Source organism: Peromyscus californicus, unplaced genomic scaffold (genome assembly GCF_007827085.1).
Source record: "Peromyscus californicus insignis strain IS unplaced genomic scaffold, ASM782708v3 Scaffold_1__1_contigs__length_55948999, whole genome shotgun sequence".
NCBI lineage: Eukaryota > Metazoa > Chordata > Mammalia > Rodentia > Cricetidae > Peromyscus > Peromyscus californicus.
The window spans coordinates 32,554,183-32,626,271 of record NW_026294492.1 but is presented as its reverse complement, the minus strand read 5'-3'; the positions used below and the strand labels follow the sequence as shown (position 1 = coordinate 32,626,271).

At 42.6% G+C, this 72,089-nt stretch overlaps 1 long non-coding RNA gene across 1 annotated transcript; it reads right to left on the bottom strand.

Moving 5' to 3' along the window:
* Positions 1-38,105: 38,105 nt before the first annotated feature.
* Positions 38,106-71,153, bottom strand: LOC128115567 (uncharacterized). The gene is made up of 4 exons (XR_008220203.1): positions 71,024-71,153; positions 44,001-45,595; positions 42,777-42,947; positions 38,106-42,127 (listed from the first exon to the last, which is right to left on the bottom strand). It is a non-coding gene; the product is annotated as an uncharacterized LOC128115567 (long non-coding RNA).
* Between the last annotated feature and the right edge of the window lie 936 nt (positions 71,154-72,089).

The following is a 72,089-nucleotide window of genomic DNA, read 5'->3' as shown; positions in this document are numbered from 1 at the left end:
AGGCACATAAAATAAGAATAGATAAATTATGTAAATAGTAATAATAATAATAAAAATAATAATAAAAATAGACTTCTGGTAATATATGGAGACATTCTGGTGGCCATAGCTGGGCCAAAGAGAGATATTAGTAGAATAGGGTTGTTGGAGGTGAGGGATGATACTAAAAATCCTGCAATATGTAGGGCAGTCTCCACAGGCAAGGATCACCGATTCCAGAAAGTCATCACGCCGTGATTGAGAAATCTCTCTTTGTGGGATAGTGGGCATTCATATCATCCCCATTTTACAGATGTGGAAACCAAAGTGTTCGAAGCAAGAAAATGGATAGGTATTCTGCTGGCTTGGTCTTTACTTGATGATGTTTCGTATAATCAGGAATCCCAGGAAGTACTGTGCATGGCTGTTGTATTTTGGAACCAGCATGGACATGGAATTCTATTAATAAGTACTAAAGTATTAGAAAGCAATGAGTCCCCTCAATGATGAAGCTGTCAGTAGAATCACACCAAGGGACTTTGGGAAGCCAAAACAAATAAGAGTGTGGTCTGCTAGTCCTCACTGCCCGTGGTCTCCTGGTTGGTTATTTAAAGTGTCTGCCATGTCTCTCCCATTTGGTTCAGAGTGTAGCCCTGCAGCTATGTTCTGTAAGGTCTGTGGAGTAACTAGCAAGAGTAGTTACCTCTCCGCTAATTAGTTTGCTTGCTTTGTGTGTGTGTGTGTGTGTGTGTGTGTGTGTGTGTGTGTGTGTGTGTGTGTTTGTGTGTGTGTGCGCACGCACCTGTATATGCATGCATGTGGAGGCCAGAAGATGACTTCGGGTGTTGTTCCTCAGCAACGCACACTTTTTCATTTTTTTTCTTCTTCTTGAGACTCTGTCTGTCACTGGCCTGGAATGCTCCCAGTTGACTAGTCTGGGTGACTAAGAAGAGCAATAATAGATAACATGGAGTGAGGTGGAAACAGGCTCCTTATTTATATATAAGCTTCCTGAAGCCCTGAGATTATATTTAAGGAGCCCTGAGATTTTTAAGACGCGGCACCTGAAGGCACACGGAGGGGAATGATAGATATGTCTGAACCACGCAGCTAGCAAAGCTGGCCTCGCTTGGCTGATGGCCATCTGACTGTCTCTGTCCTTGCTCATTTGCCTCACAAGTTCATTGCCCATAGAGGAGCAAGCCGGTGAGGTCCCAGGATCTCCTGTCTCCTACTTTGCTGGGATTACAAGCATGTGCTACCATACCCATAATACATACATACATATATACATACCTACATACATATATATGTATATTAAATGTGGATACTTGGTCTCTAACTCAAGTCCTCATGATTGCAAGGCAAGTATTTCGCTAACCGAGAAAATTCCCCAGCCCCTTGCTTGCTTTTCTGATTTTTTTATTGCCAAATGCACAGCGGAGTTAAAGGAAGATTGAGTCAACCGGGAAGAGGTAATTTGATCAGTGTTGGTTGGAGTGTTATGGTCTCTTTTCCAGGTATTTGTTACATAAGCCGTGAATCTCGAGACTTCCTTTTTGCCTTCCATTTGAGAAGTGACCGTGGAACCTCTGATGGCCCCTAAAATGAGACGAGAGGTCACAGTACAGGGTGAGGCTACCTGGTAGGAGATGTCCATTAAAAATTTCTTTCCTATTCCCAGTTCTGCATCAGGCCCCAAATTTAGATGGTATCAGTCTCACCGTCCAGCGGAGCAAGGAACTCTGAAAGTCTCATTTATTACTGAGATTCAGATGCTAAAATAACTCCAAGAAATGAGATGCCTTCTTCAGACTGCCGAAGAAGGAAGTGAGATGATCTGTGACTTAGAGGTACCTCCTATAGTTAATCATTGCTGACTCTTTGCTGCCAGCCATCCCTATAAATCTTGATGAAACTAGGAGGAGAAATGATAGATGTGACATGGAGGGAGGTGGAAACAGGCGGCATGTGTCTACATAAGGTTGCTGAAGCAGGTGGGAACCCCCAGATCTTAAGACACGGCCCCTGCAGGCAGAGGGTGGAGAATGATGAATGTGTCCGAACCGTTAGGTTAGCCAAGCTGGTTTCTTGGCTGATGACAGCCTGCTAGTCTCTGCCTTCACGAGTTCATTGCCAGTAGAGAAGACATACTTAGGAAGCAGCCTGTCTCTTTTGATGTTTTGATAAATCACAAGAACATCGGGATCAGATGAAGGGGACTAGAGAGAATATCTTGTTTGTACTACATCCTCCATTGGTGTTTTCAGATTCACTGGTCCTGTGAGGGTAAAACCAGGAGGGGAAGGATCTTTCCTGATGAGACAAATCCTTGGGAGAGAAGTTCTGATTTTCAACTCAAAAGGATTCACGTATGTGCTGTTTTGCAGTGTCCCGGGAGCGGCCACGTCGCCCTGGAGCCGCGGGTCTCGGTCGCGGAAGCCGTGTCGTCCCTGACCATCAAGGACGCGTTCGTTGCGGCCTGTGCGGGCCCCGCCCCGCCGCGCCCCGCGCTCCCCAGCCGGTTCATCTGCTCCTTCCCCGACTGCGGCGCCAGCTACAGGAGAGAAGTTCTGATTTTCAACTCAAAAGGATTCACGTATGTGCTGTTTTGCAGTGTCCCTGCCCTCCAGTTAAAAAAAAGACAACCATGCACATCTGCTAGCTTCTTCATGGTCTGTGCAGGGATAACACCTTGCAGGAATAGTCACCTTCCTGGTGGTCCCATGGAAAGATACGACTCCTTCCTTTGGACAAGGCAAGGTTTAGCATCCTTAAGGTACAATCCTTATTCTCACAGGACAGTCAAAGAACACGTGTGTGTGTGTGTGTGTGTGTGTGTGTGTGTGTGTGTGTGTGTGTGTGTATGTGTGTGACTTGCCATCCCCACCGCTGGTCTCTCCCTTTTTAGCCAGACAGTGGAAGGAGTGAGGGCGTCCATCTGCTCGGTCTTGAACTTGTTCTTGCCTCCACACAGTTGTTCCTTCACCGACTGGACTTCCCCAGGGATCCGATCTCAGTGTTGGTGACTGTTAGAACTCAGTTTCTCCAGTGTAATATACATTATTTGGGCTATATGGCTGGAATTTAATCTTGAATCTCTCACTTCCCCCAAATAATGTACATCGACACTTGCTACTGCCCCAGAGTGGCTGGAGGAAGATGGGATGAGACTCTCTGGTGTTTCTGCCCTGTGGTGAACAAGGTACCTCTCAGAAACAAATTGCAGGGGGAGAAGTTTATTTTGGCCCAAGGTTCCATGGTAGTAGGGAAAGTATGGCAAAGTTCATGTTAGCAGGGGTGAGTGGTGGAGGTTCTTGACGTTGTGGCAAGCCAGGAAGTAGAGCAACTTGAACCAGGGTCTGGGCTTTAACTGTCAAAGGCTTACCCCTGATGACCTGCTTCTACCAACTAGGCTCTTGCCTCCTCAAGGTTGCAGTTCCTCAAAATAGCCCCACAATTTGACAAGCATTCAAAACATGAGCCTATGTGTGTGGAGTGGGGCATGACAGGTGACAGGAGCTGTTGCTTAGACATTGGAGAAAGCATTTTCCATAGAATAGTGAAGACAGACAGACACCTAGGAAGCTGAGAGCAGAGGAAGATTGTCGGCTCATGGATGGAGAATGTGACTTGGGTGTGATGTTGGTGGGTGGGAAGACAGTTGCTGTCATGGGGACAAAGGTGAGGAGGACATAGAAAAGACCTAGAAGGAGGTGTTGAGCCTGCAAGAGTAGAGAGGTGGGTTCATGTGATACAATCTTTGAGAGGCAGGAAGGATGAGATAAAAAATTTCACAGTTAACAGTAGAAAAGGAAGGCGTGTCTTCCTCTGCACATTGTGGAGGCCAGGGGGACTGGGTGAAGCAATCTAGCTCTCCGAGGTGCAGGAAAGAGAAGCTGAGGTAAAGGGCATGAACATTGTAGTCATGCAGGACGCTATGGAAGAAGTGGGTGAGGGTATTAGAGAAGAGAAAATAGACTTAAATTGCTGCCATACGGAGCAGGCTAGACAGTTAATAAGAATGAATAAAAGGATCTGTGAGTAAGTGATGCTGAACCACAGATTTGTAATGGGGGCCAGTCAGCAGGCATTGGTAATTTTCAACAGCTTGGGAACAGGAGTGGATAAAATGGATGATCTGGCTTAGCCAAAGCTGGAAATTGGCATGATTACAGGTTGGGATTAAATCTGAGAGGGACAGACATCAAGGTATTTCTCTGTGTCCATTTTAAGCCATAGAGCCATTTTTGATGGGCGACTCACAGGCTTCCCAGGTCTTGAATGCTTTAGCACAAAGACACTCCTTTAATCTTTCACCTGAGAACCTCCTGGAGGAGGCTTTTCTGACACACTGCATTTCAAAGGCGAGTTTTTTTGGGGGAAGGATTGAAGAAAAATGGAAGCATGGCTCGGAGGAGCAAGAGGGACCTGGAATTGAGTTGCAGAGAATCCTGGAAGGACATGAGTCCCTGAGGGGGTGGTGTAGCTCTTTGGCTTCTGGTCTCTGGCAGGAGTCACACCATGTGACCCCCCCCCCCCCCCCATATGTAACAAGCTCAGAAAGCTCTGACGTATGCTAAGGGTTGCACAGTGGAGAAGAAAATGAGCTGGAACCAAAGCCCAGGTTTGTGGGGGCACCAACGTGTGGAAAGCAGTTGTCTCCATCTTAGTCAGTGTTCTATTGCTGTGAAGAGACACCAAGACCACAGCAACTCTTCTAAAGGAAACCATTAAATTGGGGCTGGCTTGCAGTCCAGAGGTTTAGTCCATTATCATCGTGGAGGGAAACATGGCAGCTTGCAGGGAGACGTGGTGCTGGAGAAGGAGCTGAGAGTTCTACATCTGGGTTTGCAGGCAGCAGAAGGAGAAGAAGGAGACTGAGTCACACTGGGCATAGCTTGAGTGTACAAGACCTCAAAGCCTGTCTCCATAGTGACACACTTCCGCCAACAAGGCCACATCTCCTAATAGTGCTCCTTCCTACGGGCCAAACATGGAAACACACGAGTCTATGGGGGCCATGCCTCTTCAAGCCACCACACCCCCTACTCCACCACCCTCCTTGCAGCTGCAGAAACAATGGGGAAGGAAAATAGTCCTTTGCTATCATTTCTGAGCTCACAGTTCTCAGAGGGTACAACCTTCTTCCACTAAGTGTGAACAATGCCCACTTCTGCAAGGTGTTAATCCTCACAATCGAAGTTTGGAAACATTCTAAACTACTTCTCACCTACTTAATTCTGCCATTTGTTTTACCCTTTGGTAGAAGTAGAATAGGTTAGAGTGTGAGAGAGAGAAAAAGGGACCATTCACTCACTTTCTATGGAAAATCCAATAGGAGGCAGAAAGAGGCATGGTATTCCTAATCTTACGAGAGGCTCATGTGTGTGTGTGTGTGTGTGTGTGTGTGTGTGTGTGTGTGTGTGTGTGTGTGTGTGTGTGTGTTGTGTGAAGCCAACAATGAATAAACCGAAAGATGCTCAAAGAGGAAGCCTCTTGAGGGGCCTCATGAGCCCAGGGGAGCTGTGAGCTCAACCAGAGTGCAGAGTGGGAGCCTTCAAGCTGTAGATAGATAGAGACTTGTCTGCTTTCAAAAGGGAGGCTAGGGCTGTGGAGATGGCCCTGGAATTAACGTCTTTGCCAGGCGAGCATGAGGACTGGAGTTTGAATTCCCAGAAACCAACATAAATGCCTGGTGGATGTGATAGCCTGCCTGTAATGGCACCTTCAGAAGGTGGGGACAGGGCCTCGCCAGAGCGAGCTGGTTAGAAAGATTGGTCCTATGGGCAAACTCTATTTTTTTTAAATGAGAGACCCCATACGAACCTTGTAGAAGAATGATTGAGGATGATTCATGAAATCCACCTTGAGCTTCTGCATGTAGGTACGTGTATGCATACATACATGCAAAAACATGCATGCACATACATTTATACCACATACACACATGGACAAATGGAGAAGGAAAGAAGGGAATAGCCTGATGGGTCAGAACTCGAATGTAGCAAGGCAGACTGCTGGCTTCTCTCATTTCTCAGGTTATTTTTCTTATTTTCCTCAGAGCCAGGATTGGAGGCCAACGATGAGAAGGAGCACCTTCCAGGAGCGACAGCTGCTTAGTTTTGAGTTTACTGTTGTGGCCTCCAAAGTGGATCTGAGTGATCTCCATGCCCCACCAATGTGCAAGCCATGCATTGCCTAACCTCAGCCTTTCCTGGGACCACATCTAGTGCCCAGAGTCTAATAAAAGAAAGCAGTACATGGACAGATATATCACTCACTTTAGGAATGAGAGAGAGAGAGAGAGAGAGAGAGAGAGAGAGAGAGAGAGAGAGAGAGAGAGAGAGAACTGTATCTCCACCCTACTGTCCTCCACTTCTTCTCTTACCCACTTTTTCAGCTGGAATAATCTGTCACGGTGTGGATTTCTCTATAGAGACATGACTAAGGACCAAGGAACTGAGTGATTTTCTGAAATTGAGGAATTATGTCCATTGGCCTTAAGGAACTGAAGGTTACGTATAAACACGTGGATGTTGAGAAAAATCCCCCCTAGTTGAGTTTTGCCATGACTGATGATGATGATGATGATGATTATTATTACTATTACTATTTGAGCTGAGGACTAAACCTAGGACCTTGTGCTTAGAAGACAAGCTTTCTTTCACTGAACTAAATCTCCAGTCCGATGTGGCTGATTTTAACAGCCTGTTCTATGATGTTTTATGGGGACTTATTTAAGTGTTGTCCAGATTCTTAGCCACACACATTGTGAGCTAGGAAGAGTGCATTAAATATGTTGGGCTTTGGGGCAATTTGCTATATAGTGACACGTGATGCAACTCTACTAATTCCAATATGACTGGTCTCCACTTTTTTGAAACAAATAATTCCTTTCTGAAAAGATGGACAGGGATGCTTTATGTTCACATCAGCTAGAAGATCTTGAAGCTCCTGAGGATCAAGTGAAGAGGACAATGTTTCAACTAGGGGCACCCTTTAGATTGCTTGGACCCCATGCATAAAAGGCTGTGAACAGTCCTTAGTTTGTTTTTCAGTAGTAGTTAGGGCCCACCAGGCCACTGGCAGGTTGGTGTTAGAAAGGTCAAATTATAGGTCGCAATAATGGAGAGCCACATCACTATCAACTGGGCATGTATAGTAATTTTTGTTGTGATGAATGCTTTGTTGTGGTAGGTGGGGCAGATCTCTCTACCCCATACACAGCCTTCTGTTGTTCATGGAAAACCATAGCAATTGTCCCTGGAGTTCTGGAGTCAACAATCTTGCCTTCTGTTCACTCTACATCCTGACCAAGTGTCCCATACTGGTTTAAGTTACCTTTTCCTTTCCTTTGCTTCTTGTACTGTGGTTTCAGTTAACATTCTTGATTCCAATTCTATTTTGGCTTAAGCTACAACTGTCTTCATAGTAAAGGAAGAGCAAAGTCTAGATTTAGTCTCGAGTTACGGCATCTGGGAAAGCTTTAATGGTTTCTCCCTCAAGGCTGATAGCCTATACTTTTATGATATCAGTCATAGGAAACAGCTAGGAAATTCTACTTGGAAATATTTCAGCTGGTTCTTGGGTGCAAGAAATGTATCTTCTCAAGTTTAAAGTTTGAAGCTAATTCCTATAATAATTGTAGGAGCTTTTCTCTTTTTGTCCACATTGGGTAGAATGAATTTTATTACATTTATAATTTCAAGGGCTTATTCTTGCTTTGTTGATGATTTTTATGAGCATGTAGTAATTATAATAAGTAATGGGTTTTGTTGTGGTATCTCTATACATGCATGTAAGGTACCTTGATCATATTACCCTCTTCCCACCTTCCCTCTCTCTTGTCTCTTGCACATCCCTAACAAACCTCCTGTTGCTTTCATGTCCTGTGTTCCTCTAGATTCCACATGTGAGAGAAAATACATGGTACCCACCTTGCTTGTTTCACACAACCAACGATCTCTAGTTCCATCCATTTATTTTCCTGCAAATGATACAGTCTGTTTTATGTAGTCTGTTTTTCTTTGTGGCTTATTAAAACTCTACTGTGGTGTGTGTGTGTGTGTGTGTGTGTGTGTGTGTGTGTGTGTGTGTGTGTGTGTGTTTACATACATTGTTTTAATACATCCACCTACCAAAGGGCGTGCAGGCATGTTCCATAACTTGGCCATTGTGAGCAGCCAAGTGCTTGTCTTTTAGACTCAGAGATCAGTGAAGCACTCCTGCTTGTGCCTTCAAAGCACACCTCCAACCTTCAACACCTTCTCCTCCCACACTGCTCGGAGCTGGAGACTGTATTTTACTGCACCGAGAACATTAAAGCCGTTAGAAGAGGCTTCCACGGAGGGTCCACTGCCAGCATCTGCACCGTGTCCCCTGTGCTTCTGCTTTCCTGTCTAAAGAAGCCTATCTTAGGGTCACCTCTGCCCTACATCCCCACCCCATATCACTCTTTCAGATTGTGACGGCAGCCACTCTTCCCTTCTCAGTGACATCATTGACTTGTTCTTTCCCGAATCCTTCTTCTGAATATACCCTCCCCTCTTCAAACAGTGAAATTTCTCCCCACCAGCCTGTCCCTTCATTCTTTTTCACTGGCTGCAACAAAAAATCCTGGAAAACAGTATCTATGCTCCTTATCTCCAATGTACACCCTCTTGATCTCTCTTACTTCTGCCTCATCAGTCCTTTTTGCAAATCCCTCCTTGAAAATTGCTTTTATCAACATCACTTGTGATACCCATGCTGTTTCAGCGCATGGACTCTTCGATACACTGTCCGTACTTGGCTTGCAGTGTGCTGCATCCTCATGGTCACCATTACTTGAACCTTTTGCTGGATTTTTCTCATTGCTCTGATCTCCCATTGGAATAGTCTCAGTTCTCTCATGTATCCATCCACTTTCCTCCAAATCCCATCCTGTTCCATAGCTATAGCTACTTTCTATGTGCCAGCAACACAAAAACTTAGAGGACCAGTTCAGATTTCACACTCCTGATTCCTGTATCCAGCTGCCTACTTGGCATCTCTGCTCGAAAGGCAGATCATTTTCTCAAGCTCAAAGTCTCTCAAGCTTGTTCCTGCCAAACCCACAACAGCTGCAGAGTACCTTATCCTTGATGGCCATTCCGGTTTTAAAGTCCCAGACCATGAAGTTATCCTTGATTTTTTTTCTTCGTTTTCTTCAGGTCTAAGCATCAGGAAGTATGACAGTCTGTCTTTGGTATCTGTCTGGAATCTGATCGCTTCCACTGCCTCTTCTCCTGTCTCCATCCCAGCCATTGCGACCTGTTTTATGAACCTCTGCATTTGCCTCCTGGCTGTCCTTGCCGCCACCTTTGCATCTATGTCCCCCACAACAGCCTGGCTGTCCCTTTCAGAGGATCATATCACATTGCTTTTCTGGTATTCCAAAATCTGCCTGTCACACATGCTAGCTCTTTAAACATCCTGTGCAGTCTGCTTCCATCATTTCTACGATCTCAGTTGCAATCCTTGACTCCTCTATGTCCAAACACCATCCTGCACTCCCAGAACTTCCAGTGGGACTGACCGAGGTTAACATGCAATAGAAAAGGAGATAGGAGCAGTTACATCATCAGTTGTTGGTAATTACAAAATAACATCGTCCGTTTCCATGCTCTTCATTTGAAATCTTAGACCCTTTATATGTTTCCCCTGAATGTTTTCTAACATTGTATTTTTCTTGGTCCTTCCTTCTGTTTCTCACTTTCCTTGCTTGTAAAATTTGTGAACTGTAGCAAACTGTGCCCTTCCTCACAGGATTGTTGTGAAAGTGTGCAAGATCCTGCACATCCACGTCTTCTTGGAAAACGGACCACACAATCAGAAGATAACATCTCAGACTCAAGGCACCAGCACGGGTCTGGTACCCCTGCACTACTGCAACAAAGACTTTTCCTTCAAATGCTTCACCTGGTAACCTGAAAACAATAGAACAAACCAAACTAAACCAAATCAATAACAACAACAAAACCTAACCCACTTGTGTTGCTATGGCAGCATTAGAAAAGGAGTCAGCACCCAAGGAAACTGTAAGCACCACCCCCAAACAGGGTGCTGGGAAAGATACTTTGACCATTTAGAAAGCAGCAAGAACCTTTGCTTCCCTGCCTTGGGAGAGCACTTATCCCTGTCAACTCCGCTTGATTAATTAATGGTCCTGCAGAAAAGAAATGCCACTCATGTGTATTCGTCTCCAGGCCTGAAGTTGATGGGGCTTACTTCTCTCTGCTAATTGAAATGCTTCCCACACAAAAGCAATAAGGCTGGCTTGTCACTTTCCCAGAGAGTACACACTCACCTGTAGATCTAGAGCATAGTCATTGCATTCAAGTTGCAACAAAAGAAATGTGTCATTATTCAATCATCTGGTTAAAAAAAAAGACTCTTTTTTTTCTTTTTTTTGTTAAACAGATTAATGGGTCCAGAAAAAGAAAAGATTGAGACTCAGAACATTGCTGATGGGTCTTTATCCCATCTGTTTAAATTCCTTACAAGCTTCCTGATGTGAAAGGGCTTTGTCTGCAGAAGGGCATCTTTATTGATGGAGCTGCATACCTTAACGTTGGGGGTGGGTAGAGAGGGCAGCCCGGAAAAGAAGTGAGGCAAAGCCATTTTCTGCAGGGAGAAAGGCAACTAAGACTAACTAGCTTTCAGTTTTAAATGTGAGCAGAAAAATAGCAACATAAACACCACCAAAATGTATGAGGCTGGAGCCAGAGAATCTGAGTTGGTTTGTACAACACGTTGCAGTTGAACAATCACTAGCATTCATTTATTAGTTGGATAAAATTTAATTTAGTATTCACCTGGCGAGCCCAGGCTGTGTTCATTGCCTTGTGCTCAGTTGTGTGTCATGGTGGGATACCCAACAAACACCTCTGCAGGCTGGCATCACCCATTACCTCTGGGTTCCGGGGGTTAGGCATTGACTTTCTCTGTGCCTAAGTTTTTTTTTTTCTATAAAATGAATGATACAGTAAAAAATGATAGTAACTGCATATAGAGTAGTTGTGAAGATCAAAGGAAATAATGTAGGTGAAAGTCACTGGGGAGGAGGTAGAGCCTTTGTGCTTATATGCTGTGTCACATATGTGTTGCCCCTGCTATAAAGTACAGTAGTTAGAAAAGCAAAGGAATGAGCTTCATTTTGATGAAGGAGAATCAAGATATGTTGGAGAAGGTAGAACAGGTGAGCCGAGTTAGTGAGAGGAAGGGGAATGGTCTTTCTAGACGGAAGGGAGAGTCAAATCAAGATGTGGAGGTTGGTGAGCACAGGGCTTGGTGGGGTCCCCTCTTCCAGATGGCTGCTCAGGAATAGCTCTGTGGAGGGTATTAGAGAAAAGGCTTGGAGTGCAATTAGATTAAGAGTGAATCTAGATGAGTAGTTTGGGTTCATTCTGTAAAAGTTGGGAGCCGGAGAGTCCTGCCTCTAGGACCTGGGCCCTGGGACACAACCAGTCCCCGGGAACCCCTACCCAACTCTGCCCCAGTTGTCAGCTAGCAGGGAAAACTCCTGTGGGCAGGCCACCCCCACAGAATCCCCCATTGGACCCTGCAATCTACAAGACCCACGCCGTACCCCAATGCTCATCTGCCTGTGACCCCAGTAACTTTCTGAGACATGGAATCTGCCAGCTCTTATTGGACCAAGAATAACTTCCTGAGACACAGAATCCACCAGCTCTCACTGGACCAAGAGGTGAGTGACTCTTCTCCCATCCAGAGAGTCCTGCCTCTAGGACCCAGGCCCTGGGACAGAGCCAGTCCCTGGGAACCCTTACCCAACTCTGCCCCAGTTTCTGGCCAGCAGGGAAAACTTCTGCAGGTAGGCCCTCCCACCAAAATCCCCCATCGGACCCTGCAATCTACAAGACCATGCCATATCCTAATACCCATCTGCCTGTGACCCCAGTAACTTCCTGAGACATGGAATCCACCAGCCCTCATTGGACCAAGAGTAACTTCCTGAGACACAGAATATGCCAGCTCTCATTGTACTAAGAGAGGCTTCCTGAGACACAGAATCTGTCAACTCTGACTGGACCAAGAGCCCTGATAAGACTAAGAATGGCTCCCTGAGCCACAGAATCAGCTAGCTTGAATTGGACCAAGAGCAGCTCCCTGAGATACAGAATCTGCCAGCTCCAATTAGACCAAGAGCTAAGACTGGACCCAGGGGGGCCCCTGAGACACAGACACAGCAAGCACAGATTGGAACAACAGCAGCTCACTCAGACACAGGCACCTCTTGCACCTATTGGAGGAAGAGATGGGTAGATGACAGTGCAAAAATATATACGACATAAAGAGCAATATGGCATCACCAGAATCTAGCCCTTCAATAGCAGCCAGACCTGAACATCACAATGTATTTTAAGGTCACAGATGAATGCGACCTTAAAAATAACTTATAAAGATGCTAGAGATCTTTAAAGAAGAAATGAAAAATTCCCTTGAAGAAATTAAGGAAAAGACAAACAAAAAAATGGAAGAAATCAATAAATTCCTTAAAGAAAGCCAAGAAAACCACAAAAAAGCAATTAAACATGTGAAGGAAATAGTTCAAGACCTGAAAAGTGAAACAGAAACAATGAGGAAGATACAAACAGAGGCAATGCTGGAAACAGAAAATCTGAGTAAATGAACAGGAAACACAGATGCAAGCATAACCAACAGAATACAAGAGATGGAAGAGAGGATCTCTGGTGTAGAGTATATAATAGAGGAAATAGATTCATCAGTCAAATAAAATACCAAAGCCAAAAAAGTCATAACACAAAATGTTCAGGAAATCTGGGACACCATGAAAAGACCAAACCCAAGAAGAATAAGGATAGAAGAAGGAGAAGAATACCAACTCAAAGGCACAGAAAATATGCTCAACAAAATCATAGAAGAAAACTTCCCCAACTTAAAGAAGCAAATCTATCTATGAAGATACAAGAAGCTTAGAGAACATCAAATAGACTAGATTTCCCCAAAATAGTTCCCTTGCCACATAATAATAAAACCATTAAACATACAGAATAAAGAAAGAAGATTAAGAGCAGCAAAGGAAAAAGGCCAAGTGACTTATAAAGGCAGACCCATCAGAATAACACCCAACTTCTCAATGGAGACTCTGAAAGCCAGAAGGTCCTGGACAGATGTAATGAAGACACTAAGAGACCATGGATGCCAGCCTAGACTAATTTACCCAGCAAAACTTTAAATCACCATATACAGAGTAAACAAGACATTCTAAGACAAAACTAGATTTAAACAATACTATCCACAAATCCAGCCCTACAGAAAGCACTAGAAGGAAAATTCCAACCTAAGGAAGTCAGATATACCCACAAAAACACAGGCAATAGATAACCCCACAGTAGTAAATTCCAAAGAAGAGAAACACACACACACACACACACACACACACACACACACACACACACTACCACCAAAAGATAACAGGAATTAACAATCACTGGTCATTAATATTCCTTAATATCAATGGACTTAATTTACCTATAAAAAGACACAGGCTAACAGAATGGATATGAAATCAGGACCCATCCTTCTGCTGCATGCAAGAAACACACCTTAACTTCAAAGACAGACACTACCTTAGAGTAAAAGGCTGGGAAAAGACTTTCCAATCAAATGGACTTAAGTAGCAAGCTGGTGTAGCCATCCTAATATCCAGCAAAATAGACTTCAAACTAAAATCAATCAAAAGAGATCAAGAAGGACCTTACATACTCATCACAGGAAATATCCATCAAGATGAAGTTTCAATTCTGAACATTTATGCCCCAAAATAAATGCAAAGGCACCAACATACGTAAAAGAAACATTACTGAAGCTTAAATAACACATCAAACCCCACACAGTTGAAGTGGGAGACTTTAACATCCCACTGTCACCACTGGACCCATCTACCAGACTGAAACTTAACAGAGAAATAAGGGACCTAACAGATGTTATGACCCAAATGGACTTAATCAATATCTACAGAACATTCTACTCTAACAAAAAAAGAATATACCTTCTTAGCATCCCTTGGAACCTTCTCTAAAATCAACCACTTACTCAGTCACAAAGCAAATCTCAACAGATACAAAAAAAATTGGAATAACCTCCTGTATTCGATCAGACTACCATGGCTTAAAGTTAGATTTCAATGACAACAAAAATTACAGAAAGCCTACAATCTCATGGAAACTCAATAATGTTCAACTGAATCACCAATGGGTCAAGGAAGAAATAAAGAAAGAAATTAAAGACTTCCTAGAATTCAATGAACATGAATATACTACATACCCAAACTTATGGGACACTATGAAAGCTGTGCTAAGAGGAAAATTAATAACACTAAATGCCCACATAAAGAAGTTGGAGAACTCTCACACTAGTGACTTAACAGCACACCTAAAAGCTCTAGAATAAAAAGAAGCAAACTCATCCAGGAGGAATCGACACTAGGAAATAATCAAGTTGAGAGCTGAAATCAATAAAGTAGAAACAAAGAGAACAATACAAAGAATTAATGAAAGAAAGAGTTGGTTCTTTGAGAAAATCAACAAGATAGACAAGCCCTTATCCAAACCAACCAAAAGGCAGAGAGAAAGAGAGAGAGAGAGAGAGAGAGAGAGAGAGAGAGAGAGAGAGAGAGAGAGAGAGAATCCAAATTAACAAAATCAGAAATGAAAAGGGAGACATAACAACAGACAATGAGGAAATGCAGAGAATCATCAGGTCATATTTAAAAAAAAATTGTATTCCACAAAATTGGAAAAATCTAAAAGAAATGGGCAATTTTCTGCATAGGTACCATATACCAAAGTTAAATCAAGACCAGATAAACAATTTAAATAGACCAATAACCACTAAGGAAATAGAAACAGTCACCCAAAGCCTCTGAACCAAAACATATCCAGGACCAGATGGTTTCAATGTAGAATTCTACCAGATTTTCAAAGAAGAATAATACCAATACCCTTAAAATTGTTCTATGCAATAGAAACAGAAGGAAAGTTACCAAACTCCTTTTATGAGGCTACAGTTACTCTGACTCCCAAGACACACAAAGATGCAACAAAGAAAGAGAATTACAGACCAATCTCCCTCATGAACATTGATGCAAAAACACTCAATAAAATATTGACAAATCGACTCCAAGAACACATCAAAAGTTGCCCACCATGATCAAGTAGGCTTCATCCCAGAGATGCAAGGATGGTTCAACATATGAAAATCTGTCAACGTAATACATCATATAAACAAACTGAAAGAAAATAAACCACATGATCATTTCATTAGATGCTGAAAAGGCCTTTGACAAATCCAACACTCATGATGAAAGTCTTGGAGAGAACAGGAATACAAGAAACATACCTAAATATGATAAAGGCAATTTACAGCAAGCCAACAACCAACATCAAATTAAATGGAGAAAAACTCCAAGTGATTCCACTAAAATCAGGAACAAGACAAGGCTGTCCACTCTCCCCATATCTATTCAATATAGTACTTGAAATTCTAGCTAGAGCAATAAGACAACAAAAGGAGATCAAGGGGATACAAGCTGGAAAGGAAGAAGTCAAACTTTCACTATTTGCAGATGATATGATAGTATATGTAAGTGACCCCAAAAATTTTACCAGGGAACTCCTACAGCTGATAAACACCTTCAGTAATGTGGCAGGATACAAGATTAACTCAAAAAAATCAGTAGCCCTCCTATATACAAATGATAAAAGGGCTGAGAAAGAAATCAGAGAAACACTACTCTTTACAATAGCCACAAAAATATAAAATACCTTGGGGTAACTCTAACTAAGCAAGTGAAAGATCTGTATGACAAAAACTTTAAGTCCCTGAAGAAAGAAATTGAAGAAGATACCAGAAAATGGAAAGATCTCCCATGTTCATGGATAGGTAGGATTAACATAGTAAAAATAGCAATCTTACCAAAAGCAAACTACAGATTCAATGTAATCCCCATCAAAATCCCAACACAATTCTTCATAGACCTGGAAAGAACAATACTCAACTTCTTTTGGAAAAATAGAAAACCCAGGATATCTAAAAGAATCCTGTACAACAAACCCACCTCTGGAGGCATCACTCTCCCTGACATCAAGCTCTACTACAGAGCTATATAGTAATAAAAACAGCTTGGTATTGGCATAAAAACTGACATGTGGACCAATGGAACCTAATTGAAGACCCTGAAATTAACCTACACATCTATGAACACCTGATTTTTGACAAAGAAGCCAAAATTGTACAATGAAAAAGAGAAAGCATCTTCAACAAATGGTGCTGGCATAACTGAATGTCAATATGTAGAAGATTGTAGATAGATCCATATTTACTGATATGCACAAAACTCAAGTCCAAGTGGATTGAAGACCTCAATATAAAATGAGTTACACTGAATGTGATAGAAGAGAGTAGGAAATAGTCTTGAACACATTGGCACAGGAGACCACTTCCTAAATATAACACCAGTAGCACAGACACTGAGAGCAACATTAATAAATGGGACCTCTTGAAACTGAGAAGCTTCTGTAAGGCAAAAGACACAGTAAATAAGACAAACTGACAGCCTAAGAATGGGAAGAGATTTTCACCAACCCTACATCTGACAGAGGGCTGATCTCCAAAATAGATAAAGAACCCAAGAAACTAGACATCAAAATAATGAATAATCCAATTAAACAATGGGCTATAGAGCTAAACAGAGAATTCTCAAAGGAAGAATTTCAAATGGCTGAAAGATATTTAAGGAATTGCTCAGCATCCTTAGTCATCAGGGAGATGCGAATCAAAATGACTCTGAGATACAATCTTACACCTGTCAAATGGCTAAGATCAAAAGCATTGCAGATAGCTTATGTTGGAGAGGATGTGGAGCAAGGGAAACACTCCTACACTGTTGGTGGGAGTGAAAACTTGTACAGCCATTTTGGAAATCAGTGTGGTAGTTTCTCAGAAAATTGGGAATCAATCTTCCTCAAAACCCAGCTATATCACTCTTGGGTATATACCCAAGGAATGCTCAATCATACCACAGAGACACATGCTCATATCAGCATTATTTGTAATAGCCAGAACCTGGAAACAACCTAGATGCCCCTTAACTGAAGAATGGATTAAGAAGATGTGGTACATATACACAATGGAGTACTACTCAGCAGAGAAAAACAATGACATCATGAAATTTGCAGGCAAATGGATGGAACTAGAAAAAAATCATCCTGAGTGAGGTAACCCAAACTCAGAAGGACAAACATGGTATGTTTGTGGATACCAGAAGTAAAGCAAAGGATAACCAGACAACAACCCACAATTCTAGAGAAGCTAGCTGACAAGGAAGATATAAAGAGGGACGCATGGATCACCCTGCATAGGGGAAATAGATGAGATCTCCATGACTGAACTGGTGGTTAGGGGTGGTGGGCAATGGAGGGTACGGAATGGGGGGTGAGAACATAAGGGAATGGGATGGTCAAGCTGGAACAAGGATGGAGTGGGAAAGCAATGAGAGAGATACCATGATAGAGGGAGACATCATGGGGATAGAGATAAACCTAGTGCTAGGGTAGTTGCCAGGAATCCCCAAGGATGACCCCAGCTTGGACTACTAGAAGTAGTGGAGAGGGTGCCTCAACTGAACTGGCTTGCCCCAGTGATCAGATCAGTGAATACCCTAACTATCATCACAGAGCTTTTCTCCAATGACTGATGGAGGCAGATGCAGAGATCTACAGCCAAACATCAGACAGAGCTCCAGGAGTCCAGCAGGAGAGAGAGAGAGAGGAGGGATTCTATGAGCAAGTGCATCAGGATCATGATGGGGATAACCTGCAGAGACGATCAAACCAAACTAGTGGGAACTCATGAAAGTTGGATCAATGGCTGTGGAACCTGCATGGGACTGGACTAGGCCCTCTGCATGGCAAGACAATTGTGTAGCCTGATCTGCTTGGGGGGCCCACTGGCGGTAGGATCAGAATCCACCCCTGGTACATGAGGGGGCTTTTTGGAGCCCACTACCTATGATGGGACAATTGTGCAGCCTTGAGGCAGGGGAAGGGCTTGGACTTGCCTCTACTGGATGTTCCTCCCCATGGGATGCCTTGCCTTCTTGTGGCGGGGAGTGGGCATGGGTTGGGGGGGATTCTGGGGGATGGGAGGAGGGAAGAGGGTGTATAAAACGAATGAAAAAATTTTTTAATAAAAAAAAAGTTGGGAGCCATGTTTAAAAAGCTGTTGAGCGACAAAGACAAAATACGTTTCAAAATCCCAGCCTTGGTGTAGCTGAGGGCATTGCTCTAGGGAAGAAGTGTTGAAGGGATGAACATGCATGGTTAAGATGCAAAGGAGACAGTAACACGTGGAACACATTACCAAGGGAAAGTCTGCAGACTGAGGCAACTAACAGATGTGGTGGTGAGTGTGAGCCAGAGACCAAGGACAGGTCAGCTTTGAGGCTACTGACAGCCTGGTGACAGGGAAGATGGATATGTTAGGGCCCTGTGGTTGTGAAATGAGGAATTAGCATCATTTATGATCAGTGATGTCAAAGTGGAGAAAAAGTTGAGTGGAACAGAAAACTCCTACAGACCCTGTTGGAGGTCTCTGGATGTACAACTTTGCATGGGAATACTGTGACACAGCACTCATGTCACCCAGCTACCCTTGAGATGAAGCTTGAATTTCCATTCACCTTTATCCTTTCCACTGTAGGAATAGAGGTCTGAGCCTGCTTGACCTTGGTGCTGACATTCCTAGCTGTCTGTCTGAAAACTGAGGCTTTGCCAACTTTCAGCAATCTGTGAAGGAGCCAGCTCCCATAACCAAGGACAGGATGCCTCTCAATGGGGCCTTGCTGTCGTGGCCGATCCTGATTCTAGCTATTGGACCTGTCACCAATATCAGGAATAGACAAACCTTCCAGCCAGAAGTTGTCGTATAAAGCCCAAAGAAGTAAACATTTTTATTATATTTTTCTCCCTTCGTCCTGGTTCCATTTTCTGTTATTATTTGTTCTGTTAGCGAGCAGTTCTTGAATGCCCATAGTATGCACAACGTTATAATGCGATTTACAAATCCCTCTGAGTTGCTTACCCTGCACATGTACCCATCCTTGTCTGGGAATGGGAAAAGAATGACTCAGGAATAGTTACTAAGAGGCTTTAAGGGTGGGCTTATTTATGGTTAGAGCCTCCAAGTTCTTTGTAAATCTTTGGCCTTCATTTTGCAGACAAGTAGTGGACCCAGAGAGAAGGGCAAGTGACTTTAAAGTTCATTAAGATATCTTGTCAAAACTGGGTTAGGAAGCTTCGTTTCCTGGAAGATGCCTTAAAAATCCCTCTTTTTCTCTCTTTGTTCTGAAAACCCAGAGAAGGTCTTCACCAAATACCCTAGCATAAATTCCTAATTCTGTGGGATTGTTTATTTTTTCCTTCCCACTTCCATCAGTTCATGGAGGTGGATGAGACAGCAGTGTGGGCTGACACAGGCAGGGAGAATGGAGTGGAGCATTGCGTGGGCGATGGAGACAGTGGAGAATGGCTTTGAATGGGACAGATCCATCAAGAGCACCACTGAAGCCTGCACACGGGATGGTGGAAGGATACACTCCGAGAAAATGACTGGCTATGAAAGAGAGGGTGGTACTCGAGGGTTCTGTATGCTCTTATGCTGGCCTGCAGTAGTTTTTCTGCTTGGCTTGGGTGCTTGATACTTTCCCTCCATTTTCCCCGCTCCATTGTAGTTCATCCGTCTTCTGGCAGAACTACCATCATCCTTTGTCTCAGTTTTTGTGTACTTTGTGTGTGTGAGTATCACTTCCACACTCACCTCCATCTGTGAGCGTGCATAGGGGCAACCTTGCTTCTGAGATGGACCTCTGTTCCGCTTGGAATCAGGACAAAGTAAATGGGCCATTCTGTACCTGGGACGTGAATGTCAGGCTCTCTAGGTGGTGGGCTTGAACTTGGGAAGATGTGATCTGAACTGTTTGGGCCACTCTGCAGAACTTGAAAATGGAGCTGGAGGCAAAGACCCAAGAGATAGAGAGTCGCTGGGTTCTGAGGACAGTACTTGGATTCATAAATAGAATTATACCTGGCCAGATCTGTCTCTGGACTTCTCAGCTCTGCGACTTGATAAAGTCTTGTTTTCATTTAAGCACCTATTGATCTAGTTTTGTGACATTGCTAAGTGAAAGATTCATAATTGATGAAGTGACAGCGTAAGAAAGGAAATTATCAAAGGAGACCCAGTGTCTCTCAGCCACTCTGTCTCACGGAGTGTCATCATTGCTGAAAGGACCAAACAGATATCATAAGAGGCCGCTCAGTCTTCTCTCAGAGATCAGGTCCCAGTTTCAGTTTCCTGAGGCTTGAGCAAGCAGTTTCTGGGAGGGCCATGAACAAAAGACTTAGTCCTTGCAGTAGCTCCCTTTCTGTATGTAGTGTGACCACTCAAGGTTCAGCCAGTTGTTTACTGTCTGGGACCCCTCACCAACTTAGAGCTGCGTGCATGGGTCAATGTGAACAATCTAGGCCAGCCAGTCTCCATGCAACTCAAGGACAAAGCCTGGGACTTGTCCAGGCCTGCCCAAAAATGGTAACTGTAACCCCTAACTAACCCTACCCAATTAAAAGTTACTAAAACGATTGCCACTCACATAAACCAATCCTGAGTCTGTTCCTATGTAGTCTGTAGACCCCAAGCCCCCCTTGCTTTAAAAATCCTGCCCCATTGCTACTCCGGGTCTCTCCTGCTCTGCTGCTGCATCAGACGGACGGAGAGTCCTGAGCTAACTCCTAACAATATAAAGACTCTTTGCTTTTGCATTGGATTTGATCTCTTGGTGGTCTTGCGGGGACTCTGGGTACAACAATTCCTATTAAAAAGGTCCTCAGGAGATTGTTGCCAGATAAGAGATAGTGGGATTCTGCCTCCACAGTGGTGCAAAAAGAGGGCTAGAATTTCACCAAAATGGAGAAGCCTGGGGTGAGTCTGGCCTTCAAACAGTGCCTGTCTTGCCTCTAAGCCACTGACTGCTATTTAGATAGTTGTTATGCAGCCAAAAAGATAAATAGACACATTGGAAGCTGAGTGTAGCGGCAGCCTTAGCTGTCTGCCCTGACTCACGTTCCTCCTTTTCTTCTTCCCCTGTCACCCCACGTAACCAGTGCACACAATGATAATGTTGCCCAATGAGCAGAACAGGCGTATGTGATTGGAATGAGTCAAAGTGCTTGTTTGTAAAAACTGATTTTAGGCCTGGGAATGTAGTTCTGTGGAGGAGTGTTTGCCTAATATCTGTGAGGCCTTGGGTTTCATCCCCAGTTCTGGAAATGAAATAAAGTAAAATAGCCAAAGGATGGGAGGTTAGGTTTCTAAATTGTAAAGAGTTTCCATGGAGTGCATATTCAATTTCACCCTGAATGTCTTGCATGGGTCTGATATAATTTTTTTCTATTCATAAACTAATGTTAACACAATATTATTAATTAAAAGTTCATGCTTTATTCACATTTACTTAGCTTTTACCTAGTGTCTTTTTTCTGTTCCAGGCTCTCATATAGGATGTCACATTACATTTAACAGTCGTATCTCTTAGACGCCCCCTGAACTTCGAGTTTCTCAGGCGTTCCTCAGTTTTGATGACTGAAGGCATTTGAATTCTTTATTCATGTATTCATTGTACGTAGGGATGGCTTCCCTGAAAACATCTTCACTGATGCATGTCTCTTTAACCATACCTGTTTGTTGTGGCTTCTCCTTCCTTCCTTCCTACTGGTCCCCTTCCTCCTCCTCCGTGGTCCTGCCTCCACTTCCATGGATGACTGACAGTTCTGATAGCTCCGCCTCTCCTGTCCAAGGAGAGCCTGGTGGTGAGTTTTGTGGAAAGATGATCACAGAGGTTCAGGTCTCTTTCTCAAAAGACACATCTGAGTTATATAAAAATGCCGTTTTTGATGTCTTCTGTGTGTATCTTTGTGTAAAGCCACCTTCCCCTGTTTCTGCACTATACTCTTTCAGACGGAGGCTCTAGGCTCAGCCCAGTGAGGAGTGGTGGGTTGTGCTCCGTGTTTGAGAGAGGGAGGGGAAAGAGATAGATAAATGACAGGTAGGTGATAGATAGACTATAGATCTACTTAAGTTGATACTCTCCCACATGAGAGTTATTTTTTCCCTTTATTTGGCTATGCTGGTAGTTGCAACTTATTTTATACTTTGAGTTGTAACACATCATTATTGATTTATTAATTTTTGTTGCTCACAAAGAGGGAGTGGGAGCTCTTTCTATGGCACCTCAGTTGCTTCGACAGACTCCCCCCAATTTTCAAAATAATTTTCTTACTTTCTATCACAATAAAATGCTGGAGATTCATTCTGTAGGTTTCGTCTTCTAGCTCTAGCACCATCCATTTCTAGAAGATGCTCTGGTTCCAGCTATTAGAGAATGATAGTAGAAACTAAGATCTGGGTGATAGTCACACTGGTGGTTACTGGGGTATTGTTGTTTTTAGGTGTTCCCAGATGATGGAGTGAGGAAATGTGTATGCCAACTTATATATGAACATTTTGATAAATACTCTTGTATGCAAATATTTCTCCATACCTACATATGTATGTGCCTCCAAATCTAAGTCATCTGCTTCAGCCTAGACCCTTTCACTTGTTGGGCTATAATTTTCCATTTCAACAGTGAGAAACATAGCTCACCATCTATTACATTTAATTAAACAACTCCAGTCTATACGTACAGATGTGGTGGCTTGAATGAACACCCCCTATGCTCATATCTTTGAATATTTGTTCCCCAGTTGTTGGAACTATTTGGGGAGGATCAGAAGGTATGGCATTATTGGGGGAGGTGTGGCACTTGGGGGTGGGCCTTGAGATTTCCAAAGCCTTAGGGTTGTGTCTCAAGATGTAAGCTCTCAGCTTTTGCTCAGCACCATGCCTGCTTGTCTGCTGCTGTACTCCCTCCACGATGGTCATGGACTCACCCTCTGAAACTACACCTCCAATAAACTGTTTTTCCTATAAGTTGCATTGGTCATGGTGTCTTATCACAGTGATAGAAAAATAGGACAGTAGGAGTACCAGAATCATTAACTTATATCCCACTGCACACTGTTATCAACTAGAGCACTTCCTGACTCAGAACGTGCATGAAAACGCTTTTGCATTTAGTCTCACAGGCTCCACTCATCCCCAAAGTGACCCAGTGCATCAAGCCTCTACCCTTGCACCTACCAATTCAGCCAGGCTGTTTTGTAATATTTCTTCCAACATAGCCTGTATCCCATTCTGGGACACATGAACTTTCTAAATGCTTTTCCTAAACAACAACAACAACAAAAAGAGAGAGAAATGCATGCATTAACATTTTCTGAGAAAGAAAACTCATTTTCTGCTGTGACGTTCTATGGATTTTGATGAATGTATATATGTGTCCTCTATTATAGAGTAATACATAGTGGTTTTTGCCATTCCAGAAAGACCTTTTCTGCTTTATTTCTTCAACACACCCTCAAGTTCCCCAGAATCTCAAGCAATCGTGGGTCATTTTTCTGGCTCTGTAATTTTGCCTGCTGTGGAATTTCATGTAGTTGAAATCAGATACATATATTTTCCCGTCAATTAACAGCAGCAGTAAAGATGGTTCCTTTTTTTCCATGGCTTGACAGTTCTCGCCTTTGTAAGCCACCAAATAGCATTCTATTGTCCTGATGACCCGGTTTGTTGATCCAAGTCTGTGGGTCTAACTATTGGTTTGCAAGTGGCACAGAGATGTATTAAATGATACTAGCAAATAGCAACTCAAGAATAAAGAGATTCTCTATTACCTAGTTTCTCCAATAAATGCACCTTTAGGAAGAATAATAGATGGGAAGAAATAAAATTTAGTAAGACTGCTTTTTAGGAGAATACCAATCTAATGAAATAATTCCTTACCTGGCTATGATTCAAGAAAGCCAACTATATTAAAGAAAAAAACTTTAACAAGACAATCAGAGAAATAATATTCTCTGGCTTTTTAACAACAGTAAGGATTTTTAAGAATTATGATCGCTGTGTGGCTAAAAGCAGTTATGTACTAGAGATGAATGCTAGTGTATTTTTGAATGCGATGACAATGACTTACTGAGGTTTGCTTCATACCATTCAAGGTGAAAGGGAAGGAAGTGTGGTGAAAACACAACTCATCGAGCATGGAGATGCCGATCTGGTGCCTTCATAGAGCCTTCGCCCCCATGCTCCAGTGTCCTGGGTACAGCACGGTACTCTGGATGGCATCGAAAGGGAAATGTAAACACTGAGCTGCCATGAGCCCTTTACCTCAATGGTGTTCTACCTGCAAGACAGGCCAGGGCAAGGGTGGCCCAAAGCTGGTGGGAGTAACCGACCAATAACTGATTGGTTGACACTGCTTGGGTGACCAAGAACCTGAGACTAGATAGCCCAGGAACCTAGAGCAAAACCAAATAATATTGGTCTAAAAAAAAAAAAAACTAGAAAAAAAATGTAGCCATAAAATGACCCCTAATGATATTCTGTTATACCCATAGATAAGTACCTTGTTTAGACATCCTCAGAGAAGTTTCCCCCTGCAGCAGATGGGAACGAATACAGAGACCCATAGCTAGACACTACGCAGAGTGAGACCTTGGAACACTCAGCCCTAAATGGGAGGTCTCCATCAAATCCCTCCCCTCAGAGCTCAGGGACCATCCCTGAAAGAAGAGGCGGAAAGAGTATAAAAACTGGAGGAGATGGAGGACAGTGAGAAAACAATGCCTTCCAAATCAAACAGCAGTAAAGCTCATGAGATCTCACAGAGGCTGAGGCAGCATGCACACTGCCCACACGGATTTGCACCAGGTCCTCCGGGTGTTTGCTATGGCTTCCAGTTGAGTGTTTTTATGAGACTCCCGAGTCTGTGAATGAGTAGGTCTCTCATTATTGTGCCTTCTCTTGGGCTCGTTTCCTTTTGCTGGTCTGTCTTGTCCAACTTGATGTGATAGTTTTTTGTTTTATTTTGTTATATAAAAAATATATTTTATTTTGTTATATTTACAAATGAATGAATGAATGAATGAATGAAAACCTAGCCACCAGGGTAAAGGTTAACAACTGAACTGTCATTTATACCTGCTGGGAGATGGAAAATAAATTTCCTCCAATGGAAGGACACCAGGCATTTTAATCACTCCAGGGCAGATCTCATGTTCAGGAGTATATAACGGACTCCACAGTTTTTTTTTTTCTGTGTGTGCTTTTATTTGGTTACAGTTTTGTGTTTTCTTTTTGGGTGCATTTTATTTTATTTTGTTTTCTTGTTTTTTTTTTTTTTTTTTTTTTTTGGCTTTTTGAGACAGGGTTTCTCTGTGTAGCTTTGTGCCTTTCCTGGAACTCACTTGGTAGCCCAGGCTGGCTTCGAACTCACAGAGATCCGCCTGGCTCTGCCTCCTGAGTGCTGGGATTAAAGGCGTGTGCCACCACCGCTCGGTGTTTTCTTGGTTTTGGGGCTGTTGTTGCTTGAGAAAGAACTTAAAGCTGGGTGGGTAGGGAAGGGGAAAGGATCTGGATGCACTTGGGGTAAGGGAAGAAACGATCAAAACATGTTTAAACTTAAAACTTGTTATAAATGATAAAAATATGTGGCAAAAATGGAACGATTGGCCATCCATCCACAATTTGGGTGGGTAAAAGATTCATTGGGACATTATATTATTCTTTAAGTCTTCTTGTATGTATTTGGAAGTTTGCACAGTACATGAGTGATGAAATCTGCTGGGTATATTGTAGCTTAAGTGTGAAAGATGAAACAACAGTTCTCTGTAAACAGGAGACTGTCAATATAACCTTGAGGGAGAAAGACAGCCGAGCTTTACAAAGCTAACGCTCTTTGTTTATTAGAAGAAACTACTGAAAGAGAAAAAAAAATGCCTGGCACGAGAGACGATTCAGTGGGTGGGGTGCTTGCTTTGAACACAAGGGGAGTTCCATTCCAAGAACCTTTCTTAAAACTCTGGCCACGGCACTTGCTCATGATCCCAGCACCTGGGAGATGAAATCAGACAGGTTCCTGGGGCTCATTAGTCAGCCTGGCCCCAATCAGTGAGCACCAGGCCAATGAATGACCCTGTCTCCAAATGTAAGGTGGACAGCTCCTGAGGATAAACACCCGAGGCTGTGCCCTGGCCTGCACATGCCTGCATACATACACACATGCATGTGCACCTGCTCACATTCCTGCACCCACTTGAGCACACGGACACATTAAAGGAAAACGGTAAGCCATCGAGGGGGAAAACTTATTTGTGATGAACATCACCGACAAAGCTCTCATGTTGAAAATCCCCAAATCCAAGCTGGATGGTGGTGCACGCCTTTAATCCCAGAAGCTGGGAGGCAGAGGCACGAGGATCTCTGAGTTCGAGGCCAACCTGATCTACAGAGTGAGTTCCAGGACAGCCAGGGCTACACAGAGAAACTCTATCTCAAAAAGAGGGGAAGAGACCCCTGTTTAGAACAGGGTATCTAATGTCTAATATGGGAGAAAAGTTACTCACTCAATAGCCAACAGAGACATGTGGGTTACAATAATAATAGTTCATTTTCAACATACTTTCTAGCATTATTAAAATAAAGGAAATAGACCATACTAATACTTAAGAGGAATGTGGAACAGTAGGAGCTTTTAGATGCTCCTGAAATGAGGGGTAAATTTCTAGAACCTTGGAAAACTGTCAATATCTATAAAAGTTGAATATCTACATCCATATATACATCGACACATACCCTCTGACCTAGTAATGCCACTCTTAGGGCTCAAGTTCTCAGTTGAACTGTAAGTATACACTAGATGTTCACGAATATTCAGAACACCCTGAAACGACCCAAAACACATCAATAGAATGAACAATAGTGATACAACACTAAGTAAGAATACGAATTAAGAAATTACCTTTTCATTTCTCCGACACCAAAGTTACAAGCCTGATCATATGCCTCTGAACTTTTATTGGCTTTTCCATTTTGACACATGTCTTACTATATAGCCTGGGCAATCTTGAATTCATGATCCTCATGCCTCAGCTGTCCAAGTGCTAGGATTGCCCAGCATGCCCCACTCTTTTTATCTAGCTGGATATTAATGGTCAAGTGAATTAGTTAGACACATGCATACCCACACACACTGACATACAGAATGTCCTTTGGAAAACAGGATGAAAGTGTAACAAGACCTTCTCCTTGCTACCCATCCTATCCTTCTGAGTGGGTCATTTAAGCAGGAAGTCGGTGCTCTGAGCAGTACTGGTTCTCTGTCATTGTGATTGCGATTACTAGGGTGGAGAACTGTGCTCTGCTATGGCCATGGAAAGGGTCACACATTTGACAGGGAAGCTGTGTTTTATTTTCAGGTGCTTTTCTCCAGCCTACTGACGTCTACTCTGAAAGGAGAGTGGTTCGGTTCTGTGCAAGTGTGTGTGTGTGTGTGTGTGTGTGTGTGTGTGTGTGTGTGTGTGTGTGTGTGTGTTTGGTGTATGCACATGTGTGTGTGTGCATGCATACCTGTGCCTGTGCTTACAGAAACCAGAGGAGGAGGCTGAATGGCCCATTCTATCACTCTCTGCATTATTACTACTTTGAGATGGCATCTCTTACTGAACCTGGAGCTAGGCCGGTCGCCAAGGGGCCCCAGAGAGCCTCCTGTCTCCATACTCCTCAGTGGGGGGTTACAGGTACTCAGGAGCACTTCCTGTTTTTTACATGGGTTCTGGGCATTTCCACTCAGGTCCTCATGCTTGAACAGCAAGCGTTCTTACCTGCCAGGTCATCTTTCCAGCTCCCCGATAAACACTCTAGAGCCCAAGACCACGTCTGTTTTGTTCACTATTGGCCCCCAGAGCCTAGTATAGATCTGGCATACACTGGGTGCTAAAATGATCCATTGAATAAATCCTGTTCAATTTATTACTAGGCTGACCCAATAAAACCGGTCCCATGTTATGTATTGTGTGCAGAACTGATCAAAAGTAAAAGCACATATAAATCACTTGTCTGTGACTGCATTTATGTCTAGTCTGTGGTAGGTAGAACTCAAATTTGGCACAACCTGGTAAATGCTTTTTCTCCTCCTGCACAAAACTCACAGATTCAGTTAATGTCTCCTCTAATATCCACCATACTGTAGTTTCACTGAGTCATGATTGGTCCTCCATGCTCAGAAAGCCCTTTTTTCATCTCAATAGTTCCAAGGCTCCAAGGGAGCTTCTTTGGAAGATTCTGTGGTCCAAACTCTTATATAATGCTACAGCCTGTCTTCATCTTCTGATACTGTTAACGCCCCTCTGTGAGCTCTGCAGGACCACAGGCCTTGCCCCGAATATACAGAGACGGACCATACATCTTATCCAGTCCCCGAACTGATGCCTAATTAAAGGAAAACCTAAGAAATATTAACACAGGCCATGGTGATAACCCTGGGTGAGGTCAAACAAACTTTAGTTGAGAAGCCCTTCTTGCTGTAGTTCTGTAGACCGTAAGAAGGCTGACTACTGAGGCAAAGCTTGACCCCTGTCATGCTCTCATTGATTTCTGGTTCCACATCCAGGGCCTTACATAATTCCACTCCGTCTTTTCCATGACAGTTCTTCAAATGTTTCAAAGCAGCTTCTTTCCCCTGGAGGCTTTTGGAGGCCAGGGCCATTCAGAACTTGTCTCACAGAACACCAGTTTTCTAAAATGTTCTGAGTGAACAAATGGTTCAGTGACCATGTAAGCTGTACCTCTATTTCATCTTGGAAACTTTCTTTTGAGGCTCTGAGAGGTTTAAAAAAAATCTCTTAATTTTGCTTCATCTAATTACTCTAAGCTAATTGTCCAGGGAAATTTCCACTCATGTAACAGTTAGTAATACCATGAAGAGGTGCAGATATATTTTGGGGAAAGTAGTTACCAAGTGGAGTTTCTTCAGTTATTCCATGGCAGGTTGAATAATGGCCTTCCACTCCCCAAGACATCCAGGCCCTGATTCTTAAATCTTTAAACATTTCCTTTTTCAAAGGAAGGGACTCCACATAGATTAGTGATGCTGAGATGGAGAGGCTGAGGTGGAGGATCCTGTAGGCTCTCAGTATAATCGCTATCTTTGTAAGATGCTTCAGAGGGAAAGTAAAAGTCGCCACAGAAGTAAGAGCTTGGGGTGATATGAGGAAGGGAGGTACTGGCCAAGAATGAGGAATTCTCAGAAAGCTATGAAAGATTAAAAAAAAGGGAGGGGAGATTCTTCAGGAGAGAATAGTCTACCAACATTCCAGACCACTGAAGATGATTCGGTAACTCTGGCTTGCAGAATGACCAGAAAATAAATTTGTGCTTGTGAAAGCCACCATGTTTATGTTGCTATGACAACAACAAGAAACAAATGGGTCCTTATCATGTGAATGCCTGGCCAAACCCTTCCCTGACTTCTGAATATTCTTAGGAAAGAAAGTCCAAGCTCCTTGCCATAGCCTACAGGTCTGTGCCCAATCTCAATTGCTCTTCACCCAGAACTGTGCCACACACACTCTCTTGTCCATGATGGAATGGTGACACTGCTTCTCCTTCTGTTTCTTAACCCTATAAAGTACATCCTTACTGTAGGGGCTTGGGTTGTGCCTGCTAAGCCTTCTGTCTTGGGGACTCTGCTTTCTACACGACTTGCATCTCTCTAGAATGGCCTTCCATCCCTAGCCTTCCTAATTCTCGCATCTCCCAGTCTTGCTTATTGTTTTGCTTACAATCTCCATTACTTCATATTGTTTGTTTCTACCTTTGCTGACTTATTTATTATCTTAAACATTTATTGCATAGAGAGAAGCTATCCAAACACATAGCAAAGTGCTTGGAACACACTGGTTGTTGACGTCTAGATGGTTAATGGAGTACAGATGTAGCTCTGACTTTCTTTTGTCATCCTGGTAGCTTCTCTTGGAGCATGTCCTGGTTGATTTACGTACCTGAAATTAAGACTTCCAGAGCTGACCACAATAGTATGTGCCAGAGAGGACCTTGGCAGGCAAAGCAGAGAGAGTATTTCTTGAGTTTCAGGGAGCTTATTCTTTATGATAAAAATGTCAAGCATTTGTTTTTGAAAAGGAACAAAGTCAGGATGTCTTTAAATCAAATTCAGATAGTACCTCGATCAATTCTGGCTATGGTAGTTGATCACCTTAGACTGCTACAGTTTGTGTAGCAGAAAAGAATTTTCTTGTGGTTTTTGGAGGCTGGAATCTGAGATAGAGATGTGGTGTGGTGTGGGATGTATTCCTGTTCCTATAAAGCACAGTCTCATAGGGTCAGGAACCTACTCTATGGCCTCATTTAGTTTTACCTCTTAGATTCCTAGCTGAATACTGGGGGTAAGGGCTTCAGCACACATCTTTTGGGGAAAACAGTTTAGCCTGTGAGCAAGGTATTGACATCATCCCTGCCCGTTCTGTCTGAAGTTGTAAGAGACTTTGCACAGGCATTCCCAATCTCCTTCTTCCTACTTTATTATTTTTCTTAGTATTTGTCACTGTATGGTTTCTATAGACTTTACTTATGGAATGTCTTTCTTACCATGCTAGAGTATAAGCTATACTGCTTGTGAAGACTTTGATACACACACACACACACACACACACACACACACACACACACACACACACACATATGATCGTATATCCTTGATGCCTAACCAGTGGTTGGTTAGCAGGAAATAGGCCCTCAATAAATGCGTCAGTGAGCATTTGAATAACTTAGCTAGCAAACTGTATTCACATAAATGTTGACCAGAAATTGATTTCAAAGTAATGAGTATTTCATATGATTTCTACGATGAAAGACCCAGCTGCTTGTAGAGTTCTACTTCCTTCTTTTCCTGGGAGCACAGCCTGGTTATTTCTCATCCCCCCCCCCCCCCCCCCCCCCCCCGCCTCCACCACCCGCAGTTCCATGTAACCGAGAGAACATGAGGGGCAGAACTGTGCTCCCCTCTCCAGTCGGCTCTATCCAATCTCCCAAACTTCATTCTATCTGCTCTTTACCTTCTTTCCCATGACACATTAATCCTAGGACAGCATCCAACACCATTTCTTGAGAACAGGGGGAATTCTGCTAGTTTGGAGTCTTGTACAGCATGCTGGAAACAAACCGAAAATGCCTTGAATTATTTTTTTTGATAGAGAATAGCTTCTGTGACACATGGGCTTCTTATGGTTGATATGTTGGTCTATCTGTCTGTCTGTCTGTCTATCTATCTATGTATCAATCCATCCATCCATCCATCCATCCATCCATCACCTATCTCTATCATCCATCTATCTATCTATCTATCTATCTATCTATCTATCTATCTATCTATCTATCTATCTATCTACCTACCTACCTACCTACCTACCTATCTATCTATCTATCTATCTATCTATCTATCTATCTATCTATCTATCTACAGTAGTCACTTTGTCTTGTCCTAGCAAACAAATTTGTACAAATAATTGTTCAATCCATGAAAGGGGTTAGCATGCAGAGACGTCCAAAACAGATGCAGGCCAATGTTTTCATTAATACCTTTCTTCTCTCCAGTGTTCAAATGCTGAGTTCTCTGGAGACACATAGCGGCTTGGGATGATAGTATTGAGGAATGGGTTATTGGAAATGAGGCCACACTTAAAGGACATCTTTAAGCCATTCACTCTCTCTTCTGGGTGGCAGCGAGCAATAAATCTGCTTTAGCTTTTCTTTCTCATCGGAATGATTTATGGAGGCCTCTGAATTACTGGGCTTGCAGCATTTGGTTGTTCCCCAGGTGCCAATGCACCGTGCTTTAACGATCGACAGCCTTGCAGTTACCCTCGCACGCATCCTCATTTGCAAAGGCACATGGACACACCATGAAACCCAGAAGCCCTCAGTGAAAAATCAAATCAGCAATTTGGTGTTTTCAGTACAGAGATGCTAAAGCCTGGAAACAGGGCCGGCAGAGTCCATTAGCACTGACACATGCATTCCGTGCCAATATTGAACACAACTGCAAACCTTAACCCACAATTTAGAAGACATTTATTTATGTTGCTTCTTTACTTGATATCTGCAATATGCCATAAGACAGATGGGAACATGTTTATGTTTCTAAGGTTTTGTTTTTTTGAGGCAGGGTCTCATGAAGTCTATGCTGGCCCTGAATCTATCATGTAAATGAGGATGATTTGAATTCCTTATCGTTCTGCATCTACTTCTCAAATCCTGGGATTCTAGGTGTGTGGCCACATGCTTGGCTAAGTTCTCTGATTCTGAAGAAACCATTATTCAAAAGAATTAAGGGGAATTAAACAAACAAACAAACAAACAAGTTCTTTATCTCAGAGCACCCTTGAATTTACTATATAGCTAAGGATGGCTTTGGACTTCCGATTCTCTGGCCTCTAACTCCAGAGTGCTAGGGATATAGTTGTGTATTGTCACAGTTATGCCATACATGATTTGGGAATAAAACCTAGGGCTTCATGTGTGTTAGGCAAGCACTGTATTCACTGAGTTACATTGCCAACCTGTTATTATTTGGTAGATAATATCCTCTAGGAGAAAGGAAGCAAGCTCATCAGATAGGGTGAGCTGGCAGATCCTACATGAACCATGAAATACTCTTTCATGGTAAGGAGGTGTAAGTCTGAGGTCATAGATGGGCATAGTCTTGATGACTTACCAACGGTGTGCTTGTGTATATTTTGCTAGAGAGGGGGTCCAGAGACCCCCTCTGTTTTTGAAAGGGTATGAATGATTGTTGATGCCTTCTGTGGCTGGAGTTATGTTGAACTCTGCATAAAGAAGCAAGGGCCAAACCAAGCTATGGAAAACAGTGCTTTTGTACAAGAGGAAAGGGATAAGGATCCTCTAAGGCAGAACGTCTGCCTCCTGGATACTTACTGCACCGAATGGCACAAGTATCACTTTCTACAATCCCAGAAAATCCTTTTAGTTACATGTTGATCAGATTTGCTGTCTTGCCAAAAACAGCGAGGGAGAGCCTGGCATTCTAAGACGAGAGTGTCTAGTGTTTATACGATCCCATGAACTCATCCTAGGGACGATGCGTAGAAGTCAGACTGCTCTGTCTGTCTGTCCCACCGAGGTTAGTCTACTGAGTTACTGAAAGCTGCCACAGTTGCTTGGGCATGACGTGAAAAATGGGGACTTGGCGATTTTTATAAGCATTTCTTTGTCTAGAATTTCAGAGGGGTTGACAGGATCACACTTACAAGTCTGGATTCAAACATGTCTGCCCTAGGGACACAGTCTTACACTGACATCTCCAGAAGCCGGTGCTTAACCAAGTGTGGACCAGAAATGAAAACACTGTCCCAGAAGGGCAGTGTTCTCAGGGCTTGGGATCAGCCAGGGAGAGAGTGTGATGGAAAAGGGGAATAGCCGTGAGAGTTTCCCCCAAACAATAAAGCTCATTTCTTTATTTGACTTTAAATATCAGGCTGCCCGGAACATCAAGGACAAACTGCTAGAGCCAGTTGCTGCTACCAGCGGCTTTGTTTTGTATTTTGACCTCAGGGACCGACTCCAAGGAAGCTCTTTTTTCCTATTCAGGAACTGAAGTTGTGACGCTGATTTTATAGACTCATTTTCATCTGTGAAAATCCAGGGTTCTGAACCCTGACTGAAATCTGAGTGGCAGCAGTGGGTCATGATCCCCTGACCCCAGGCTGTCTATTTACATTGAGAGAATCTCTTGCCTTCCATAAGAGATTGGAATGCCACAGATGTCACACCAGGATTGCTTCCAACTTCAAAGCCAACGGTGACTGGGGCTCGCCTTCCACCCGGAAAGTAAAGCTTTGCAAAACACGAAGCATCCATCTCCTTTATGTTCCCTCTCTTCCTTTCTTACTTTTGGCAGAGAGTCTTCTTCAGTTTACCCTTTACTCTCGCCATTATGAAAATACTCTTTAATCATTATTTTTGTGTATGTTGTGTGTGTGTGTCTGAGTGTGTGAGAGTGTGGGTACGAGTGTGCTGTGGCCCACACGTGGAGATGAGAGGTCAACCCTGAGTGCCAGTTTTCACTTTCTGCCTTCCTTGAGGCGAGGTCATTTGCTCTTTATTGCTGCACAGCGCAGGGTAGCTGGTCCATGAACCTCCAGAGGGTCTCATTTCTCCACCTCCCATCATGCCATGGGAGTGCTCAGGCTGCAGATGCAGGCTACCACATGGCGTTAGGTGAGATCTTGGACTCTGAACTCAGGTCCTCAGACTTGTGCAGAAAGCGCTTGACCCGCGGAGCCAGCTCCTTAGCCTGTGAGGTTACTCTCCCTTCTAGTGTCCCTCTCTCTATCACTTTAGAATGTATTGCCTATTAGCACATCATGTGACACTGGGGCCACATTTGAGCTGTCCCCCGAACTATGTTTTAAACACTTTTTTTTTTTAAAAAAAAAAACAGATTCTTGAATGTTTATTGATGTTTAAAGAAATAGATTAGGATTCAGAAATTCATCTCCCCAGAGAAACTAAGGAAGTCTGTGTTTATATTCTTATTAGTGAAAGAGTAATGAGACAATGGAGACAGGGTAGAGAAGACAAAGATAATACGCGGTTCATTCTTCTGTTAGAGGATGCAAATTCTTGTCCCGATACACCTCATACTAGCTATGTGACTTTGAGAAATTCAATTAATCGTCCTTGAGTTTTGCGGTGGTTTGAATAGGAATGGCCCCCATAGACTCATGTGTTTGAATGCTTGACCTATAGGGAGTGACATTATTAGGAGGTATGGCCTTGTTGGAGGAAGTGTGTTAGTGTGGAGGCGGCTTTTGAAGTCTTACGTGCTCAAGTCAGGCCTAGTTTGACAGTCTCAGTCTCCTGCTGCCTGTGGATCAAAACGTAGAACTCTCAGCTCTTGCTCCAGCGCCATATCTGCCTGCATGCCACCGTGATTCTCGAAATGATGACAATGGACTAACCCTCTAAAACTATAAGCCAGCCCCAGTTAAATGTTTTCCTTTAAAAGAGTTTCCGTGGTCATGGTGTCTCTTCACGGCAATATAAACCCTAACTAAGACAAGTTTCAACTTTGTTTTAAAAGTAATACCAGTACATAGCTTTCCTAACTTATTGACTAGCAAAATAGGCTAATGCCTTACTAAAATTTAAGATGCTGTTTTGGTCAGGTGAAGCTAGGTTGTGCTGTAGTAACAAACATCCCCAACATCTCTTTTGTTTAAAGTAGTGAAAATTTATATTTTGCTTGCGGTACGTGTCTAAAATTTTTGGTTTCATAGCTGGGCTCTTTTCATTGAAATTTCTCAGAGATCCAAGTTGATAAAATCTTGCCTTCTTGTATCATGTCCTTACTTGCACAACCATCATGTGGTCTCATGTCTACTGAGGCAGAGAAGGACACTCAGATTTGGACAGACAATGACATGTTAGTTAGAAAGGGCAGTGTTTCTGATAAAATCTCATTGCCCTAAACCAGTTACATGGTCTTAACTAACTTTAGAGGATGTAGAAGTACCATTCTTCATGAATCTCATGAGCTTTAGTGACATCTGGCATAAGTGGTATATTCATTCAGTGGAATACCATTGATTCTAAGACGTAAGTTCCATATTCGTATTTCTGAAACTGAGATGGATTTTTCAAAATGACCGGTCTTCTCCCTTTCCTCAACATTGGATCTCAGTTCTGAGATGTATTTTGAGGCTAAAAAATGCCTATAAAGCTTCACAAGACCATAGTGTTCCTCAATGCCAATGAGAGCATTTCTTTTCCTCTGTTCAATAATTCTCTCAGGGGTCCAGAGGGTCAAGACAAATGCTGATTTGTGATTCAGCAATTCCACAGCTGCTGCTGAAGATCCTTGCTTTGGGGAATGATGTTTTCTTTTCATACATCCCTCCTACCTTCTAGGTCATTGTCCAGAGACAGCAGATATTTCTTTTTCTCTCAATTCTGCTTTCTCTTAATAATCTATAAGCTTTTATAGTGGTCGCTTCAGTCATCCATTTGCTCAAGTCATGCTGTCTGATCAGAGGAGAGATGGAGGGTTGGGGACATCAGGAGATGGCTAGAATAAAGGAAGGACTGAAAGCCAGAGTGAAGTCATCTGAAGGACAAGGCAGGAAAAAGAAAGGCATATTCCCCAGTTCTCTTCCTTTCTGCATGGGGCTCCTGGGCTCCAGATCATGTAGTACAGTGCCCGTTTTGTGTTGCCACGAATGACATGTTATTTGGCAAGAAGGACAAGATCGACCTTCCACACTATTCTCATTTGCACCCCGGGCAGCCTTTTATGTTTAATTTGGCATTAAAATCCTCTAATTACAGCCAAGATAATGACCTTTAAGGAAATCAGTGACTGAGTAAATGCATGCCCCTTTTTGGGAGCATCCTGTTAACACAGTATGGTAGACAAAGCTCACTGGCATCCTTGATTGCTTTGACATCACCTGGAGCAGACCCAGGGGCCGCACAGCCATCCACTCTCAGGCCATGACTGCTGCCAGAGAGCCAACAGTCGTCTTGCATAGAGCCCTCCTTTATTGAGCTCATGTTTCCTGGGCCTTAACTTTTTGTAAAAAATTTATCCTCTCTAGCCTTTCCTATCAACTGTTCAGCCCTTGCTTGTTTTTTTTTTTTTTGAATGCTTCAAATATTATGATATTTGTGGGCCACTGTCAGGTCCTGCCTGACATATCGAACAGTCCAGAACAAGGGAGTGAGGATTGAGAAAAAAATAGATAGGAAAAAACAGGCATAAAAAAAAAAAGACAGAGACACAGGATAACTTTGGGAGGGCTCTCAGTCAATACCTGAGCAGCCCTGAATTTATTTCTCATTTTTTTTTTTTATATAGAAGCAAGAAGGCAAAAAGACTTCCCCCTCTCAAGGACACCATGGTTCAAGGAACAAACAACTCCTTAATTCTCAAGACATCTGGTAGCCATGCCTTTGGTCAAACATCCTGTTATCCGACCTTGAGGAGTAAGACATCTGGTAGCCATGCCTTTGGCCAAACATCCTGTTATCCAGCCTTAATGAGCAAAGGCAAGCTTGAACTCTCTGACCTTGAGTCAAGATGGAATCAAACCATAAACTCGAGTCACTGTGGGCTCCCAAAGGCCATTGTCTATGGTTTCCTGGTTGACATATTGTCTATGTGTCATCAATTTTCTCTCTGTCTCACATGCCCCATGCATCTCTGAATACTTAGATCTCTGTCTATGCTATAACCTTCTTTCTAGCCTGGCCCTCCTGCTTGCTCTTTTTCGCTTGCTGTTGATCACGTGGTGTGCTTTGGTTCCTTCCTTCTGTAGCTCCCAGAGTCTGGAAGGTCCATTAAACTCACTTGTGGCTTTCTTGTAGGGTAGGTGAGCACTTCTGAGCACTACCTCCTAGGCTGTCACCACCAATATACTGCTGCTTCTCTCCCAGTACAGACAGTCCTAATGGGGTTCTGTTACCAGCAGGCCTCCCGAGCCCCTGGTTCTGTTTGTGGTTTTCCTCCCATTTTCCAACCTTAACCCGATTCTGTCTCCTGGGCGAGTGAGTGGTACCACAGCTGGCTTTGGAGTCTAACAGGGGCTCAGAAATTTGTACTCCGTCATCACTAACTGGCATAGCAAAGCCCAATCAATCGCTCAGCATACATTTCATGCACAATAAACACTATCCTATCATGGCTATAGGAAATGAATAATCAGCGTCAAAATCGCGACACTCAGAGAGCCAAACAGACTTGAGTTTCTTCTATCACAGCTTAACAAATGTGAATTTCCGCCTTTTAACAGATGTTCTTGCCGTTTCTCTGGACTCTCTCTCCACATCATGCTTCTGATGCTGCCAGATGTGGACCTAGCCAACTCCTTGGATGGACAACTGTGAACTGCTGGATCTGAATACAGGGTGGACCTGAGTGCAGATGACAGAATTTAGGAGTACTTGACAGCCACTCCAGTCTAGTCTCTTCGCAGAATACTGGCTTTGCCTGGCTCCAGATGGCTCAGCTTTCTTTGGCTCTGACTATTTTTTAGAGAAAAAAAAAAAAAACACTATTAACAGAGACATGAAGATAACAAGATGCTTGAATGAAAGAGTATGTGCCTTCTTTGGAATAACAAAGGGGTAGGAACATCTGTGTGGCTGGGCTGGACTAGAAGGGATGGGGCACAGAGCCTGAGAAATTTGCAACCAGATGTTTCTTTGCAGGGTGGCAGGGGGAGAGACAAGCGTGTGATTCAGCATTCCCTCCCCCCACCTACCTCTAGGGAATCAGAAGCTGAAGGGAGAGTGAGCAGCAGTTCACAAGTCAGAAAGGAACAGATTATCTTTTCTGGATGTTTCCCTGTACTCAGGCTAGTGAGAGACAGGGTTGGTATGGAGAACTGAAGTACACATGTGATTCCAGATGGTGAGGACGACAGCCTCTCTCACATAGTCCGCCTTTCTGTAGAGCTGTTCAAACAGCAGTCATGCTTGCTGCTTTTACATTTTGTCTTTGCTTAAAATGTATTATTTCCCCCTCCTTCTTCTCCCTCTAGCTCCTCTACCACTCCCTCTACTCTCTCTCAATTTCATATCTGTTTAAAATTATCATTGTTACATGCACATACAGACACACAAAGGAATAAATATACAAACGAACACAACCTGCTGAGCCTGTGTGGTGTTATTTGTACGTGCGTGTTTTTAGAGCGGAACACTTGGTATTGATATTGAATAAGCAGTTAGGGGGCTCATCCCCAGAGAAGACTGATTCTCTCTCTCTCAGCAGTGATTAATTGCCTTCATCTAGAGATGGGCCTCCTGAGACGTTCCCCATCCCCATGGGCATGTCAACTGGTGTTGGGATTGTTTAGGTCTTTTTTAGACAGCCATGCTAGATTTCATGGGTGTTTAGCTTCCATGTGATGTCTAGAAGACATAGTTTTGTGGCAGACTTCCTAATCAGCAGACTCAGCAGGAGATCTTTTATGTATATAGCATATTTATATGTAGTATATATTTTCGGTAAATATAAAATAACAATATAATATAATAATGTATAATAATCCCCCATCTCCTTTTCAAACTTCCTTACTGTTATTTATCTTCCTTCTCCTCCTTTTGTATCTCCAGTTTGTGCCCTTGTCTTTCCAGTTTCCCCCTTCACCCATCCTGCTGTTCTCTTCTCTTGAACTCGCCTCTCCCCAGCCACAGTATTTTTCCTTTCCTGGCTTCTGTGGTTACTGCAGGTCATATACTCAGATCTGAATATTTGGACCAGGAATCACTGATGAGTGAGAACTCACAGCATTTGTCTTCCTGGGTTTGGGTTGCTTCACTTAATATAATATATACTAGGCCCATCCATTAATTTTCAAATTTCATTTTTTTTTCTCCACAGCTGAATAATATCCCATAGAGTAAATGCATCACATTTTCATTATTCATTCATCAGCCTGAAGGACATTTAGGTTGTTTCCATTTCCTAGCAATTGTGAATAGAGCAGCTGTGAACATTAGCAAGTATCTATGGAGTACGATGTTGAGTCCTTGGAGCATGTGCTGAGGAGTGGTAGATCTGGGTCATATGGAAGGTTTATTTTTCGCTTTTTGAGTATTCTCCACACTGATTTCCAGAGTGTCTGCTCCTGTTTGAAATCCCACCAGCAATGAATGAAGGTTTCTCTTTCCCAAATCATTGCCAGCATTTTTTTTTGTCAACATTTTGTTGATCTTAGCCATTTTGACTGCGATAAGATGAAATCTCAAAGTAGTTTTAGTGTTTCACTAATTTCTAAGGACGATGAACACCTTTGGAGATATTTCTTGGTCATTTCTATTTCTTCTTCTGATTACTCTGTTCAGATCTACAGCCCATACTTTAATTGGATTTTTTTTTAGATTTGTTTCATTTTCTCCGAGGGGAGCTGGAAATAAACTAGGGGTGAAACTCCAAGATGAACTAACCAAGAAGAAGAGAGGATCCAGTCGCACAGGGTCTGGAGGTTTGAACTGAAGGAGCTGGTGGTACCAGCCAGAGGGATGAGAGTTGCCCCTCCACCTCTCTCTTTCACCTAATGGCCTACATCTCCTTTATCCCTGGTCATGTGAGTCTGATGAGCTCTTAATCACAAGGAACTTTCAGGCTTGAGCATGGAGCAGCTACAAGATGTGTAATCTTCCACTGTAAGACTCAAATTCCCGGACTCTCCTTTTTGTTTTGTTTCATCTATGGCTATCTTGTTTGCATGAAAGCCTGTGCCAAGTGTGCATGCAGTGCCCACAGAAGTCAGAAAAGATCGTTAGGTCTTCTGGGACTGGAGTGGCAGGTGGTTGTTAGCCAGCATGTGGATGGATGCTGAGAACTAAATCTGGGTTCTCTGCAAAAGTAACAAGTAGTACTCTTAATTGCTGAACCATTTTTTTCCAGCTCCTGAAGTATCTTCTATTTTTTAAATGAATTTTTATTTTTTGAAATGAAAAGATAATGACATCATTTCCTTGCTTCCCCTTTCTCTTTCCAACCCCTCTCAGACACCACCCCCTCTCTCCCTCTCAGATTCATGACCTCGTTATCTTTAACTGTTAGGAACACACACACACACACACACACACACACACACACACACACACACACACACATTCTTAAATTTATAAATTCAACCTGTTCGGTTGCATAGTGTGTATATGAATCATATACTTATGCGTATATGATTCAGGGCTGGCCACTTGGCATTGTATAGCCCGTTATGGGGAGCTCTGCCTTGAGGAAGACCATTTTTCCTGCTCTCAGTCACTGTAGTTGCCTGCCATTCCTGTTTTAATTGCATCATAGTGTGAACTGCACTTGGAATGGACTAGGGAGCATTGCTAATTAGTGCTTTTGTGTGAGTAAACCCCATTCTTTAGCATCCCTTTGATCATCATCATTCATTGATTTTTATTTGTTGTAAACAGAAATTGAACTAAAATAAAGCTGCAATCATTGTGCCCAGAAGAGCCAAGATACCAACAACAGTTAAACCCAAAACCAAAAAAATGGTTTCAATTTGGAGAAAAGTATCACAGATACTGAGATCTGCATAAATTCGGTCTTAATTTCTTGTATTACTTGAGACTTTTGCCAAGTCAAGTTCTTTCTTTAGTTGTTCAGTGAAGTTGGTCAAATCTTGGTAGGACTTCCTGTTCCTGCCTCAACTTGCATAACTTTAGTTGAAGCAGATAAATAAAATTATAGAATTTAAGATAAAAGAGCTTTGATGTGAATCATTTCAGAAGTACAGAAATCCATATCTTTAGCATATAGTAATACAGCTTTGTAGGGTACAATACAGTTTTTCTGTGCATTTATATGTTGTATAATAATCAACTCAGGCTGATATCTGTATTACCCATCATCCCACACCTTTGTCAAGGAATTCTCTTTAACGATCTTTTTATGAAGCTGCATTTGCTGTTATTTATATGAAATCATCTTATGTTTGTCATCTTTCAGGTTGACATCATGGAAATAATTGGCAATTCTCAAATTTTGTTTTAAAAGTAGTAATGTAATTTCTCTTCAAAATGTCAAGTGTGTAGACATTCTGGCTGTATTTCTTGAAAAGGCTTGCCTTCGCCAGGGATTCCCTGTAGACTCTGAAGCACTGAGTGATGATGGGGCATGTCCCCAGGGTGCTACAAGAGCAAAGGAGGCCGAAGTGTCTGCAAAACACACACGAAGAGAAGCTACCTGGAGGAGAAGCCTGGGTTAGGGCCTCACGGTACTCAGTCCCGAGGGTTGAGAAATTGCTTTTTGGATGATATGCCTGTGAAAGTTCCAGGGACTCAAGGGGTTCTATTAACAGTGGGGGCATCAAAACCTTGGCTGCTTGTAGCGTAGCTCTCTGCAATAGTAAATTTGTGTCTGAAAATATCTAGTCTCTGGACTTGATGTTCCTCACTGATTTAAGCCGGGAGAGTAGGCAGTAAATCAGCTTATCAGCATCCTTGGGAAGGACGGCAACCTGGAATGTTAACTTTCCAACTGAAAGTCCTCGAAGTTTCTTTTTGGTTTCATTTATTTTTCCTAAGGAAGGGAATAAAGGAAGAATAAATGCTAGGAATTAAGAACATGTTTTAAAGAGAGTGTATATGCCACAGACCCATTCTTCTCATGTGGGTACTTTCTAATATATCTCTTTGAGTTCCTTTAAAAGTAACACTGTTTGACCTTACCACTTTAAGTGAGCCAAGGGATTTTGTCACTTGGACTGTTGATTATTTTTTTTCTTTTTTGTACCTCTGGACTGTAGGAACTTGGTTGGGAGCATTTATAGGTGATAAGCAGACTTTATTAAGGCACATCGGATTAAGATAATGAGTTTCAGAATTTGTCAACTGTGGGTGTAACAGAAAACGCCTTAGTTTATTTTTAAACTAATGTGGTATTTGGTCAATGGTTAGCCTTTCCCCTATTTAATCGTAAGGCAGTATTTTCTTTCCTTTCAGTAGGGCAGTTTGACACTCCCCCTTTGCCCACAAGACTTGTCTTGAATGTGCAGTATGATCCACGTGCTACCCTGCACCCAGAACAGGTGTTTGGCAATATGTCAAGGGGGTCTGGGACTGACCCAGGGAAAGGTCCTGGAGAGACCCAGGCTGAGGTTCTGTTTCACGCCAACTCTGTGGCCTTGGAGCCAGTGAAAGCACAGAACAGTAGCCTCCTCACTTCTCACCTCCATATGATGGTAAGAGTCTTGAAGAACACAGTTATGATCACATGAGTTCCTGAGTCTGAAGTGCCAGCAAAATGTCTGGCTCATCTGCTACTTTGTGGACATCTGATTGGTCCAATCCAGCAACATTTTCCTGCTGAGCATCTCTGACAACCCAGCTTTTTGAGGTTCCTGATTGACATTGGAGGGAAGAATATTAACATCAGTATGAACAGAGACATCCTGTAACCAGAATCTCAGGTCCCTTTCAGACAAGTAACATACTATCACAGCTCCCATTGGTGGGGAATGCTGTGGGAGACTGAAACACAACTCTGATATCTTCCTTGGACTGATAGGAATTGCAGGGCAATTACAGTGTCAGAACAGTGTCTCCCCAGCAAGGCATTCTGGATCCAACCCCAAGAGAAGCAATCAGCGCAACTTTGGGAGTCTTCCATGGATCTCTCTTAGCAGCAACGACATGAGATTTGATTTGTTTGGACACAGACTAACAGCCTAGCATATAACAGAACTGACTTCCTGATGCTCAGTTTTGTAAGAGTTGTCTTTCTTTTGGACCTTTAAACACTTAATTATTTAAAGACATGAAAACTTTTTTTTTTTTTTAGAAAATTCATCATGATTCTTAAGGCTCTAGTTTTGACCATTTGTTATAATTAGCGGGTAGAATATAATGTCTCTTACAGGGACACAGTGGCAGAGCAATTGTCAAGCTCTATTTCTTATCAAAGGACTCTTGTTGGGATAAAGCATTTGAGGCAGAACAAGTGACATTTTCTCAAACTCATATCAAGGACAGGGATTTCTATGGTGAAGAGAATATTGGCTTTTGGGCGACCACCTGGTCCCAGTTTGGCACTTCTCCTGTTAGCACTGAAAATCTTATATTCTGGGAAATGACTCAGTCCCAGGTAAACAGATGTGGTCTGCTGGGAGTCGTCCTGCTTTAGAAATGGAACACTCAAGCTGTAGTTGGGGCTCATGTCCTTGATGCCAGTCCTTGAGAGGGAGAACTCTGTGAGTTCCAGGATAGTGTGGGTTCTGTAGTGAGACCTTGTTTTAACAACAACAACAACAACAACCAGCGAACATATACAAAACAAACAAAAAACCAAACAGCAACAGCAACAAGCGACGAAAGCTCTTTGTTCTTGGAGTGCTTTTGGTCCTGGATGGTTAGTTATTACGTTGGGCTGGGAGCGTTGAGAACCAACTTCTCACCTGAGCTGAAACGTCTTCAGCGTCAATGCTGTATCCTAGGGCAGCCGACACGGGAACTCTCTTCCCATGCCGTCTCTTCAGGTGATTCTTTTCTTCTGAAAGAACAAGTATTTCACCCACTCTCAAAGGTCGCACAAGTTAATATGGATTTCCAACTAGATAGAGATACTCAGGATGCTTCTAGACCACATCTAGGATGTGCAGGCAGGCAATGCTGATGGACATCAGGTGGCTTGAGTAAGCAAGGGATGTTCTTTCCGGTGTTATAAACTAAACAGGCAAAGTGAGTGTCCCGTGTTTCATGGCTGGGGAAGAAAATGGACTGCCATTTTCTGTTTCCCAACTGGTGAGATGGAATCCTAGGTTATAACATTTTGTATTGAGCCTTATTTATAACTTAGAACACGTATCTCCAGGTCAGTATCCATCATGTGTACAAACTAAGATTTGGGAAGACAGGGAGGGAACCGGGAGTGCTGGTTCTCAGGGCCCGAGGATTGCTCAGTGCGGCTTTATCTTCACAATCAGTCACCATGTGCTGGGCTCTGTGCCCGGAATCCAGAGATAAACAAGACATGGCTCTGTTCTTCAAGGGCGCCTCACCTAGGTGTCAAGTGCTATGGTGGAGCCATATACAGAAGCATGTCTGGGGGCAAAGGAAGAAGTGACTGATTCTACTACGCTGCCTTATGCTAATTTATACCTCAATATCCTACGGGTTCATGCGTATGTGTCCATAGCTTACATGGCTATTATGCCGATGTGCCTGAAGCTGTGATTTTTTTAAATAGTTTTATTTTTGAATACAACAGGGCAGAATGTCATTTCTATAGTTACTATTCAAGGCAAAATAAATAAACATATACAACAAAAATGATTCATGGGAAGATTTGAGTTTTCCTGAAATTCAATATCCAGTTTACTTCCTTGAAGATTTCCACCGCATTAAATGGCATTTCACACCCAAATACTTTATAATCACATTATTTAAAGTCCAGGGCTCTTACTTATTTCTAGCAGATACAGATGACTTCTGTCATTTTGAATTATTATTTTTTTCCTTTTAAATAATAGCGAAAGCATGACTTCAATATGGCATTCCCAGGTAGAATGGAACCCAGCATAGCTTCCTGGTCAGAAGAAGTGTATTAATTTTTCTGATATGAAGTAGGCAAGATGCTAATTTTAACTATTTTACTTTCTGGGATGCTCGAGTTTTGTGTATAACAGTGAGAAGCTCAAGAATTTATAGAGTGATTTCCTTCTATGGTGCACAAGACATCTCATATATCTTGCTGATTTGCTTTGGTAACTTCCTTGAAAGGAGAGGCGGGGGGGTGGGGGTGGGGGAGAGAGGAGGCCTTGCAGTGGCTGGCATAATGAGCATTGCGGATATAAAACCCCGGCATGGCCATGGATGGGTCTGTTGGCGATGTTAGCCTAGGCTCTCTTAGTGGGTTTCCAAACCGGTTTCAGTGTATCACCAGGATTCCTTAGGAGTTCTTCATGGCTCCGAAAACAGCAATGGGAAGTCCAAAGAGCAGCAGGAGTTCTGAGTCCCTCACCCTGGCTCCGCGCAGAGGCACCGCGGCTTCCTATTGGAAATGAAGTAGAGACTATGTTGTTGAATCACCGTTGGATTTAGGTTCCTTCATGAACCTAAAGGTAGCTTTGCCCTCTCACTTTGTCCTCTCCTTTTTCACTCCATTCACAAGCTCCAGAGGAGGAAAGGGAAGAACGGGGGTGCATTCTAGTGAAGGCGAAAGAATATGTGCCCCCTCACAGCAAGGAACTATGGGAGGAAGGCATGGAGGCATGCGTGCCCTGGCTGTCGTCATTGGCTGAAGTCTGGAAAGAGGAGTGGGTTATCAGACTGAGGGAAGATGGGGTTCTGTCCTGTTCTCTATTTGAGACCTGGGTGCTTCACCTACGGCAAGCTGGAACGGCCATTTGGTTAGGCAGCGTGACCTTGGCCCCCTTAGAGAGCAGAAGGCACTTTTAGCTAGGGACCTTGGATGGCAAGTATACTGGAAGGAGCTCTTACAGGAAGGAGTGGTGTGGGCAGTTTGAGTGGCAAGGGTAAGAGGAGGCAGTGCTATCCCCAAACTTTAGATGCACCACGGGGCTGGTGAGACTCAAGGAGGGGTCATGATAGATGGGAGGTCCCTGGGTCTGTTGCAAATAACGTTCTAGGAGCATTGGAAGCCAGCAGAAATGGCGTTGCAGGACTGACCAATAAAACCAACCAACCAACCAACCAACCAACCAACCAACCAACCAACCAACCAACCAACCAAAAAACTCATGTGGATCCAGGCCAGAACCCTACTCAAGAACCTCCACAAAGCCATGGTGAAGTACAGGGCTTCTCTCCTCACCATCCATAGGCTCCCTATGCTTCTGCACTCGAAGAGACCATTTCAGAGAGAACCTTGAGGGAGGAGTAGACCGGGAAACTAAATCGGTCAAACTGAAACTGAGTTTTTGGAATTATAGCACTATTTCTGTCTTTCCTTATTTATTGATCCATTTACCCAGTGTGAAGTGTGTGTGTGTGTGTGTGTGTGTGTGTGTGTGTGTGTGTGTGTGTGTGTGTGTGTAGCCTGATGGTCCAGGGGCTTATAAACATCAGAACCATTATGGGAAATAAAGAAATTATGTCTTCTATTTACTATAATAATGCAGTAAATGATGACCTTTCCCCTTCTACCTTGGCCTTCACTTAGAGTTGCATTTGGAAAAAAAGTGTCATCATCCTCCAAAGTGTTGAAAGTCACTGATGAGACTATCTTTGGGGACATTTTCTCTAAACACATTCATTAGTTGCGTCAAGTGCAAGTTCCACAGGAGAAGAGGAGCTACCTGCTGATTTGCAATCCTGTAGGACCCTTTCCTGACCTTGGATTTGCCCAGTGAAGCTCTCCTTCACTTGCATTTTTGTTCTGTAGTTGACCAATGTGTGTCTGAAGAGATTTTAATTACTTGCTAGCAAAAATTCCATTAAAGGTCTTAAAAGACCTGGAGATTAGGGAACAAATTTAGAAGACTCGCCCAACTAGGAAATCACCCGAGAATGGAACTAAAACTCTTTGTCCCATTCAAGATGCTTTGAATCTGACCTCTTATTTCTCATCGTATTTCGCTCTGTTGTCAACATGACCCCTGAGCTCTAGCAAGGAACGTCTCTCCCCCATGGTCTCCATCTGCGTTCCTAATTCTGTCTCAGTGATACCTTCCAGGTTTAGTTTGCCTCCTCAATGGCTGCCTCTGCTACCTTTGAGCTCTTTGTGGAGGCAGCCCTGGGGAGTGGTTCAGATCCCGACTGTCAGTTACTCTGTCTGTGCAATCAGAAGACTTTGAAGTCCTTACCTTGGTTATCTGACATGTAAAATGGCATTTACCCCTTAGGGTTGGTCTGACTACGGATGTGATGAACGCAGTTTGATTTCTTCAGTGATCCATTTGTTATGCCCACTGCCAACTACGTTTCTTTGTGTGTTAGTGGTGGTCCCCTGCTCTCCTGTTTCCTGACTACTAAATTCTCAGCTTGTTCTGTTTATTTATTAGCACTGCAGTCTCTCAGTGCACACTTTCCCAAATTTTATAGATTGCAGTTACTTTATTTTGTACTACCCGAGGCAGTATTAGCCAAGCTCTAGCCCTTGACACTGTTTTCTCTGAGATTTGGAGCTCCAGGGCTCTGATATAATCTGCAGATTTTCTCTATCTTTGGTCAGGACCTTCAAGGCACATAAAGCAGTCACAGAGTCTTGCTGTTTTCTCATCTATCCTCGGCTTCCATTCTTTGCAGAAAATGCATGCTCTGCCCTCTGAAGAGACATCACTGCATCTCTCAGGACTAAGGAAGAAAGCAAGATAGGAGCTGAGTAATTCTGTCTTCTCTCTGCAACTGAGTTAACGATCTACTTTCTGACACAGATTATGACTGCCCCTTTAATAAACAATGTAAAGAGCCTTTATGGTGTGTCTGTCACATCTTATGAGCTTCCCTAATGCCCTGTGGGTCACTGGACCACTGCATCATGACTGAGCTTCTAGGACTTTCTCTCTCTAGCTCTTATCATTATTACCACTGGTGTGTGTGTGTGTGTGTGTGTGTGTGTGTGTGTGTGTGTGTGTGATAATAACTTTGTGGAGTCATTTTTTTTTTTTTTTTTTTTTTTTTTGCCTAACCTTTACGAGGATTCTAGGGACCGAACTCAGGTTACTGAGCTTGTACAGTATGCACCAAACCTGCTCAGCCGTCTCACTGGCCCAGGTTCTGTTTTATTTGATTCAGGGTTTTCTTTTTGCTTTTTCCTCTTGCCTTCTTCGTTCCTGGAGTCTGTATGTTCAAGCTCTCCCTGAGATGGTCCTGATTTCCAATGCCTTTGGTCCTGCCTAGGATGCTTGGAAAGACAGAACTAAACTGTACCCGGGGATGTGTTTGGTTGTACATTGAACAGTGAGTGCATTGATCAGCTTTAGATTATGCCCATTTTTACCTCTCATCATGGGCTCTAATTACAGTGATTTGAACCTTTCCTTAGGAAAGAGTTGCTGGCCCATGTCTTACTGAAGTCAAGAAGACTTCACAGGGACATGCTTTCCAGTTTGCCACATAGAAATTCAAATAAGCTGCTCCCCAGGGCAGTAAATTTGCCAACACAGGAAGTGTTCAAACTGAGGTGGATGATCCTGTGTTGAGGATATTGGGATCGGTTTTTGGATACTGATAGAAGATTAGAGCCAGAAGGACTTCCTGGTCTGCGGGGAGTTAAACTTTAAGACAATGTCATCAGTCAAAAGGCATGTCTAGGTGACTCTGCCAGAAATCAGGAAAAGCAAGTGTTTGGTGTAGGGTGCACATCGGAGCTTAAAAGTTCAAATTTTCAGTTTTATGCTCATCTCCCTCAAGACTCCAAGGATGTTTCACTGTTAGCCCATGTAAAAAATACTTCCTGTTTTCTCTCACTTCCCTCTCTTTGAACATCAAACTTCATGCTCACACCCTGTCTTAGTTAGGGTTACTATTGCTGTGATGAAACACTATGACAAAAAATCGAGTTGGGGAGGAAAGGGTTTATTTGGCTTACACTTCCATGTTGTAGTACATTGTGGTGATATTGTGTTCCCCAAAATATTGTGCACCCCAATAAACTTATCTGGGGTCAGAGAACAGAACAGCCACTAAATATACAGGGCAGAAAATGGTAGCACTTTTAATCCTTTAATCCTATCACTTGGGAGGCAGAGATCCTCTGGATCTCTGTGAGTTCAAGGCCACACTGGAAACAGCCAGGCATGGTGACTCAAGCCTTAAATCCCAGGAAGTGATGGCAGAAAGCAGAAAGGTATATAAAGTGTGAAAACCAGGAACTAGCTGGTTAAGCTTTTAGGCTTTTGAGCAGCAGTTCAGCTGAGATCTATTTGGATGAGGACTCAGAGGCTTCCAGTCTGAGGAAACAGGATCAGCCGAGGAACTGGCAAGGTGAGGTGGCTGCGGCTTATTCAGTCTCTCTGATCTTCCAGCATTCACCCCAATACCTTGCTCCAGGTTTGTTTAATTAATAAGTTCTTCTAACAATTCATGCTACAGTCCATCATTTAAGGAAGTCATGATAGGAACTCAAACGGCAGAAACCTGGAGGCAGAAGCTGATGCAAAGGTCATGGAGAGGTGCTGCTTACTGGCTTGCTCAGCCTGCTTTCTTAGAGAATCCAGGGCCACCTGCTCAGGGGTGGCCCTGCCCACCATGGACTGGGTCCTTCCACATCAATCACCACTTAAGAAAATAGCTTACATGCCTGCCAATAGCCCGATCTTTCTGCCTCCCGAGTGCTGGGATTAAAGGCATGCACCACCACTGCCCGGCCGATAGCCTGATCTTACTGAGGCATTTTCTCAATCGAGGCTCTTTCCTCTCCAGGGACTCTAGCTTTTATCAAGTTGACATAAAACTAGCCAGCACACATCCCTCTCTCACTTCCATGTCACTAACTCTTGTTTTGAAGTACAGAGAGAGTCTGGCCTGGGTGTCTTGTCAGCATCCTTCACTGTACTGTGGTCTTTGCTTTGTGTTCCTAATTCTTGTTGCATTCCACCGTGCAGCATGACCTTGGTGCTTGGGGACCATGTCTGAGGCCTCTTTGTTCTCATCACAGTGCCTAGTATTAAACAATAAAATGAATGACAACCGTGAGTTTTAGTAGGTCTTACAGTCCTTAACTACATTTCTTTTTTAGTTTTGTCTCTGACCTTTCCTACTTGGGAATAAATCTGAAAGAACTTTGGGAGGAAAGGTAAATGATGTAAGAATAATTGCCAGGGTGTATCGGAGACAAGGAACCACCCAGCATTTCTTTCCTCTTATAGTCAATATTGTGACATGGCAGAATTAAACTGGTCTCTATCTTCAACTCCAAGGAGGAGGTAAGTATTTTAAAACTCAAACAAGTACCTCATGTGGGCTATCATATCTAAGGAAAAAAAATTCAAGACTTGGGGGAGATTAAAAATCACACAGTGTATGCTGAAACTTTCTCTAGTGTCTGTTTAATCAACGAAGTTCCTTTCAAAGGTACTCTTTCACGCTTGCACACCATTTCCTAATAAAATTGATGGAAATGCCCTGGGTTATATTGAGCATTCCAAGAGCTTCAGGGAATAAATCAGAATCGAAGGTTCCCATCAATGTAGCTATTACGGCATGCATATTGTGTGCAAACTCCTGGTCCTCCTGGGAACAGACTGACTTCCCAGAGTATCTTATTAATTAAACAAATCTGCTGCAGGGCATTTTAATGCTCTTCTGTGGCAATACCGAGAGACTCACTTCAGCTGCCTTGCCTGGGAAATTAGAGATTGTCCCTCTTTAGGATGTTTTCAGCTTTATCTAAAAACAAAGTCCAAGTTTATGCCTTTTTTTTCCCCTTTGAGGACTTTCACCAGGAAAGTAGCTCTATGGTTGAGATGTTAACAGAGCTTGCCTATGTGAGGAATGTGCAGTGACCTTTACGATGGGCAGGTCCCCAAGTTTGTAGCAATGTCTGTTTTATGAATCATACAGTTGAGACAAGGGGTGGGTAAACTTTCTGCAAAGAGCCAGATAAGAAATGCTTTTGGTTTTACAGACTAGTCACAGTCAGTTCTGCCTTTAGAGTGGAAAGCAGCTCCAGGCATTATGCAAAGCAGGGGGCGTGGCTATGCAAATAAGCACCTGACTACAAAAGCAGGTGATGGCTTTGATTTGGCTTGTCAAAAAAAAAAAAAAAAAAAAAAAAAAAAAAAGCAGGTAGTGGCTTTGATTTGGATTCTGCAGTGCCCCTCTCAAATGTCACCAGTCATTTGTCAATGAAGGGCAGAGTGCTGAGCTTTACTCTGCATAGTGGCTAATTGTAATTTGCCATTAGGATTGCAGTGAGTATTGTGCTTACAGATCTCTAATGAGGAAGATGAAGATGTTCAAATACATGAAGAAGTAGACACTTGCTTTTTTAATGGCAGGATTGATTTTGCTGACACATGTGATCAATGACTTGTACAACACACATTAACAACTACCTTTGATCAACACAATTTCATTTTCCACAGACTTAAAAGGTTGACTGGATGTTCCCTAGGTGTGGAAGCCAAGTACATTAATGTGAGGAAATACTTGGATTCGTAAGAAATACAATGTAGATAAGCAAAGCTGTGCCCACACAGATTAATCACCTCTGTTTGACCCCGTTGGGTCGTGTGAGAATTAAAGGCGGTGTATCTGACCCAGGTTGAGGAGATAAACCGCATGACCTACTTTAGCATGTGTGGTGTGGGAGGCTACTAGGGGAGACATATTTCCACTGACGTCGGTGATTTTGAAATTACGATCTAAATATATGGATTGGGCTGTAACTCAGTTGTAGAATTATTGCCTAACCAGCACAAAAAGCCTTGCATTTGATTTCAAGCACTGGAAAAAAAAAAGCATTTGATTGTATGTAATTAATCAACGATATTAAAAAAATTAATTCCTGGTTTGCTCCTGTCTATTCGACATTAATTTGTAAAGCTTTTCCTCTGATTAAAAAAAATGAACCATAAGGAGAATAACATATCTAGTCATTAAAAATATATCCTCCCCCAATGGGAATTCATCTTTTATTTGTTACCTGTGGAGAGAGAAAAAGAGAGGGACAAGTACATTTGCTCTGTGGTACCAGATTGTTTAAAGATATCAGCAATGTGTGCACACTCTTGTGCAGAGTGTAGCTGGAGACTTTCCTGGGAGACTTAGGATTCCACTATTTCACAACCATATCCCCCCTCCCCCATTATCGCTGTAATGATGATGCCACAGTCTAATTTGGTCCTTTGGTTTTGTGGCAAGCAGTCTGAGGCTGTGTCCTTGGTCATACTTCTCTCTGTGGCCTTTCCCCCATACCTGCTGAATCAGGACTGTTAGACAGATGGATAAAAACACCCACTGATAATGTGTCTGGACATAAGAGCAAGTGACATTTAGATATCCTGTGGGGTAGACCTCAGTACGCAGATAGAGAGTAATAATTGACCCCGAGGGAAGCAGAGGCAGGATTCCCAGATGTATGTGAGAGTCAACAACTGGGCTCCATCACTTAATCAATCACATTAGTGGGTATAAACCCATTAATACACACTGAATCTCCTTCCTTCCTTTGCTTCAGCTTTCCACTAACACTCAGGGATGGAAGCAAGTTCATCAAGCATCCTTAGGGGAGACAAGGCAGGGTAACAATGGGCAATAGATGGCATTTTATATACTTACTTTCCTCTTTATAGTATCTCATCAGGTAGGAACGATTATATCATATATCTGAGAAGGAAATCAAAACCCGGAGAGGTTAAATAACTTGATCCAAATCATACAACCCACAGTTACAGAGCAGGAATATAACTGCAATTCTGACTCCAAAGGATCTTTTTTTTTTTTTTTTTTTTTTTGGTTTTTCGAGACAGGGTTTCTCTGTGTAGCTTTGCGCCTTTCCTGGAACTCGCTTTGGAGACCAGGCTGGCCTCGAACTCACAGAGATCCGCCTGGCTCTGCCTCCCGAGTGCTGGGATTAAAGGCGTGCGCCACCACCGCCCGGCTCCAAAGGATCTTTTACTATACATTGCTTTAAAAGAATTTAGTGGAAAAGACTCCAAATCAAAGAGAGAAATAGACCTGTAACCTCTCACATATTAGAGCCTAGTACAAAAACTTCCAGTTTTTAGCCAAAAAAAAAAACAAAAAACAAAAAAAAAAAACACGGTCCTTGGAGTAGTTCTCAACCTTGAGGACACTTGGGATGCTTGACAACATTGCTGATGCCGTATCTCAAGCCTGGTGACTCGACTGAATTATTGTCCTGGGGTGTCCCTTCAACAAGGGGATTTTCAAGTCTCCCTGACTGATACCAGTGTGCAGTCAGCCACAGTGGGAATAAATGGCCTCCGGAGATGCTGTGATATTGTGATAAGGGCTCACATGCTTTCCAGGCTCATTTGGAGGTTGTTCACAGGAGGCTTAACAAATCCAGACAGTTCTGAGACAGAGAAGTTGTAATCTCTAGAGTTTCCCATTGTATCAGCCCCACCTCCCCCAATCATGCTAAATTTCATGGCCTTGTGTAGATGCCGGGGCTAGCTTGATGCCCTTCCAGACTGTGTCTCCCAGGGTCCTGTAGAGGGGAGTTATGAAGTGTTGTAAACTGTAAACCTGGGATTTGATTTTTGAAAGAAAACATTATACCTCGATAAAAATGATGGAATGTGTGCTTTCAGAAAGGGCAGCTATAAGTGACATCAAACTCAGACATTTTTCTTCTTGTTTTTTTTTTTTTTTAAATTCTGGAAGCATTTTTAATTTAGTAGAATGTGGGTATGGCTTGATTCTCAGGGTAAGGACCTGAGGAAGCAAAGGGAGCGTGTCCTCTGAAATCAGAGTACTTAGGAAAAGCCTGACACGTGATATTGTCTCCTTTCTATAAACTCAGCTCAAAGACATGACAGCCATGAAAACAGGCTCTCCTTGGACTGCAGAGCTACTGGAATTTTTCAGTGAGAGTAGACTGTGGTTAAGGATCCAGTGGTATGGTAGTTTGCAGTTTACAAAGCATATTTACACACATTCTATGGTACAGTAATGGCAAAGTGCCCCAATTCTTTACTCTTTGGATATGTGCCATTTTCAATGTGATTTTATAGTCTAGAATAGCCCACTTTCAGTCTAGGCTGCGTTTGTGACTTATTTTAAATAATTGAAAGGAGTGTAAGTGATGTGCCAGGCTCCGACCCAAGGGCACAGGAGGATTTCCATGCTTTCTTTCTCAGGATTCCTGCTCTGTACTGGGAACAGGCTTCGAGCCTTGCGTGTGGAGATGAGAGGCCACAGGAGCACAGCCAGTCATTACAGAGACACTATTGTGCATCCGCCAAGATGGTGATAACTTCCCCACCAAGTCCAGCAAAGATCTGCGACTCTTTAGGCTGCTTAGACCCAGGAGAGGTAAACTGGTTTTTGTTTTGGCCATTAAGTCACTGTGGCAAAAAGCTAAAAACACATCTCCTCCTGACTTTCCTGTAGAAAGGGAGGGTGATTTTAAGTCAATGCCTTGCCGATGGTAAGAACCCTGGGGTCCGGCATCTGCTAGTTATAGAACCTTGGGCTGATTAAGTTTTCAGAATCACTTTCTCTGGCTGGAAAGTGATAGAATAGGATTTTGCTTGGAAAGTTGCTCTGAGCATTAAAGTAGATAAGCCATGTAAAGGGCCTGGTTCACGCAAACACTATAAATTCAAGCTCTTACAATGATAGCGATGTCAAGAATTGCTCAAGGTGTCACGCCTAGGAGTCAGGGACCAGGTCTTCACATTTCTCCTTTAGCCGACTTCCTAATTCCTGACTCAGAAGAATTGTTATTTATCTCTCTCTTCCATTTTCTTTGCCCTCTCATTCCCATTTCTGCTTATTTTAAGTTTTCAAGCCACCACCAGGCTGTTACAATTCATAAGACACTATAAAAAGTGAAAATGAGCCGAAGCCATCTTCCAACGGTGCAGTGAAATGGCTTATCTGATTCAAGACTTATCAGGAAGGAAGTAGAATATTTTTCCAGGAAAACAATGGGTCTTCCACACTGTCGTCCCTGCTAAAACCAGGAATATCTCCCAAACATATCTCTTAGGTATGAAGAAAGCTTGCTAGGCAGAAATTTGAGCAGCTGAGGTCAAAAGGTAGAGGAACTCTAAAGACAGAAGCTAGCAATTTCTGATGAGCACTTTGACCTCTGGGGCAGTTTCACAAAGTGAGTGCCCTGATGGATATATTCCAGGATTATAAAAACCAGCCAACTAATAGTGCTTTGTTCTTGAAGTGTTTTTTTCTATTCACCCCACGTGAGAATTATTCTTCCCCTTGCTGAGTTCAGCTCTCTTTGCCTACCTCTGTGTATTTGAGAATACAGTTTCGTTCTTGTACTTTCACCTTATGAAATGAAGGGAACTTCTGGGAGCAACCTTTTTAGTCTAGTTAGACATGTCACGCCCATTTAAATACTATGTCTCATTCAGATGGCGTTTTGTCACATGCTCCGCGGGAGCAAGATGTCTTTCTGCCCAGTGCCCAGGGGTGTGATGGTCATCAAGCATCACTTGTGAAGTAGCACTAGATCCAGACGCTATGGGGAAGGAAAGGCATCTCCAAGTGCCGACGTCTTAAATTCCGAAGAGAAGGGAAGCGCATATCAAGATTATCTGTGGAAACAGTTACTCACTGCTGCTGGCTTCAAAATGTCTCTTAGCTGAGATTTGGAAGCCTGCTATTAATCAAGTTGCCTTGGGAAAGATCACCACTTCCCTCAGGATCCTGCCTTTAGCAGCAAAAAGCAGATGTTTTTCTAGATAAGAAACACGCATTTTTAAGCTGCAGCATGCAGAGTTTAGTCAGCAGGAAACAGGGAGTCTGATTTACACTCACGGTTGTGCTCTGCCCTCCTGGAATCATTCACTCCAATCACGCTAACGAGACCTGGTTTCCAGCCTTCTACGGTTGCTGGTATTTCTCTTTTGGATCAAGATTTCCTATCATTTCTGCCTCCAACCTGTTTTAACCACTGAAAGCCTAATGATTTAACTTGGGTATAATTATATCCCTGTTTCTAAAAAAATCAGTAATTGTGGATATACAAGCATACTTTTTGAAAATATGCCTGTGGCTTGCCATGTTCATGTTGCCCTTTAAGACTTTCCATTTCTTTAAAAATTTTGTTTTATGTATATGGGTGTTTTGCCTGCACATGTATCCATGCACCACGTATGGGCCTGAAGCTTGTGGAGGCCAGAAGAGGGTATCAGGTCCTTTGGAACAGGAGTTACAGACAGTTCTGAGCTGCCATGTGGGTGCTGGGAATAGAACCTAGGTCCTCTGGAAGAGTAGCCAGTCATCTTAACCACTGAGCCATACCTCCAACCCTGAAAATGTCCACTTCCTTGTACTGATAATCTTTGACATTCCATTAGGTAGCAAACCAGATGTTATTTTGAGTTGAAAGTGACTTAAATTCTAGATGCATTATAAGAAAATGATAAGACTGAAGAAGATTGCCCATTCAGTTTTTAAATAAGAACAGGATTTTGCCTGTTTGATATTTGCCTTTCCTGCGTAATTGTTAAGGCAGTGACTCTCATAGCAAAGAGAAGGATGTGTGGCCAGCTAATGACCCCTCCCTTCCTTTAACAGCAGGGAGACCTAAATGTATGGAATGTTGAAGATGATGTTATTTAGTACCGAGGGTAGGGCTTAGGCTACACACTGTAGTGAAGTCCTTCAGGTGTGCCCTATGACGGCTGTGCTCTCATTGATCCCTTCCAGAGAGGAGCTCTCATCACTAGAAGAAGCAGTATATCCATTATGGCATAGCACTGTGGTGGTTCAAAAGAAAATGGCCCCCACAGAGAGTGGCACTCTTAGGAGGTGTGGCCTCGTTAGAGGAAGTATGTCACTGTGGGGGTAGGCTTTGAGGTCTGCTAGGCTCAAGTTACACCCAGTGTCACAGTTCACTTCCTGTTGCCTGCAGATCAAGAAGTAGAACTCTCAGCTCTTTCTCCAGCACCATGTCTGCTGCATGCCACCACGTCCTGATGATAATGGACTAAACCTCTGAAACTGTAAAACGTCCTTTATAAGAGTTGCCCTTCACAGCAATAGAAACCCTAACTAAACACACATTTTATTATAAAAGTTATAACTACTTAACCCCATTCTCTTCAAAGCCCCATTAGTAGTGTGGGCACAGGCAATGAAACCACCTGAAAAATGACTCAAGGATAGATCTAAAGCTCTCTTATCCACACTACTTACAGTCATGTTGGTGGAGTCAGGTTGCCTTGCCTTTGCCTACTAATGTTTTCCCTTCCTGCTGAGTAACTTTAGAACAATGATTTTCAATCTATGGGTTGTGACCCCTTTGGGGTTGAATGACCTTTCACATGGGTCACCTAAGACCGTTGGAAAACACAGATATTTACATTATGACTCAAAACAGTATAAAATTACAGTTATGAAAAAGCAATAAAAATAATTTTATGGTTGGGGGTCACCACAACATGAGGAACTGCATTAAAGGGTCGCAGCAGTAGGAAGGTTGAGAACCACTGCTCTAGAAACACCATGTATTTGAGAATAGGGTCAGCATATATTTTTATCCTCCACCCCAAATGTCACAGTAGGCTTTGAACTTAACATGCATAATGCTTGTCTCCAAATTTAACCATACTATTCGAGTGGGGATTGTTGGTCTCTGACTGGACATGGCTTGGCACTGGGGCCATCCAGAACTTTATTTTCATCAGTTTTAGTAAGACTGCATCTTGGAATGAGTTGAGGCCATAGATACAGGAGTTCCCATGTCCTGCAGAATGTCATTGTGAATATCCTGTTTTGACAGCTTGCAATACTTTTTCCTTATGAGGCTAAAACAAAACAAAATTTAAGACATATAGTCCTGTATACATATAAATGAATTTTGGGATAAAATGTTAAATTTCATATTATAAAAGGAAATCCAAGCATTTTTCCTTGGGCAGGTGAGCTTTCTCTTTGCATTAGAGACTTGCTGGCTGTTAATGAACTCAGTTTCCTCTTCCTTGGTGCTTAGGAAGACTGTACTTCTGCTTATCCCCTGTAGTTATTTTGGGGGCCATGTCCTGGGTTTTGTCCCACGAAATACGGGATATCAAAGTCATTATAATTTTTAATTAAAAAGGAAAAAGCAATGCACATTTGCTTACATTATGTAGTTATTTTAATTTTGAAAGCAGAATAAGAAATTTAAAAAAAAACATGGTAAGTTGGCAAATTTAAAGCAATGAAATTAATTCTAAAGGAAATTGCTTTGTACCTGAAATAGTTAGGAATAAAGGCTTAAAAAATAGGAGATGCTAAGTTCAGGCAAATGGAACACTAACAAATAACCTTTCAAACTCATTTAAGACACAGCATTTCTAAAGCCTGACTGTGTCCTGGTGCCGGGGTCAGAAGGAATGCACTTTAAAAATGCTAGAGTAAACGATTTCAAAGACTTCATTTTCCCCCCAACATACCTTAAAATATACTCTGTTTGCAATAGAATTTACCTCTCTCTCTATTTCACTGAAATTGCCTCAATGGTCTTGATGAGTAACCATACATAACATATTAAAAAAAATCTTAATATCATCCATTTTTATATTTTTTTGGGGGTGAGTGTTTGATATATTCTCATCAATATGGCACAAATCTTATTGAGAAGTCACAGGTGAAACACAAAGATAACCATACATTCAACTCAGAGCGTAGTTTGTAATGACTACTGTGTAGGAATCTTGATGGATCAGTCTGCACCAGCCCAGAATGGCAGCGGGACTCTGGCTTATCATTGTCCATCACCCACTGAGCTGCTGTCTCTACTTCACAGTACCCTCTTCGAAATCACTCTTCAACTCTTCTTGTTTTTGTACATGTGACTGTTTCTTTTAGTAAGCATCTCTACAGTGTAATTAACCTTTATTACTTGGAAATTCATATTCATGTTTAGGCCCAATTTATGGCTTTATACTTTTGAATTTTCAAAGAGGGGATTGGCTAACAATAGAAGCATTTGAGAAAAAATCTAATAATTATCCCAGCTTGGCCACTACCAAGTTGCATAATTACAAGCAAATTATCCTTCATTGTTGAATCTCTAATAATTGACTGTTGGGAACTGACAGCAATTACCACTATTTACCTCCAAGTAGATTATTCATTTTGATATTTGTCTTTTAAAAATGCTAAAGAAACCTATTATGACTGAGAAGAGGGCTATAAAAATAGCTTGGTGCTTTGCACCAGAAAAGCTGTGTGTGTAAATCCAAGATCTGTCATTTACTGGCTTAAAGTCTTAGACAGGGCCTGGCTGGATGGCTCATCCTGTGAAGGCACATTGCTGCAAAGGCACTTGCCTCCAAGCCTGATGACCTGAGCTAGAACCTCTGGAGTGACAAGCTGGAGAGAAGTGACTCCCACATGTCCTCTGATTCCCATGGCATATGCATGTGCACACCAGTGTGTCCAGAATAAATAAATATAAAAGTATCAAAATCTTATACAAGTTATTTAAAACGTGGGCCCATTTCTTCAAAAATGGGATGGGTCATCTTAGCACTTTCATAGGAACACTTTGAGGACGGGGAGACAAGTGTCCCACATAGTGTTGGTCAGTCAAGAGGACTCAGTAAGAATTTGTTTTCTCCAAAGACTTTGAGTAGGAAACCTAAATTCTTCAAGTATCCCGAGCAGTGAAGCCTGACAGAGTCCCAGGAACAGTTATCTGTTTGCTGATTCATAGTGACCACCCGTTTATCCCAAATAATGACTTCTCCATTGGATACAGAATTCTGATTTCATTATTCTTTCTTAACTAACCTTGAAAGTGGTAATGAGATCTTTTTCTTTTTTGACTTTCTACTTACAATTCCAGAAGAAAATTGGTCATTAAATCAAAAGTCCCGATAGTTCATTTCTTGTTCTAACCCATCTGATGGGTCCCACCATACTTGGAATCAAACTGAATCCCCATCAGTGCTTGCAGGGCACTGCGAAGTCAGAGGTGGGCAGCCTCTGTCTCGTCTCCTTCTGCTCTCATCCTCACTCTCTCTTCTCCAGCCCCACATGTCTTCCTGTTGCTTTTACATACTCAGTCCATGGCCACCTGAAGTCATTCTTCATAGACAGCATCAGGTCCTTTCCCCCAGATTTTCATAGTTGGGTCCTTTCCAGCACCCAAGATTCCTCTCCAAATCACTTCCTCAGGAAGAGATCTTTAAAATATCCACCTCTTCCTTGAGCCCAACACAATCTATCCAAGAAATATGTACTCTTTCCTTATAAGAAAATATAAAAATGTGGAAGAGTATTTATAGGCCATAGAGCTGCATTGTAAATTATCGTTACTTGCTTGTTTGTTATCCATCTTTTCCATTAAAACACAGGTTATAGGTAATGGAGAATGCTGCTGTCTCCCAGTCCTGGAGTGCTGATCTCTCTCTCTCTCTCTCTCTCTCTCTCTCTCTCTCTCTCTCTCTCTCTCTCACACACACACACACACACACACACACACACATCACACACTTACAAATGCACATACATACAGAAACACACATCACACACACATCACACAGACACAGACACAGGCACATGTGCGCACACCCACCAACCCCCCCACACACAGGCACACACATGAATGCACACACATACACAAATACACACCACACACACAGACACACACACAGGCGCGTGCGTGCATACACACACACACACACACACACACACACACACACACACACACACCCACACCCATTCAGTTCTATGTATTCTTTCTCTTAGTCTTGTTTCCCTGAGGTCAAGCCTTTTTTGGTGTGTTTAGTTCTGATGCCTAATGTCAAAACTCTAAAATCATCCTGTCCAATAGAAATTTAATGTAAACCACATCAATAATCTTAAATTATCTAGTAGCCATGCTGGAAAAGTACACACACATCAAATTTTGATAATATTTAACCCATTAATCTGTTATTATTGCAACCCACAATTCACATAAATAATATTGCTGAGTTTATATTTTTGCATTCTTTTCAAAATTTGTGGTATGCTTTAAGCTTGTGGGTCATGCCAACTTGAAATACATATACCTATATAAGTATTTTCTGCTTACAAGCCATATGTGACTGGTGGTAATTATATTGGATAGTGCAATCCAGCTAACGTGTAAAAGATAGTATTTCTTGACTTATATAATGTATATTTATTACATATAACATATAGTGACAAGATTTTCACTTTGTGATGAATGAGTATGCTGCTCACACCCTGTTCTCCTCATCTGCTTTTTTCCTAATGTTTTTAGATCTATGTACTTGTGTGACTCTAGATATTTGTATGGAATCTGTGCTTACAATTTCAATTTTTAATTAGTCTCTTCTACTGCCTTGAATAATAGACTTGATAGTGTTTTTAATTCTTCAGTTTCGGGAATATTAAAATGACATCTTGGGCCTTTATTTCAGGATGTCACCATTTCTATAGCATTCTGGACCTTTGCTCCTCTCTGTTCTGGCTTCTGTGGAGTTCAGGTTGTAAACATTTACAATTGTTTCTGCAGCCATGTGCATGAGCCTCTCATTTTTCTTTTCTTTTTCTTTTTGGGGGGGAATATATTATGTGTGGGTGGTGTATGCATGTGTGTGTACATGTGTGTGAGGCCAGTTAGAGGTCTCTGTCACTCTATCTCTCCCCTCTCTATGGCCCCGAGACAGGGTCTGTCATTGAACTGGAAGTGTGGCATTTCAGCCAGGCTGTTCTTTGGATCTGCTTGCTTCCTTATGCTCAGTGTTGGGTTTGCAAGCATGTACAGTACACTCAACTTTTCATGAAAATGCAGGGGATTTGAACCCAGATCTTCATGATTTCCAGTAAGTGCGTTTACACACTGAGTCAGCTCCCTAGCTCCATTCCTTGGTCTTTCTAAAGAGTCAGATAGGCTGCAGCAGAGAGTGAGAGAGCTTCTGTAAAATTTTAACAGATACAGATGGAGGCACAGAAAATGCAAACTCAATTGTCCTGGAGCTGAAGACAGAAGAGAGGAAGTTCCCTTACTGGGAAGCCAATATATTATGTAGTCGTGGTTTTAGATAATGGGATGAAATACCAGACACTAATTTGAACTTGACTTTTTATTATTTTATGATTTTATTAAATATAGAGATTAAGTATAGTAAGGAAATAGATTCACATTTAGTATGTCAATGAAATTTTTTTTCCTCCTGGAAAGCTGGCTCTTTCTGGATCAGGATTTTGTTCTTCAGAAGACTGAATACTGAGAGACAGAATCAGTGGAGACTCGTAGGAAAGCTGTGAGGCTGGTGTCATTTGTAGAGGATGTGTTTACGGTTGTTTTCTTCTTAAAATTAGAATTTGATGCACAAAAATTACAAACACAAATATTTGTAGTTGGCCCATGGAATCAGGCCGTAATATCTATTCTACTTATAAATCTAGCAGGCTGATTATCAGTTTAAGAGTTTAGCAGTTACCTCGACTAATTGCAGTTTTTTTCTGTGTGTGTGTATTTTGAACATTAATAGACTTGCTTTTTCTAAGAACTAAGTGCTTGGAACAAGCCATTTATCTCTAGGTACTGTAAAACTAGTTTATCCACTCAGTGGAATTTCAAATATTGTAGATGTTAATTTCTTTTGTAAATTCTAATCATATGTAGAAACACAGGAAAACCATTTATGCATTTTAATTTAAAACGTGTAAGTCTGAAAAAAATCAATTATTCAATTATACATTTACATTGGAATCATCAAACAGATGTGAGACGTTTCCGTGCCTTAGATTTCTAAGGAACTTACAAACAGTGAGACCATGTGTCTGCTGACTTTATGATTTCTAAGGAACTTACAAACAGTGAGACCATGCGTCTGCTCACTTTATGACTCCCGTTCTCCTCTCAGTCTCGCTAGCATTGAAAGGACCTTAACTCACTGAAGACAGGAGCACCATCCTAAGTTAAGGTCTCTTCTCAGGTGGCCGTGGAAGCTAACTCTCTGGCTATGTGTGTTTGGGACAAGAGCTTGAACTACAGCCTGTCAGGAGAAGTTCTGATATGGCCCTGCTGCATCTTGCCCAAGGCCTTGATCTATAAAAGCTATTTTCTTTGCAACCTCAGTTACTGAAGATCTGGTTAAGGCCCTCTTCGCCTACGGGATGGAGAGATGGCTCAGTGGTGAAGAGCACTGGCTCCTCATACAGAGGACCCGTGTTCAGTTTCTAGATCCAGATGGTGGTTCACAGCTATTTGGCAACTCCAGTTCCAGGGGATCTGACACTCTCTTCTGCCCTCTGTGGGCACCAGGCATGCACATGGAACACATACATGCATGTAGGCAAAACACTCACACACATAAAGAAATAAATCTATACAAAGAGTTTCTTGTTTTAAATGTGTGTATGCATGTATGTATGTACTATGTATTTTGTGTGCACATTTGCAGGGGAGAGAAGGTACAAGGTGCATGTGAAACTCAGATGTTAGTGTGAGGGAGTTAGTTCTGTTAGGTATGTAGTCCCTGGGATTCAGCTCAGGCCCTTCTTGGCAGCAAGCTCTTTGAGCCCTGAACCACTTCTCCAGCTCTCAGATAAAGACTGTCTGATGTGATATAGATAGACTTTACTGCTTGAGCGGGGTAAATGAGGAAGGAATGTACTACTAGGTGAGAGTCAACTAGTTTAGAGCCCGAGTCTCTCCTTTCCTCATCTTCCTCACATGGCAGGGCTGAGGCACACGGACTTTTCAGTGCGTTCTGTATGCTTTAGAGGTTTTCCTGGCTGTTCAGCTACCACTTTAAAGCTGCACTAACAATAGGTAATAGGAGCCACTTAAAAAATATGATTTTATTTGATGCAAGATGATAGCACTTTATGCATACACATACATATATACACATATGTATGGAGCAATAAGAACCAAAATAACTGCTTTCTATAGGTCAATAATTTGGAAGTCATTATTTTCTTTGGGTACTATGAAAGTGAGCCCTGGAAACTTGAAACAAAAAAGAGCTGCCATTTGTCATTCAGTGGAAATGGGATCCTCAAGGAGTGTTGAGTAGCCCACCACTTCAAGTGCATAGACTTCATAGCTTCTAGTATTCCTTCTTCTCTCCGTAAGTAAGAGGGAAAAGCAGAGGCTATCAAAATTTTGGGTCTTTGGACTACGGAGACAGTTCAGCGGGAAATGTGCATGTAGCACAAGTGTGGACCTGAGTTTGGGTCTCCAGAAGCCACATCAACCCAGTCATAGTAGCATTCATCCGTAATCCCAGCACGCCTGTATTGAGATGGGAAGTAGAGACAGGAGAATTCCCAGGAGTGCACAGGTCAGCTAGCCTGGGGTATGCAGTAAGCGAGATAATCTGGTGTAGACAGAGTAGACTGAAGACTATCACAGGAGATTATCATCTAATCTCCACGAGCATGCCATGTCATGTGCATGCCTGCACTTACATAAACATGTGCACACACACACACACACACACACACACACACACACACACACATCATACACATATACAAATCACACAGATTAAAAAAAGTGTGAGCTTATTTTTTTTTAGACTCTGTTTCCATTAACCGCAGCAAACACTACTCTGTGTGTCACTCCTTACCAGCATTTAAAAAATTTTCACAAATATGTTCATTGTACATATACGGTGAGGATGACTTGAGTGGCCCGGATGTGTTAGGTACAGGATGTGTTAGCCTCTTTAGCAAGAGTAGGAGATTTCCCGTGACTTTTGTGGTATTTCTGCCTTTAGTTGGTTGCTGGAATCGGTTACCAGATGAGCTGTTGAGAGCAGCTCATCTCATTCTTCATTGTGCAGTGTTCCATGGCTCACATTTCCCGAATGGAAAGAGTCAAAGGACTTTAAGTGACTCTCTGTGCTGTCTCTTGCTGCGGTATGCTTTAGATCCATGTTCAACTCTTCTAAAATATTTTATTTATTCATATTCTATGTCCTTATCTATATCTATTTGTGAATCATGTGCATGCCTGGTGACCACAGGCCGGGAAAGGGTGTTGGATTTCCCTGGGACTGGAGTTCTAGATGGCTGTGAACCACCATGTGCATTCTGGGGCTTGAATCCCAGGTCCTCTGGAACAGCAGTCTGTGCTCTTTTCTGCTGCGCCACGACTCCAGCCCCCATACTCAAAGCGTATAGACTTTTGGCTTTTTTCTATTCAAAGGAACATACAGCCCCAGTGGTGGCACCATTTGTCTCTTTTGACCTTCAAAGGCTCAGGGAAGGATCTGTGAATAGGTGGAAATCGAGAGGGAGTTGCCTATTCCTCGCTGATCTGTTTGCTTTGCAAGTGAGGTGTGCAGAGCACCTCACGTGTATTCCCTAGCAGCCTTCAATGTGCCCAGTCATAGTGCACTGCAGCTCGGTTTTAAGGCACCCCGTGGGATGAAGCAAATGTGGGAAAGCTGAAAAATCCAGGGGCTGTGCCATTTTAATCAATTAAATGGCATTAACAAATTGCTGTTCTCTTCCTAGGCTTGTAAAAGTAAAGCCTATTAAGGGAAAAGTTGACATTTATTGCATAAAGAAAAAAATGTACTTGGTATTTGCAAGCAGTACAATTTTTTTTTTTTTTTGTATTGTGTTGTACCAAGGACCGGATTTTGTAGCTTTTTGATTTTTTTTTTCTTTTGCTGGTTGTCAGGGAGATGTTTTAGAGAAGATGACAATGACTATGTTCACGATGAACTATTATAAACTTTATGAGCTTAGGGGCCACAGTTTCCCCCATTTTTGCCTCTATATCCATGCACTGTATTATAAAATATAGCACTTAGTGTGTACTAAATGAAACTGAATTTAAATAGTCATTCCTTTCCACAAAATTGTAATATCATGCCACATGTATGTTTCTATGTTAATACTAGGATATATAGGAGAGTAATGGAAAGCTCAGGCTTTTTCTGTGGCCTCCAACTAGTAATGTGCCAGAGAAATGAATCTCTGAGCAAAGAGTTGACTTGGGAAAAGCAGAAGAATTGCCATTCAAGATGTGCAGACTATGATGCTCTCCAGAAAACAAAGTAACAGAGGAGTGACGTCATGTAGGATGTTTTGAAGGTGAGTTCACAGCGCTGGCAGCAGTTGACTGGAATTGGTGAATGTCAGTAGTTACTAGATAAGAGTTGTAATCATACAGCTTACTGCTAGGTCCATGTGGTTTTCAGCTTGGATTGCAATAGGGCTTTAGAATAGCTATGTGTGACTTTCCTGTTTATCTCTACCACCTCTTGACTCTGATGTAGTTGGGGAGGGCTTAAGTAACTCCATTTCTTTTATCATCATCTTTCATAAGGGATTATAGAGTTGTCAAATCCTCAAGATCCTTGGAACAGAGCAGACCCCAAAGACAGAGAAACAGACCTTCATGGGCTCAGTGATTGATTTGAGAAGAGGCAAAAACTTAGAGGGAACTTAGGGGGTTCCCATACAGAGGAGACAAAAGTCATTCCTGGATGACAGTCTTAGGTTTATAGACTCTGTTGCTGTAGGACTTAATTCCAGTGCTGTATTCTGAATTGTGTTCCCCCTAATTGATATGCTGAGATCATAGCCTTCATAGCCTCTATTGTAATTGGATTTGGAAATAAGGTGTTTAAAAACAAAACTGAGGTTAGATGATGTTGTGGGGGTAGGCCCTAATCTGGCAGAACTGCTGTTCTAGGGAGACAAAGGGGATAATGTAAAGTGGTTATGCACAAAAACGCAAGACCATGTGAGGACAAGGGAAGGAGAGAGGCCTCAGGATAATTCAAACCTGCTGATAGCTTGATTTTGAACTTACAGCTTCCAGAACAGTAAGGCGGACATTTCTTCTGTTTATTGCCACTCAGTCTGTGGCACCTCGAGATGGCAGTTTTACTGGACGGATTTGAGGGTGGACTTGCCCTGTTCACAACACGTTCGCAGCCCTGTCCTGACTTGTACTTCTTTCTGTTTCAGAATTCTGTTTCAGAATATTGAGTGGTAGGATTTTGCTGCCAGGGACAGGTGTTGGCTGCTAATCTCAGTGGCAAGGAAGGAGGCAGGAAGTCACGGAATATACAAGCAGATATACAAGAGGGAGGACACGGTAGTGCAGTCGAGAGAAATGGTGCTGCTGGTTTATGCTACTTTGACGCAGCATTGTAGAGGCTTGACCACTTTTTAGGTGATGATCCTGGAGAAATGACGAAATTCTGATGTGCCCCAGTCTTCTCCTTATCTGTAAGGAAGATCGTAGCAGAGTTGCTGGAAGGTTAAAATGAGTTAATAATACGTAAAGTGCCGGAAACAGTGCCTCACCAATGACTGAGAGCACTGTGGGAGTTTGTGGACCATTAGCAATGGTATTGACGGTAATGATGATGGTGTTGTTGACGCTGACAATGACTTTTGCCATTGTTTTTCACATGTACTTGAGCCAAAGTTACTTGGCCGTACTGATGTCTTTCCCCCTTCCCAAGGTTATTTTTGGCTCCACATCCAATAGTTTAATTAACTCAGGCAGTTCAATCCCACCCAGCAGCCTTACCCATAACCTATAATGTGTGTAGGACTCCATCCTCCTTAGTGAGAACAATTTATTGCGTGGCTTGGGTAGCCACCCGAAGCCAGGAATGCATGTCATATTGATCTTGGACCTTGATGGCAGCTTAGCTTTTTGCTGCTTTGTGGCTTTAGGGCATGAGCTGGGGCCTCTTTCTCAACAGTCCCTTCTTTTGAGTTTGGTGTTTCAATTCTTTTCCTACTTGTATCAGTTTGCTTCCTTCCTTCCTCAAGGGGTTCCTAGGATGCTCTGGTATCCAAGGCTGGGCTGTGAAGTTTATGATACAATAATTTTACTTCCATGATTCCTTCCCCCTTAGAATGTCATTTCCCATCGCATCTGCAAGTGCACCCCCTGAATATTAGCCAAGATCTGCTTCATATGACACTTTGCTACAAAACCTCTCTGTATTCTAATGTTTTACTCAAACTCTGCCCTCAATGAGCAGCTTACGTAACACTTTGTATAAATTTAAATTCCTGGAGTAGGTGAAGGGTATTTCTGGAAAGCACAGATAATTCGGTGTCAAGTGTAGCAGAAAATAGATGAGTTGGCCTGGAGCTTGTATCTCTACAGTCAGATTTTCATGGAAAGTCCAGTAAAACAGACCTCTTTTAAGGAGTTTTTCATGAAAAGCTATTCTCTTGAATGGTTAACAAAAACTGTATGCAATGAAGCCTTCTGAATTCCAAGACTTTGATAAAGCTATCCATCCATATAAGAGATCATGTCATGTTTATCTTTGTAATTTCTGCACCCAGAAAAGCACCTGGCCCAGTGTTGGAGCTCCAATGTTGGTTGGATGAATAAAGATGCTCTTGAAGGTACACCTATTCCCTCCTTTCTTCCTTCCTTCCTTCCTTCCTTCCTTCCTTCCTTCCTTCCTTCAGGCTTTAGTCCTGACAAAATTGTTCATGGAAGAATGACACTAATTTGGTTTTACAAATCTTCCTGTCAAACCATTACTTTAGGATTTACTGCCTGACTATCAGAGGGCAAGCAGGGGCAGGAAGAGAGGGAGGTAAAGACTGAAGGTATTTATTCTAAGCATCGGTGCAGAGGACTGCAGTAGTCACTGGCGAAGATAAAGGAGGAAGCGGGTACACAAGCATCTCCATCTTAGGCTTGTTTTGTCTACATAATGTAGTTTCCAAAATGATTATTCAGAACGCTTTATAATCTCCTCACCATTCCGACAGTCTATGCAATCACAGGAATATGCATAACCTGGGTGACTGTTTTTTGGAGGCATGTCAAAACACATTTGAATTTCAATTCTTTTTTGTATGTGTGACATCAAGAGATACTTTCTGGCTCTTTCCATCTTTTTCTTTCCATTTCAAGTATTTTACAAAGTTTATGCCAAATCTCATTTATTCAAGTAGGCTTAAAAATTAGTCTTAAATATAGCCAACAGAAATAGCAAAATGCAGTGGTGACATTATTCTTCTTTTCATTCAGAGGGGCTCTGCTCCAGACTCTTTAAATGTCTTACTCAACGTTGTTTATTTCGACTATCATTGAAGTATTTAAGTAAAGATAAGAAGCGTGCAGAATGTTTTGAACTGCAGTAATTGAAACCAACAATTTTATAAAACACGCTTTAAGCACTGAAAAAAATGTGATGTTGCAAAGTATTTTTAAAAAAGATTATAAAGATAACTATAATGCAGGGTGTGCTTGACTCAAACTCTCTTTGCTGAGAGAAGCAGGAACGGCAGGACTCAACTTACAATGGAATGAGTTCATGATGAGGCTACTTTGTCAATCTGGCTGGCAACCTCTGATTCTTAATTAGTTTGTTTATATTAATTTTTTTTTTACAGAGTTAAAAGCCCAAGAGATCAGAGCACTAGCAAACAGCCAAGACTACCTTTAGCTTACCAGTCACTGCCGTCACTTCCCCTGAGAAAGCGTTTCTTCCTGTCTGACTTGTCTTTTTATTGCCTTTCTGTTCTGCCTTCTCATTGGCTCTGAACCCAACCACATGGCTTCCTCATCACTGCCTGTCTATACAGACCTCCTAGTTTCTATGGTTGGTACTGGGATTAGAGACTCAAGAGTTACCATACTTGACTGTGTCCATGACCACACAGAGACTCTGCTGGGAAAACTACTACGTATCTTCATATAGAAGAACAAAACTAGGCTCATTTCTATCACTCTGTACAAAAATCAGCTCTACAGGGTTCAAAGACCTCAGTGTGAAACCCGAAACACCAAACTGCCAGGGGAAACCATGGGTGGTACTACAAGAAGCAGGTGTAAGAGAAGATCTTCTAGGTAGGACTCCATTAACTCAGGAATTACGGTCAGCCATTGACAAAGGGGCTTTCGCAAAAGTACAAAGATTTCTTTTAACCATCATTTCTCTCCAGTTCTCTCTCTCTCTGTCTCTCTCCTCCCCCCCCCCCTCTATATAGGGCTGTCCTGGAACTCATGCTGTAGACCAGGCTGGCCTCGAACTCTGAGATTGGTTTGCCTCTACCTCCTGAGTGCTAGGATTTCACTACCACCACCCGACAACCCATCTTTCTATTCCAGACAGGAACCAGGTCTAGTGCCCTTATCTAGTTTGCACTGAGAATCCTTCTTCAGTGTGCTGCGTCGATAGAATGAGACACGGAGGTGAACAAAATAAAACAAAAAAAGTCTAGACCAGTGGTTCTCAACCTTCCTGATGCTGGGACCCTCATGTTGTGGTGACCCCCCCCCCCCAACATAACATAACATTATTTCCGGTGCTGCTTCATAACTATAATCTTGCTACTGTTATGAATCATAATGTAAATAGCTGTGTGTTTTCCGATGGTCTTAGGCGACGACCCCTGTGAAAGGGTCATTTGAGTCCCCAAAGAGGTCGCGACCCACAGGTTGAGAAACACTTGTCTAGAGGCTGTGCCGGCTGATGGGTCTTGGAAGACCGGCTTTCACTCAGCAGGTCCAGCTAAGCCTTTAATTTTTAAATTGCTCTAGCGCAGGGGGACTTATTTCCATGACATTTAAGAAGAAGAGCCTGCTGGTTGTGGTCGCCTGAAATAAAGGCATTAGGTTCTCAAGCAGAAAACCCGCCTGCCCCGAGAGACACAGGCTGCGCTTATAACGGAATAATCATGAGAGAGGCGTGTCCCCGGCCACATTCAAAGGGATTTCGGGAGGCTTCTGTTTCTCCTACGGTGGTCCCAAAGCCTAGAGGGTCAGAAATGCAGACAGCTGGAATCTGGGGTGTGGGAGGTGCTTCCAGGGAGCGGCTCACTGCGCTTCTTCCCTCTGTCCCCTGCACTGTGTTCCTCACACAGCGATCTCAGAGTGTGCACGGTTTCCTACCTGCCTTTCTTCGGCATGGGGCCGGCCCTCCAGAAGACCTTGTGGTCGGTTACCACAATTCTTCCAGAGTAAACAGAGGAAAAGCAAGATGAGGGAGGAGCTCCGAGGAAGGGAAGCAGAAAAAGTATGCTCACCTCGTCCAGCAGGTGGCAGTGAGAGTACGTGGCTAGGCTAAGAGCGGCGCCCCAGACCCGAGGACCAGCGCTGGGAGCTGTTTTTGCTCCAAAGCGGATTCCAGGACCTGGTACCTGCCGCCGCTCAAGCCCTCGGCAGATCTTGTAAGAGCTTTTCCATTTGATAATATATAGGGACATCACTTGTTTCCCTTCTGTCAAGAGGCTTATTTTGAAAGGCTGAGCATGTTTTAATAAATCAGCAACCCTCCAAGTCTGAAGGGAAATAAAATGTTTTGCAGCCTGGTGAGGGCAAGAGTTTGCCTTAAGCACTCCATTGACAGGATGATCAAATAAGGACAAGGTTGTGGTTTTGATCTCTGTGGAGGCCAATTACTTTGTTCTATTGTGTGGTCAAAGACCTCGCTGCCAATGTGTTGAACGACCTGGAAATGTCTGCTTTGCATGTAAGAGGTCAGCCTTGCTGCATGGTCAAAGACATTCACTAGGACTAGGGAAAAAGTTCAGCGTTAGCGTCGTGCAGTCGGGTTAAAATCCCCTTCCTTGAAGGCGATGGACAACGTGCCTGAAAGTACCTGGGCATAATGTTCATACTCATTGACTATTTCTGGGATAGTTCACTTGTACACAGGGAGAATGGGTTTTGCCATTTGAAAACACAGTTCTCTGCTTCAGGGGACCATCTCTGTAGATCCCTGTCTTCTCTCCCCTTGCTGGTCTCAGAGAGGGTCAGAGGTGGAGAAGAATCTGAGAAGAAAGAGTGGAGTGAATCTACTTCTTCTCACATTATTGCCTTTTAGACCCACGCATGACTTTGGATGAGGTATCCTTCTTATCATAGATATGTGGTCAAACGGCTTCTTTAAGGGAGGAACACGGACATCCCATGACCTTGCCTTGCTCATACATGAGGGGCCACCTTTCCTTTTTGT